The 72089-nt window shown below is 35.0% G+C and overlaps 2 protein-coding genes across 2 annotated transcripts; both read left to right on the top strand.

Annotated features, from left to right (window-relative positions):
* The first annotated feature begins 28388 nt into the window (after positions 1-28388).
* On the top strand, positions 28389-30859 carry LOC132707485 (uncharacterized). Its single transcript, XM_060679360.1, has 2 exons — positions 28389-28512; positions 28888-30859. Exon 2 carries the CDS (start codon positions 29357-29359, stop codon positions 30800-30802), a length of 1446 nt encoding a protein of 481 aa, XP_060535343.1. The 5' UTR covers positions 28389-28512; positions 28888-29356; the 3' UTR covers positions 30803-30859.
* Positions 30860-42249: 11390 nt separating this feature from the next.
* Positions 42250-51066, top strand: LOC132706952 (uncharacterized). The gene is made up of 5 exons (XM_060678550.1): positions 42250-42312; positions 49667-49896; positions 49967-50078; positions 50124-50856; positions 50915-51066. Exons 1-5 carry the CDS (start codon positions 42250-42252, stop codon positions 51064-51066), a joined length of 1290 nt encoding a protein of 429 aa, XP_060534533.1.
* The last annotated feature ends 21023 nt before the right edge of the window (positions 51067-72089 follow it).

Raw genomic sequence — 72089 nt, 5'->3', positions numbered from 1 at the left:
TGAGACAGCATACACTGTGAGACACCAAGTCTGGCGAAGCTTTTTGGTATTCCGGTGAAACCACGTGGAAGTTTTGCGGGAAAACGGAACAAGGAAAAAAAAGGAAAAAGAAAAAGAAGGAACAACAAAAAAAAACTTCGATTCGAGGCTTTTCTGGAAATGTGAAGCAATGGAAATTCTTTTGAAAATCCCTCACTACCGGCTCAAAAAAAAAATCAGTCACACAAAAGAAAACCTGCCACAGCCCCAAGCTTCAAAAGCGAGCGTACAAAATCCCGGACGATTCAGACAACCAGTTTTATTAAAAGGCTAAACGGGCAAAAAAAGAATTAGGGGGAAAACTCTTGCCAACCTAGTCTACGGTACGCCACCAGAAAATCGAGGAAAAACAGGTTAAGAAGGGGACCGAGGATGGCTCGGTTGGTGAAGCGTTAGACCTGCCAACTCGACTTGCCGGAGGTTGTGCGGCCTTCGGTGTATTTGTGTTTGTCCGATAAAAATTGCCTAATTTACTCGTTGATAAATGGAATAACCTGGGCAGCCGTCTAAGTAAAGACCCGAGCTCATTGTATAACAGAAAAAAAAACAGGTTAAGAAATCAAAACAATGTTTGTTAGGCGCCGGCCAACGAATACCGAAACAATAAAAAGCAAATGTGGTCTCCAGTCTCATAGTGTGACGGATGGTAATGGCTACGACTCCCTCTAATGCGCAACTAATACTCTGTTTTTGCATTAGTATTTCTCAGTAAACTTAAGAGAAAACCAAGCGAACAACTGTTGCAGAGTAAAATTTTTATGGTTCGGCAACACAATCGGCCGGGGAGTACAAGTCCGAAATTAAGTAAATCCAGTCTACAAAAGAACAAGAATTTTGAATGTTAAGAAACGCTCGCCAAATAGCAAAAGGTGAAGAAAATGGACAGCACAATTAAGTCTACAAGGTACTTATAAGATTAATATTATGATAAGAAAATTATTACTAGATCTAAACAAAATAAACCCATTACTTCGCAAATGGGCCAGTATTTAACCATTAAAATATGAAACCGTCACACACACTATCTTACTATTAAAGAAAAATACTTATTAATTAATACTAGCATTAAATTTTTGCTTTAGTTCAAAGTAGGGTAAAAGATTGAAACAATATTTTTTACAAAACTTCTGCATTCCTCCTGCGTCGGTTTTTCTTGAGTCGACTTTGCTAACGTTTCGCTAATCATCCCGTTGGTTTGTACTTTTTCAGTCAAGCTCTAGACGTTTCTTTAAAAGGTTGAAATAATTTCACAAAGGACCCAATAGTAATCGATTTACCCCCGGAAAACCTAAGAGAAGTAACAGTATAAAACAATTTGTTAATGCAGTTATCTGTAATTAGTTTCAAAGAAAATAACAGTCATTAGTAATAAATACAATAAAATTACCAAATCGATTATAACTTCATTTCAGCCACGTTGGGTTATCAACGAACAAGCTTAAGCGAAACAAGAGTCCAAAAAACTGTCAGCAGAGGCAAAGTTGCGGTAGGCTCTTGCCAAGTTGCCGATAAGAAATGCTGTTGCTTTACGTCCTTATACTGTTTAAATTATCTTTTGGTGTACAAGTGACAGTTAGCGAGTTATTTTGACACCAGAATTTATTTTGGGTCATATGTTTTGGTAAAAAAATAATCGGTTCTCGAAGGCATTTCGTCTTGAGTTGTATTTTTTAAGAATGCTCTAGCATACTCACTTGTGAGATCACCAAATCGTTACCGACGCGAGTTGCTTTCACCACAGGATATCCGGCCTGTTCGAACCAAGACGAAACTATTGACGCAAAGTCGACGCCATCTGGAATTTTCGATATCGAGTTATCCACATTCTCTTGGAATGTTGTCCACAGTTCACTGTTCGGGGCGAAACGATACGCACTGTAACATTTTCAACTTTTATAGGAGCTTAAAATTTACCCTTATAGAAATATAGCACACAGAGCCACCGTAATACAAAAAACACGGGTTTAGTGCATTTAGTGCATTCTTTTGAATAAAGTTTTAAAAAATCGACTTTCGTGTTGATATTGTGGGATTATTTTTAACAGCTTAGGATAATTGTCGTTATCCAAATTGCTTGCGGTCTGTGCGTTATTGCCGGCTAAATGCGCAATAGGCGTCGCTGTCTACGTTCCAAGGAGCTCGGGAATTAGAGCGTGATTACAGATGCATAGCATAGAAAATGGAAATCCTGCGACGTGGGGGCACGGACTAGGAGGCTAACACCAGACCTTAAACAGTGACACAATAGAGCACACGGCCTCGCGAACGAAGGGGTCAGTTTTTCAAAGTATTGTAATTTAAAATGTTTTTGTTCTATAAAAATAAAATCAATGGACAGTAACGGGGCACTGGTAACAAAGCAACGTAACACTGGGATACCCCTTTTTTTGTCACCAGTGTCCCGTTACTGTCCGTTGATTTTATTTTTATAGAATTTAATATGGGAACGTTTTACACAAATATCAAGTCCAATTTTGGTGTCAACACAGGGAAACAAATGAAGACATTTTCGACTTTAAACAAGAGTCCGGCAGCACAGCGAAACAGGAGGATTTTCCTTTTGGAATGTAAGACACTAAATCTCACACCGAAATTTCTCAACAACAGCTCGAAGAGACTCTGGAACATCTCGCAGAGGATCACTAGAGGGAGTGCATGCATATAGGTTGGACACAATATCACAACAGGTAACTTGCAAGTTGCATAACCTTCTGATTAAAGATTGTAATAGTTATATCACTCGATTGGAAAATAAACTTGCGAACTTGGTGAGACTTTTCGATATTAAATTACCATATAATGTAGTGGATGATTTCTTTTATTTTCAAAAGTTAAGTTATAACACTGTATTCAATAAAATTAAACGCAAAAATATCAGTAAAATCAGACACTTGCATTCGAATAAGAATAACCCCTTCAATTGTCATAATGCAGCGTGGTTCAAGAATGTTTCAGATGTAAATATACTACAACATATTCAGAGTTTCTTAACTTTGGGTCCCAAATTTAGTTTACAAGTTACAAACAAAGACTTTATTATATATAAGTTGCTCCCAGAGGTAGAAAATGTTATACAGGGTGTCAATACGGAACAACAAGACCTATTACGTTCTCGAGCTACTGTTATGATAACAAATTTCATTCACTCTAATATTAATAAGGTTTCACCGTCATTTTACTTACAGAAAAATACAAAAAAAGTTTTTAAAAGAAAACCCAAATATAAGTATTACAAAAGCGCATAAAGGTAACGTCACAGTAACAATGCATAAATTCGACCATATTACCAAATCTTATGATTTATTAAATGAAAATAGTACTTATAAATTAATTAATAAAGACCCCACTCCATCTCTTGAATCTAGCTGCAACAAATTAATTAACAAATTAAAAAATAAAAATTATATCGACGACACAACAGCAAAAAATTTGATAACGTACAATGGGGTTTGTCCCAAATACTATTGTCTCCTCAAAGGTCACAAAGAAGATGTGCCCCTCAGGCCAATAGTTTCTTGTATTAGTGCTTCGACACAACCTTTAGCCAAATATATGTCGAATATCTTAGATACGTCTTTTTCAACATTTAATTTAAGTATAGAATTAAGGAATTAAGGCCAATAATTTTCGGTTGCCTCCAGGCTTCGTCCTGGTTTCTTTTGACGTTGTCTCCTTGTTTACTGACATTCCACTTGAATTGGTTATTTCAATAATGGAACAACATTTTCACTTAATAGAGAGCAATTGTAATTTACCCACTACCGAATTCTTGGATATAATAAAGTACCTGTACAACAGTACCTTTTTCTCTTTCGAAGGAAAAATTTTTCACCAAACCAAGGGACTCCCCATGGGTGGTGCTGTTTCTCCAGTAATAGCAGAGATTATCATGAATAGTTTTCTTGATTAACTAATTGAAACTAATAAAGTTAACTTCACATTTCCTTTCATTTTTCAATACGTAGATGACCTATTGACGACAGTACCGAAAAATCAAATTCAAACGGTACTGGATACCTTTAATTAATTTAATGATAGTTTAACTTCCACGGTGGAGGAAGAGTCCGACTGTGGGGTCCCCTTTCTAGATCCATAGGCGATTGGTACCAAAAAAGGTCTAGTGCAGGGAGGTTTATCCCATTTACGTCATATCATCCGATTAAACAAAAAATCAACGCCGTGTTAACTTTAAAGAATAGAATCTTGAGAATTTGCCATCCCACGTTAAAGGATCTCGAATCAATACCCTAAATCTCTCATCAATAAATGACTTTTTTGTGAAGACGATGATACCACTATACGTAACAATCAACAACTTAACAATAAATCCCAGACACACAACAACAACAAAAATATTTTAAATTACAATACATTGAAAACCTGACTCCTTTGTTGTTTCAATACTAAACTAAAAGATAAAGACACATATAAAAAATTCGAATGTTGTCTATGGCCTACCGTGCCAGTGTGGCCTCATGTATATAGCACAAACGCCCCAAAAACTTTCAAAAAGAGATGCAGGTCACAGAAGTGACTGCAAAAACAAACCCAACTCCACGAGTTTGAGCAAACATGTGAATGAGACGGAACACAAGGTTTCCTACGATGAGGTTTCCGTTCTGAACATAGAGTCGAGTTTGTTCAAGCGTAAATTCCTTGAAATGTGTTATATTTATAACTGTGACAACAGCATTAATTAAAAAAAAAAAGATGTAGAGGGGTTCAGCGTTATTTACACTTATTTTATACAACCAAAGTATAGTGTTATTATTGAATTTTCCAGTCACCTTTTAATACTCGTTATATAATTATAATGTTAAGTCGATATCCATGCGTAGGGAATTTAATTGTTGGTAGTGCGATTGGCAATATTTTATTACTAATTGTCATCCCCTGTTTTTGCTATAGAACGATTACTGTCCCCAACACGAAACACTTCTCCTTAACACTCTGTTTGATCTTCACCAGGTAATTAAACCGCTATTGGAGTTAGTGGGGCGGTGTTTGATTTCAAGCCTGTAAGACTGTGTACCTCGACTGTAGTTCAGAATACTTGTAGTTCGGCATGGAAGTTTTGTCTAAGATGAGATATATTTTTATCAATATGGTTTATTTCTTCTGTTTGCATTTTATTGGGTTACTCGAATCAGTTTTTATTAGAGAATTCCAATAATTTTATAAGTTTATATAGTGATCCATCATTCATCATATCGCATATTAAACCATGCAACTAATTAAAATCTACTAATTGACTGTTTTGAGGTAACCATTTTAATTTATTTGTTACTTTGAAAGAAACGTCACTTAAACCTAATAACTTTTTGTAAAATGTGTTTTTTAGATGAACGGAAATATGCGTGCTCCTCGTTCGTTGGTCAGATTAATACTACAATTATTATTTAACATTCATTGATGGCTTCTAGCAATGTATACAAAGACAGAGGCTACCTATCGAAAATTAATATAACATGCTAGGTAGTAACTAAAAAAAAGAAAATTTTACGGCCATATCTGATTAATGGCTAATTTCACTAATATCATTTCTTGTCCAGTCTCCCCCTTGACACAGGGGTTAATAACTATTTCGGTCACGTGCTCCTACTTCTCTAGGCAAATCTTCGGCATATTTCAAAGTCAGGAATATTTGGTTTTATTGATCGTATCCACATCTACACTGTTGAGTTGAAGAGAACTGCTGTACGGCACGTTATGTATTCCTAAAATTACATTAACATAATTTACATCTATTAACACAGCTGTATAGTGTATCCATTTCTACAGTTTTTAATTATTATAAGTTTTTTACCTTGTCATAATATATTCCTTAGGTATGCTTTAAAGTCCACCTTTGGATTTGATTGTGTAATCCTTAATCCTTATAAATAAATACACCAATGACCTACAATCTACAAAGGGTTTTAAATAATGTTACAAAATGCAACACTGGTTGCACTAATTATGCAAAAGACCTTTTTTTAACTAACTGCAAAATGATAAATCAATTCTACCTTGTTTTATAACACTGTTTGCACGTATAATATACAAAGTTATCCTGGAAAACTGTTTGCTTAGAGGTTCTGTTGTTTATTTTAATTTACCTACCCTTTAACTTACCTTATGAATTTACCATGTAAAGTTTGCGAACTTCTTGTCTAAAAAATAAAATGTTAACTCAATAGATAAAATAGTTAGTAGAAAAATCGCTAAACTTCTTACCTAACACTTATGTTTATTTAATTATCACTATCGCGCGCGCTAGACCGTACCCGATCCCACACGAACTTTTCGACACATCGAACATTCGACGCTATTAAAACGGAAATTTTTGTAATAGCGAGAGTACTCAAATCGACAGAATCCTTTGACTTTTTATCGATATAGCCTATATTTTTAGAACACTTCGAAGGTTTGTTGAGGTTAGTTAGCGTGAAAATTTTAATATGAATGATAGTCGATAGATAATTTAAATAATTAAAAAATATTTTCATCCAAGAAAGATTCATGAGGAGGACGAAGATCAATGTGATAATTTTTAATCTGAGATATATTTAAAAAACTACTGGATTCCTCCTGCGTCGGTTATTGTGGAATCCAACTTGCTGACGTTTCGCCAATCATCCTGTTGACTTGTTCAGGGCTAAACCGAAACTGGCTCGCATTCTACTCTGTACCTGTTTATATGTTGCCTGAGGGAAGGCCAAATAACAATAGTGCCATCACCGTAGCGTTTTCAAAATTTTGGTTTTAGGAAAGTGTCGAGGGCCAAAACCGCCAGCATATTAAATTTTTGTTACAGATTTAGAGATTGCATTTTATGCTTAGATAATTTAATTCTTATAGTAAAAAAACGATTGTGTCAAAAATTATAAATAAATAGTACTATTTCCATCTAGGTTATAAAAAATGACTTGACAAAGCGGATTTATCATTTTTCTGTCCAGGTATGCGTAAATAAATAGCACTTCCCAATATACATAAATATGTAAGTCAAAATATTCATATTTATTGTTTCGTATTTGTATTTACTGATATATTTTTTATTTCATTGAAAATAACACAGGTATGTAAGTATATTTATATAATTATTTTATTTATGCAATATTTGTATGTATTTTAAATTTAAATTGTGATCGAAACTTTGAATAAAATATAAAAAAACAACAAATTTTGATATAATTAAACCACCTCAACCCAGGAAGCCAATTTTTTTGTATAGGGTAGTGAAGTATTTGAAAAAATGGCAATAGTCCACCTTAATATTGAAAATTTTTGCGAGTTGCAGTTAAATACGTATTTAAAACGCATACAAAAAAATCACAGAAATATTGATTGATAACATGTAAATAAAATGTGTATTGGATTTAAATATGCATTAGAAATTACGGATACATTTATCGACAGTCACAAATAATTTTTCAAAGAGCCGCTGGTTGATCCTCGCCTGGTATATGCATTCAGCAAAATGATCAAAGAAGAAAAGTATGCGAAAAATATCTGGCAGCTAGTGGAACTCAGTTTGAGCAGCAGATAATACAATTTTAAAAAAAAAATCCGAAAGCTCGTACCTTAAAAATTATCTAAAAATCTCAAAAAGTACAAATGAAGTTTTTACCCTGTACATATTGGTTCTTGAGGAGAATTATGTGGGTGTATCCCAGAACGAAAAAAGGTAAGCTAAAAACCTACGTTGTGTACTTGCTTCTAATTTTAGTTCCTCACTTCTAGTAACCACAACAAAAAAAAGCTATCGAAATCGGCTGAATCTGCCTCAAATAATTTTCAACAGCAGAATGTGAGTAAATTTGAAAATAATTAACCCTTCTAGCAGTAAGCGTAGGCCTGTGACTTAGTGCTTGACAGAAAAAAAACTAACTGGAAATTCAACATACATTAAATTATGCAAAATTATAATATTCTTTATCATCGTTTTTAAATGTCTTGAAAGGAAAGGTTCAATTTTACCCAGGGAACACAAAAATCGTATTCTTCAACCCCGTTTATAATAATGGATAATGAAGTAACGTATAACATTACATTTTTTGTTGGTGTTATCCGCTGAAAGTGAACAAAAGACTAGGCAGCTTTCTATTAAATAAAAATATCTCCTAGTCGATTTTGTACATGCAACACCTGAGATTCAAAAAGGCCAACATTCTCCAACCTATATTAAAAAGGTTACAGGTGCAGCTTGTTTTCCACATCCACATCCAGCTTGAGAAACAAAGTAAAATAATTACCAAATGTCAGTATATACGTTCTCCGTTTCTTTGTAGACCTGGAGAGACCTGGAGGCCATAGGGCCACAATACCAACTTGTGCATAATGAATACATCTGTAACAATTGGCCAAAGTTGCCTGGTAAGTAGGACCTCAAAATCTTGAATAGTTGAATGATATCGCATGGTTCTAAGAATTTCTTGACTTTTTAGAGCAATAATTTCCTGATAGCTCCCTGATAAATAAATTCTTAATGTTGCTAGTGCCTATCAAATAAATGAAATAACTGAGTGACAATGGAACGAATTTTGATTGAGATACGAAACCGTTCTACAAATTGATCGTCCGAGAGAGCAAAATGATCTTGTTGGGGTAGAACATTTTTCATTGTTTCTGCATACTATTCCTGCAGCATATTCCGTATCTTTATAATAGACAGTTCAATCATGAATTTTATACCTACTTACCTACATACCTTCACCCCCTCCCTCAACGCTAACCCCCTGGTCTCTTCCTCTCCTTCACGCAGGAATCAGGTTAAAACAAACTATTTATTAATACATTAAACATTTTATATTAGCAGTGGAAAAAGATAATAAAAATAGTTGGATGTAATAAGCGAAAGATATTAAAGGGCTTCAGGTCATTTTTATTCTAAATATGCCCAAAATATAATAAGAGATTTCATGTATTCTTAAAATAAAACCTAATAATAATGCCAGACGCCAACTGAGCCCTTAAGTGCACCTCATTCGATTTTTAGGAATCACGAAATTTCAAAGCAAAACCAATAAAACACATTTACAATCAAGCCCATAATTGATCAGTGACCCCACGGCAGCGTTTCTACTAATGACTTTGATATGCGACGTTTATCATCCTAAGGACTTAACCCGATCTTCTTTTGGGATATTGTGTGCAACTCCAGTTTGCTTGCTCTTATTAAATTCTGCGATATGTTTTTTTTTTTCAGAAAAATTTTTCAAACAATCTTCAAAAGTTATCTTAGTTTTGATGACGGATTTTTTAACTCCTTTGATCCTCTTCGTTACACCCGCGTTTTTAAAGTCACGTTCAAATGCTTCGCAATCTGTTTCTGCGGCCATCAATCCTTGTTTTGCGGTCTCTTCTTCTTCGTGTGTTTTGTAGAACTTTGTGGCGTACATCTTAGCTCTAAGTCTAATAAAATGAGACATAATTCGTCCATTATTCTCATCCTCCGTCATACCCAGAACCTTTTAATTCACTCTGGATATATTTTACGAATTAGCCTTTGCATAGTCATAAGTATCAAAATACTTTCTTGAATGTAGTTGTAGTGGAAGTCATAAATTGTTGCTTGGCTATCTTCATAATTGACACTCCAACGTAGATAGACTTGTTAAAATATATTTCAGATTTTTTTAATCCCACAGGAACGAGATTTTTATTATTTATAGTTGTACTTTGAAATTCGGATCGGGCTTCCGCATCGTAGTGACCTTCCAAGTTGGTCATTAGGTTAACGTTGGAAGGGTTCTGTATGTTTTCCATTGTTTTCCCAAACACAGCATTGATCATCAATTTAAACCAGTTATTTTCAAACTCGTTTTTGACAGCCTGTCGTAGTGCAATATTCAGGTCGATATAGGTTTTTAACCATGGCAACTGGCGTACTCCTGAGTATAAGGTGGTCAGTAATTTTTGATTTTCGAATCCTGGAGGACAGCGATGTTCGGGACATGGAGGTAAATCCGCAAATTTGTCGGGCAACTCCTCTGGTATTTCCAAATCGACCTCCAAGATGTAGCCGACTTCCGATTGGTAGGATATATTCAATATGTCAAGATTTTCGATTTGCTGTTCATCCGATCAATTAAAACCTCCATACGGTAGATATTGAGACATTGCCCACCCGTATTGATTATTGACGTCGAAATACATCAGATATTTATCATCTTTGGAGGGATCGTAGGTATGCATATATTTGTTGTTGACTTCCGCATATCGTTTGGAGCATTGACTAAGGCATCCTCGCATAACTTATTCGATAAACAAAATCATGTCGACGTCGGTGAATAGATCGAGATTTTACAACACGCAGCTCCACGCGTATCCCGGCAGTGTATACGCATGTGCAGTATCAAGTCCATAGGTCTTGTATGACGTTCCTCGAAACCTCTCAAAAACGTCTTCATATAAAGTTCCGAATAATCATGCAAATCTCGACATACAAGCTTCTCTCAAACTTCCCGAGCACGTTTGCGTCCAACGGTTGATTCTCCAATATGTTATAGAATGCAGAAATAGGGGGCAAAGTAGTTTCTGCCAATCAATTCCATCCGTTCATAGGGGAAGACACCTTTTCGTTTCCACATATTTGCTTGCTCGAAGATTGCAATGTTCGTGTGCGGGTCCCCAGTATTTCCCAGTCAAGTGACAATGATATCAAAATTTTTTATCAAACGGCTTCTCGCATATGTGGCACAATGAAGACTTGTAAAATTCCAGTTTTTGTTAGTTCAGCTATGAGTCTCGATGTTTTCAGCCCTATGGCCTCCATCTCCTTGCAGAACCATTCCGAACAATCCTCTCCCGTGTACCAACGATAATATGAAAGGGAGTCGTCATACGAACATTTAAAATAATAACCCAGAGAGTACGGAACTTGGCGCCGACATTTCTGGATGTTGGACGTTGATTTATCACACCCGGAAACCAAAAAACATTCCGTGTCAGCATAAACAATAAAGGGAACCTTCTCTTTGTACTTAAAGTCAGGAACCCTGGGAATTCCCAAATTTTTGTTTCTCTTCTCGCAATCCCTGGCGTTCTTGTCTAACTTGTCCACGAAATGAAAATAATGCGAGCAACGCTCACAAAAATATTTTCTACCATCACGTTTAGACATTTGAGATCCAAGAAGCCGTAGTTTTAATCCATACACAATAGTACTTAACGGGCGTAAAATCGATGGGGACCTTTTCGGTAAAATACTGACTTTGTACCTGTAGTAGGTCTATGTGTTTGACCTTTTTATCTTCGGTCAGATAAGCAGAAACAACTTGAAACCTATTTGATGATTTTTTCCGCTGCGTGTAGATATTTACCGAGACATTATTTTGGCCTTCGGATCTGGGAATTTGCCGCAATGTCATTGGAAACTGGATACCTTTAAGATCTAAAACAGACTGGGGGAGGCATAAGATCAAATTAAGCGTCGCCTTTGAATCGCAAATCATGAAATTTAAATTAGAAAATCATTTCGATAGGATTCTATGTGTCCAATTATATTACATAAATTTTAATGGGACCTTTTGACAGCAACTTTTGAATTATTTTGTGTCTCAAGGGTTCTGATAAACAATAAGATCGATTTACATTTTTTACGAATTTGCCATTATCTATAAAATTATTATGTTTCCTTACAGGATGCCGCTATATTTGATTTTAAAGTTTTGTTTTGTCTGTCAAAGCTAAAGTTTGCTACTTTAAACAATTTTGTGCACGCTTCTGTGGGTTGATTTACTTTAAAGAATCCGTTTTTTGCTTCGTGCCACTCAACTCGACAACACAATACCGTTCAGTGCTACGTCTGTTCGAAGTTTACCTTATTAGTAACATAAATCGGAATCTTCAGTTGTCTCTAACTTCTAGAATTACATAGAATTATAAGACGTGCGTGGCAAAGTGAAAAAAAAGTCTTTGGTCAAAGCGCTTATTGGAGCCATTAGAGCTTTGTTGGCTGTTGTACTCTCTGGCCCCAAAGATAATGGTGTCGCTCAGGGTATGAAGGGATGTACCCGAGCGATAAGAAGAATCCAATAGTAAATGCGGTGGGAGAAAAACAACGTCTGATGGCCCAAATAGACCAAGTGACTGCGAGATATCGCGTTGTCTGGGATGACGTTAATTCAACATTTGAATCACGCATCAGGACTGGCGTCATAACTAACCTTCAACACTTTGTTTTCTGCAAGACTGTTTTGTACTATTTCGACGACGTGTCAACAATGCGCTGAAAATGGACCAGGCCGTTAAGATAAACGCTGTCTTTGAGGAAGAATTCCAAATTCAAAAGGCCGATCAAATCCAGACGGAAATTAAATATTTTACAACTTCAAACGCAGCAATGTACAAAGATACTGATTTGCAACAATGGTTTGTTAGAAATTTTGTATTGCCAATTAAAATCCAATTGGAGGAGTTCCAAAAAAAAGATACCGGATGGGCTTTGAAGTTGCCTGAAGTTACCGGAGACGATAACAAGAAAACACGCAGGTATTAATGCGCAAAATTCTGTTGAAAAGTGCTTTGCTTGGGCTGTGGTCTCTGCTCTGTTTCCTACCGGATCAAACTGTGAAAAGATTTCGTCTTATCCCTCTTCCCAGTCTGTTTTAGGTCTTAAAGGTATCCAGTTTCCAATGACATTGCGGCGAATTCCCAGATTCGAAGGTCAAAATAATGTGTCGCCGCGGAAAAAATCATCAAATGGGTTTCAAGTTGTTCCTGCTTATCTGACCAAAGATAAAAAGGTCAAACAAAAGGTTAACCTACTACAGGTACAAAGTCAGTATTTTACCGAAAAGGACCCCATCGATTTTACGCCCGTTACGTACAATTATGTATGGATCAAAAGTATGTCTCGGTTTCTTCGATCTCAAATGTCGAAACCTGTTGGTAGAAAATATTTTTATGAGCGTTGCCTGTATTATTTTCATTCCGAGGACAAGTTAGCGAAGCACGCCAGCGATTGCGAGAAGAGAAATAAAAATTTTGAAATTCCCAGGCTTCCTGAAGAAGGCACGAATTTTGTACAATTGAAGGACTTTAAGTACCAAAAGAAGGTTCTCTTTATTGTTTATGCCGACACGGAATGTTTTTTCGCAATTAGCAATTAGCTGAGAACATTGAGACAGTATTCTTGATTTAAATTTAAATTTAATTACTAATAATATTTTAACAAGCCTATCTACGTTGAGCTGTCAATTATGAAGATAGCCGAGACAACAATTTATGACTTCCACTATAACTCAATTTAAGAGAGATTTTCCAATGTCCGAGTTTTGTACACCGACACCGATTTTCTTGTATACGAGATATTATCCATAGACCCGTGAGAGATTTTAAAAAAGGATTGTTTCCGGTATTTTGATACTTCAGACAATGCGGAGGATAATTCGGACGATATACCCAAAGTCAATAAAAAAATTCAGGGTATGATGAAGGATGAGAATAATGGACGAATTATGTCTCATTTTATCGGACTTAGAGCTAAGATGTAGGCCACTGAGTTCTATAAAATATCCGAGGAAGAAAAGACCGCAAAACAAGAATTGATTTCGTCGATTGTTTACAAAATTTTTCTAAAAAAAACATATGGCAGAATTTAATAAGAGCGAGCAAACTGGAGTTGCACACAGTATCCAAAAAGAAGATCGGGTTAACTCCTTATAAACGTGATAAACATCTTATATCAAAGTCATCAGTAGAAACGTTGCCGTGGCGTCGCTATTCAATTATGGAAGAAGAAACTGTCTCTGCTTGATTGTAAATGTGTTTTATTGGTTTTGCATTGAAATTTCGTTTTTCATAAAAATCGGTGCAATTAAGGCCTTAGTTCACGTCTGGCAGTCTCATTAAGTTTTTATTTTAAAAAGGCATGAAATATTTGGATCTTTTTCATTATATTTTCGGCATATTTAGAATAAAAATGACCGGAAGCCCTTTTTCCACTGTCAATATAGAATGTTTAATGTATTAATAAATTGTTTGTTTTAACCTAATTCCTGTTGATTTTCTTTTTAATTTTTCAACTAACTAATCTGCCACTGTTTACCAGGACTACCTAAAGCCTTGTGTATGTGTCTACCGTTAATACGGAACCTACGGCTCATTCACCGATTTACAAAAAAAAATGGATTTGTTTAAAGATTGAATGTGCTATTTATATTTTATTATATATTTTCAACCTTATCTCGAACTAATTTACAATGTTAATGCCTCGCAACCGCAGATAAGAGACTACGGTGCGGCGGATTTGATTTTAAGACGGAAGATATATTTGGGTGTGCGATCAATAATTTTGTTGCGTGTTAATTTTTTTTGCCTAATCATGTCATGTGTTTTTATGAAATTCGGTATATCTGCGAAATCTGTTTTTACTATTTTTTGACTTTGCGTTCCCCAAGTGCGGATTCGCACCCTCCACTAATGTTATTTATTTATGTGTCTAACACAGCATAACCCATTTCTTTTAATAATTTTATTTTTACTTATAATTAATAATTAATTTCACCGTTAAAGTCGGTGAGACGAATCCCGGGTTCCATACTCGATAGAAAAAATGAGTCAGCATTCTCCATATCTAACACAAATTTTCTTATGGGGATTTACATTTAGAAACGAGAAAAATTATACTTGAACTGTCATTCCTATTCTATTTTTTTAAATATTATGATTCAGGATTACATTACTAAGTTATTCTGCATCCATATTTTATTTTAATCCCAATTATATAAAACCAACAAAATAACAAGCCCCCATTGCTTGGAGGGTGTGTTCCGCCCCCGGCAAAGTCATATTGGGGACCCCGTGCTTTTTCTGGGATATATCGCACAACGTATTAAATAAAAAAATATATTTTCACTTCACCAAAATAGTCTTCAAAAACATCCGAATTCATTTCCTCGACCATATGTCACGATTGAAAAATTAGGAAAATTTTTTTAAGAATCTCTTTACACTTCAAATTTTATACGATTATTAGTTTCTTCCATTTTCCTAAACGAACACAAATATCCGTTAACAAATCTTCCATGAAAGCTTGCTGCCAATATTTTTGTCTTACCGCTCTTCTGTACTAGACCTATGGCCTTTATTAATCTTAATTAACTCTCATCAGTATAAAAGAGTTTTTTTTTCGCTCTCTTCGGTATTGCTTTATACTTCTCACGTAGTTTAGTCACCTTTCAACCAATTTCGTCGCTTTCCAGTAAAATTGCTAAACGGTTATGCTTTTCCCAGACAAAATCTGCTGGAGGACTTTTATTGGTCTGCCTGGACTTTTCTTGGGGCTTCCACTTATCCTACTGTCTTTCTCTTCCGCAACAATGCAGTTTCGTGTACAATCAAATTTGGGTAATTATATTTTATAAAATTTGAAATACAGTAAAATGCTCAATAGCCCTTAGGGAATCAAATATTAGTAGTTTAGGAGTCGTGGTCGCTTAAAAGGAAAAGACGCGAATTAGAGCAGTATTTATTTATTCATAATTTTAGTTACAATTTAATGTACATAATATTAAGTAAATACCAAATACGAACTTTATATGTACGTAATATACTTGCCGGAGATCGTAAAAAATAAACAATAATAAAATAAAAACCCGGTGGGAAGGGTTCTCATGGCGACCGAGGCGACATATTAAAGAATCCAAAAAAAAGTGCTTAAAACATATGAATAATCTAATCACTTAACTGATCACGAAATGGAATCCAACGATCCGCGACCCGCTAGGTCAACTTCAAAATAGCCAATTGAAAAAAATCAGTTATTCTATTAAGTCTTCATAGGTTCGCGTTCCGGTCACTTCGGAAAAATACCAAGGTGGGTCCACAAAATTACGAATGAGAAAATCATTACTTTAGGCTAAACCGATAAATAATGCTAGTCAAAAATAAACATTCCAAACGCCCAAAATGAACTCTGACAGAGTATCGACCACTTAAAACTATTTTTGAATTTTATTACGGGTAGCTTGTCGATGTTTTTGCCTATGATAAGCGGTTTTTTCTTTTCACCTTCCATATTTAGAAAAAACAAAATTCTATTTCGGAGCACCTCTCATTTTCAAATACTATGTTTTTGTTGGCTAAGCACGATAGTAGAATACGTATTATAGGGACGTATTCTTTAAAAATTGTCAACAACTTTTTTTCCAAGTATCTCCAAAATCTCAACCGATTAGCGTTTTGTCGTGTTCTTGTAAATCGACGAAATAAAAAAATGCCAAAACGCAAAATAACCAATAGTGAGAAAAAGTGGGAGTTGAAATGACATCAGAAAATTTAGAGTAAACCGCAATGCTTGGAATCCAGCGATTCGAGAGTGTGCCCTCATCTAGTGAGACATCAGGTAACTTAACTAATACAGAGCAGCACTTACCTTTTAGGAATCCGCAAATTATTAGTTATTGCCAGCCATATGTTTATACAGAAGGGTGAAATCATTTTTTATATCGTTGTTATCAAGGAAGGAGTGTGAAATCACTCGATTTTGACAATGCTCATCGGGATCATGTGATCCACGTCGTACAGTAACACTCGTTACCTTTTTATATCGTTGTTATCAACGAAGGAGAGTGAAATCACTTGATTTCAAGAATGCTCTCCTGGATCATGCGATCCACGGCATACGGTAACACTCGTTACCTTTTTATATCGTTATCAACGAAGGAGAGTGAAATTACTCGATTTCAACAATGCTCTCCGGGATCATGCGATTCACGCCATACGGTAACACTCGTTAACTTTTTATATCGTTGTTATCAACGAAGGAGAGTGAAATCACTCGATTTCAACAATTCTCTCCTGGATCATGAGATCCACGGCATACGGTAACATTCGTTACCTTTCAGTATCGTTGCTATCGAAGGAGAGTGAAATCACTCGATTTCAACAATGCTCTCCGGGATCATGCGATCCACGCCATACGGTAACACTCGTTACCTTTTTATATCGTTGTTACCAACGAAGGAGAGTGAAATTACTCGATTTCAACAATGCTCTCGGGGATCATGCGATCCACCTCATACGATGACACTCGTTACCTTTACATACTGACGATATCAACAAAGAAGCGTGAAATAAGTCAATTTAAACAATACTCTTCGGGATCATGCTAACCATGCATGCGATAACACTCGTTACCTCTTTACATTGATGATATCGACAAAGGAGAGTAAAATCATTCGATTTCAATATTCCTCGGGATCATGTGATCCAGGCAAACGGTAACACGCGTTACTCTTTTATATCGACGATATCGACAAAGCAAGGTCACGTAGTCCGTTCAAGTGCGATTGGCGATTGGCGCAAGTGAACCCTACCTGGTTCACTCGCAACACTAAACAGCGCCGTGGAAAATCCCCGGACCCCGAGTAGAGAGTACCACCGGATCTTTCCGGTTAGCATCGTTCCGCGCCCAATCACGTCAGGGCTATGGTGTCGGGTAGGTTCGGTGTGTTCGTCATAGCAAAGTCATGTCGCTGAGCACCCGCGTCAAAAATGGGGGGTAACAAAACGGGGCCCACTCTGGGAGGATCACTTTAAAAAAGGAGGGAGGAGAGAACACCAATCAGAAGAGGGAAGCAGCCAGATTACAAGATACACTGTTACCACCGGGAAATATGTTGCTTGAACAAGGTAAAGTTTTAGATGCGTAAGGAGCGATAACCAGTTACCTAATTGTTCTGAACTGGGTCAAAGGGGTACATCCACCCTTTCATAGAAAGTCAAAAAAATTGTGTACACCTAAGTCAGTATCTGCTCTTCTTAGAAAAATAAGTATTCTCTTCGTTGATTACCTAGGGATATTCTGATTATGGACTTAAACAAATCTCAATGACAAAAAAAAAGGTTTAAAGTTCACAACGGATCCACAAAATATTACCATATCTACACAAATTAGCCAAGACAGTAAAAAAGGACGAACGGAACGGAACGGAAAAGACTTGCATAACTTTTTCAAAAATAACAAAGCACTAAAGAAGTCAAGTATAGACCGAAAAAAAAAACTTTCGTTAAACCGGTGGTAGGGTAGGCAGCAAGTCTCTAATCTATAAGCGATTTTTTGTCAAACAAAATAAATTGTAGGTTCGCCGAAAAAAAAACTGTGTAATTATGCAAGAGAGCAAATCGGGCGATTTCCATAGCATTTTCGGGGAACATTCGTACCCATTCAAACAGGTAGCACGCGTTACTGTTTGGACGCCTGCGCTAGAATTTTTTACTTTTTGAAATATTTTCATATCCATTCACTTATTTCAATATTATTTTACTATCAAAGTCCTTTTCTTCGGAAATGGAAGTACTCACTGCTAATGAGGACTATAGGCAACAAGCAGTTTAGGCCGATAGTTTTGCGTTGAAATGCAATCTTTAAAAATGGCTTGACAAGTACCCAAAAAATGAAATAACAAGAAAATTCAAAATTCCCATTCATTCATTCAAAATCAAACAAACAAACATACACACAGTTAGTCCGCGGTCTATCGGGGCAGTATTTGGTCAAAAATTACAAGTGACAGAATAAGCAACTAATACCAACATATTGGGGACATTTACAAATATTTACAATTCCTTCTCTCAACACAAAACCAAAGTGTTTCAGAGCAACAACAATGTATAACCTTCCTGAGCTTCTCACTAAACACCTCAAATATGAAAATTACAAATAATTTCAAAATTATAATCTCAGAATGAAGATCCCCAATAAACTAACGTCCTCTCTTGGTGGGAAAATAATATTTGAAAAGGTCAGAACATAAAGCTGTAAAAATTTGTTCCAGAAATTTTCTCAAACGCGTCTCCGTCTGGTGTTGGTGCCTATTGTGGGGGCAGAACTTTTCATGGTTTCTAGGATCGAAGACAAACGCTAAATCACACCAACTTTTTGGAAATAAAAGTGTAGACGCCCTATGCAATTTCTTGGCGACGCGGCGAACACAGTATGTAATCAGCCACATTACCTATGTTACAGAATGTTTCGTAAGAAACTATAGATGAGCGAGTTATATATCTATTTATGATGACCCATATAATAATAAGAACGCATTTGATAAGGATAAGCTTATTCAGCTTTCATATACTATAAATATAAGTATTGTTTCATGTGCTTCTTCAGTCTCTTAAGTCGCTTATTGTCGTAACGCTGCCTGTAAACGCTCGTATTGAATAAAAATCGTTTTTAAAAATACAAGTTTAACGGACAGAAATAAAATTGGCGCGTCGGTAGGATCCTTTTCGGTGTGTTTTCGAAAATTTACAGAATTTTGTATTATTTTCGGTTTTTAGAATTTTTACTTTCGCAAAGTTGAAAGAATGCTTGGTTTCCGCGCAATGACTCTTCAGGGCAGTCGTATTTTTTTTGTCGTATTTGTGACCATTAATTCTGTTTTTAAGATACTGGCTTGTTTGACCGATATATATATATATATATATATATATATATATATATATATATATATATATATATATATATATATATATAATCATTCGAAAAAATCAATAGCCCTCGAAGGTAATATTAATACTAACTTACCCTTAAAACCCTTTGAACTTAATAATTTTGAAACAACGGCCTTTAATAACCCGACAATAAGAAAAGAAATCACTGGAAAAATCGATATAGTTATCAATACCCGTATATCCATAAACAAGAAGTGAATAGACAGATAGAAGAAATGCTACAAGGAGGAATAATTCGACCATCAAGTTCTCCCTGGAGCTCACCAGTCTGGATAGTACCTAAAAAGGCAGACGCATCCGGATGTAAGAAATGGAGACTCGTGATAGACTACAGAAAATTGAACGAAAAAACAATAGAAGACAAATATCCAATACCAAATATCGCCGATAGACTTCAAATATTATTAAGGAAGTTAAAGGTGATTTATTTGAACAAAATAACTACTCGCTAGCACATTGTGTTGCAGCTGACCTTAGAATGGAACAAGGCATCGCCGTAGACTTTAAAAATAAATTTAAAAATGTAAAACATCTTCTAGACCAAAATCCAAAACCAGGAGGAATAGCTACGCTATTTGATGACAAAAAGAATAGAAAAGTCCAATAAAAAACCTACTTATTTCACATTATGGAAAGCCCTAAATAAAATGAAAACTCATGCTAAAGAAAACTATATAGTAAAAATTACAATCCCTAAAATAGGTTGCGGATTAGACCAACTAGATTGGCAAAAAGTAAAAGCAATGATCGACTATATATTTAAGAATGAAAATATAGAAATTCTTGTGTGCCACTTACCAAATCAAAGCGACATCGTAAAGAATCCCAAAATTAACATAATCTCAGATATCTAAATAAGACCTCCGAATGAAATAAACTATCAGATATCACAACCGTACGAAGAAAACAACCCTCAACCATCAATAAGTGAACAAGTAACCCAAAACGAAAAAAGCAACTCTGATACGAAAACTATACATTCATCTATGGAAAATCCAATCATAGGAGCACCATACGTTAACAAAGCAATAAATTCGTTTAAAAATCAAATTATATTGAAATGGACTGACAAAGAACAACCCCACGTTCGAATAGAAAAACTATTTGAAACTAAGAAGAAAACCCAATAATGGAAAGAATTCAAATGTTATTACGAGACAACTTACCACCAGATACTTACTGCTTATACTTTTGGAATAAAGAATTAGAACCAGTAATTATAAGAACCTTCTAGGAAACATTTAAAAATAATGCATTTAAATTAGTTATCTCTAACACCTTGCTTGAAGACGTAACCGACCAGGACGAACAAAAAGAAATAGTAAACAGATATCATACTACGAGGAATGACGGAAAATATTAAAAATATTAAACAAAAGTATTATTGGCCAAGTCTTGAAAGAGACGTAATTAACTTTGTCAATTTATGCGAAGTATGTCAGAAAACCAAATATGATAGACATCCTTACAAGGTCATTTATAAACCGTCACCAATTGGATCTAAACCTTTAGAACACATATATATCGATATATATTCAATTTCAGCACAAAAATATCTTACAATATTAGACAACTTTTCTAAATTTGCAGCCGCATACCCTATCAATATGCCAATGCCTAACTAAATTCTTTTCACAGCACGGTACGCCAAGTAAAATCACAACTGATAACGCGCAGACATTTAAAAGTAAATTACTAGAGGATTTGTGTAAAACACATAAAATAGAATTACACTTTACTACACCATATAACCCAAACACGAATTCCCTTTGATAATATTATTAAATATTATGAGGTGATACATACAGACGTCATAATTAAGAATGAACTTATTATATTCTATATGGCAGTACCTTTAATATTAAATAAACCATTTGCTCTCTGTCGTATGTACCCGATACCTGTACATGATTTACCTGTTATAAATAACCCATATCTATTAAAATCCATGGATGATTTCTTCAACCTGTTATAAAATTGAAGAGATGTCGTTATGGCCACGAAACTTACTTAATAAAAATGAATCCTGCGTTCCACAAACAATTAATTTAACTAATCATTGCCCAATGATACAGGTAAAATACTTAGAAACCTCCGTTACTCAATTAAAAGACAATTCAATTTTAGTAATCCCCTCTTCACAGGAAAAAGCATATTTCCAATGCCCAAATCAACAAAGCATTGAAATAATAAAGAAAGTTTCTTTAATTCTCCCTTTCAACACTAATGTTAAAATTCGGGATAATAATTATGATTCTCAAAAAATAGATATAATTAATTTAAGACTAAAACTTTCATCAATTACTATTGATGAGAAATTGGTTCAAAATGTCGAACTTTTGCAACTAAGAGAAATTGATGTCGAAAATATAAAGGAAGATATAGTAAATGCCCAAAATCTAGTAACCCACCCACTAAAACATTTAGACTTTGTAAAATCAGGTGTTTCAATTACTTTAATATTAATAATGGTTATTATAATTATAGGTATAATAATTTGGGTGTATTTTTATTATAAGAAAAGACAACAACATGTAAAAGTAGATATAGAATTGAAAACCCTCAAAAATCAACCCCGATTTTCTCAGACTTGAGGAGGGAGGAGTTATATATCTATTTATGATGACCCATATAATAATAAGAACGCATTTGATAAGGATAAGCTTATTCAGCTTTCATATACTATAAATATAAGTATTGTTTCATGTGCTTCGTCAGTCTCTTAAGTCTCTTATTGTCGTAACGCTGCCTGTAAACGCTTGTATTGAATAAAAATCGTTTTTAAAAACACAAGTTTTACGGACAGAAATAAAATTAGCGCATCAAGGGCGCGGCTGTTACGTTGGTTATGCGATTGTTTTGCGATCAATATACATTGTGTGAGCGTTAGTTTCAATTCTTGCTTTCCATTTTTAAAATGGTCTACAAAAGCAGTTTATTATGCGTTAAATTTATTGACGAAAAATGAAAATAATATTCGCATTCTGCTCAGAACCGATAATCGCACTGCAAAATCTTGTATCAATCGAGGAGGCAACTACTTAAACGATGTAATAAAACAACTTTGGGAATGGTGCAAACACAGAAACTTAACGGTGTTTGCAAGCTACATTGCGTCAACAGAAAAATTAGAGCGGACAAGGACAGTAGATCAGTGGTCGCCAACCTCTTCAATTTGTTGAGCTACTCTGTTAATTTTCGAATATGCAGTGAGCTACCCCTATGACCTGCCTATGACAATTAGATTTTTTTTTGTGGAATTCTGAAGCTTCTCAGAGTTTTGAGAGTTGAGAGTTTTGAGAGTTGTCAGAGCTACCAGAATTGCCTCCGCGAGATACCGGTCTGGTCCCGATCATTATCACTCGATACCGAATACGAACCGAAATACAGAATACTAGAAAATTCGGGATTCCTAAAGTAGATCTATTCGCTTCACGAATAATCAATAAGTGCAAAAGGTATATTTTCTGCCTTCCCGGTCCAAATTATTTGGCAATAGACCGTATCACTATTCAGTGGAACAAATATTACTTTTACGCCTTCCTACCTTTTTCCTTGCGCTACTCAAGGGTTTGATAAATCTTTTCAAGACAAAACGCTTGGTATTGTAGTTGTACCGAATTGCCTTTCTCAACCATGGTACCCTATTTTAAAAAACTGTTGCCAGAAAATCTCATCTTTTTTGAACCTAATTTCAATCTAATACTATCACTCCAATAAAGAAACGTACCCTGGAGACGGCAATATCAACCATGGTCAAGTCCCTAGAAAAAGTCACTCTCAATCAGTACTCAAGTTGTTTCAAAAAATATGGGACCCCTGTCATCAAAAACACAACACAGACCCGCTCTCATATAACATAGGTAACTGTCTAGAGTTTTTGAAATGTGTATTGAATAGGGGGGCATCTTCTGTTATCAACTTCTACAGATCGGCTCTGAACTTAACCTTTTCCCCCAAAGAGGTTGATACAAAAATCATTAACAGATTTTTAAAAGATGTTGCTAACACAAGACCTCCAGAGCCTAAATATAAAAAAATAAAACCAACCCGCTTCTGAAATTCCCTTACCTTCACAAAATGGTAGAACTATGCGTAGCTCACAACATATACATCTACTTAGAGAAAACTTCGAGCTATCGCAAAGATTATGAGCATCTTACTACTAACGCATAGAAAACCATTTGACGCCGCATCATCGCAGAGCATAAGTTGCGGACTAAAACGTGTCCTAAAGTTAGGTGGAATTGACACCAAAATCTTTTCCGGTCAAAGCAGCCGTTATGCAGCAACTTCGGCTGCTTCAAGACGAGTTTCAATATTGACTCAATACACCCTACAGCCGGTTGGATACCATCCTTTAATACATTTTTTAGATTTTACGATGGACCTTTAATCGAGCCCTGTTATTGTATATATTATTGTGTAGATATCTACACCGTTGTGGGTAGTTTAATTATTTATTACTACGGTTCATATTGTTACAAATTATGGAAATACACCTCCACCTCCAGCGGCAGCAAAATCGCCTTTCACTCTGAACATCTACAGTGTGTAATTGTATCAAGGACAAGTGAAGGAAAATTAAAAGATTAATCGACTTACCTGGAAGATTGATATTAATTTTCCGAGCTTGTCCGTAGATACAATTACAAACCCACCCTTTACCCAGTGATACCCCATAGGCGATTTTGATTCAAAACGGAATGATTCACAAGCCCGGCCGGCAGGCCGGCGTTCGGCGGAGACAAAAAAAGCAGGTATTTTGCTTTAAACGTCGTGATCGAGAACATGATGAACGGATACTACAGTGTGTAATTGTATCTACGGACAAGCTCGGAAAATTAATATTAATCTTCCAGATAAGTCGATTAATCTTTTAATTTTACTGTAATATCTTTTTCACTGACTGATGGTAGACAATTATTGAAATTTGTTTTTATTCGTTCATATTATTACTAATGTTATAATACTGTCAATATCATGGCGGAACATCATTGAACTAAATAAAAATAATTATAATAGCGCTACTGTAACTAGGTTACGATTAATCTAATGTCATAACGGAATAACGAGGGGCAATATATCAAGGAGGGGATGGTGTTATGACAATGCGAAGAGCTGTGTAAAATATTTTTTAATTATATTTTCGAAACGGAACCACGAGGTAAACCAAATGACTGTAGATAAATTACCATGACTCACTCAATTTAAATCTACTTACAATTTCATCACGTATTGCTGGATAGCTTTAAAAAAATTGTCATTTCCCATTACGTGCTGTATCATGCGAAATAGGCCAGCACCTATTCAATAAAATCTCGTTAAAATATCGGAAGTAGCTCATAACATCCTTTTCTGTATATCAACTTTTTGTGTGTAGGTTCCATTAAAGATTTGGTGTTTTTGTCCGCGTCTATGTTTAGGGCCTCATGTATGTCCGGGATCATATAATTGATGTACTTCCAATCAGACAGGTCCTGTAGTAGATACATTTTGTGAACACAATTGACAACGCACAATCGCGAAGCAGGTGTTTAAGAAATGAATAAGTGTAGAAGTTAAGCAACGTGATGTGTACCATACTTTTTCTAAGACTATTGCTTTTTCGGTACATTCTGGCCAAACGAATGTTTTTGTCACTGGGTGACACGTGAGCGTCAGAACTGATAAAAGTCAAAATATCATCTCGTCGTAAATGGTACGGAACCGTGGTTAACGAAGGCGACGTCTTTTAGTGATACTTTCCGCACCGTTGATCCATAACTGCATGCATAATTGGGTATTTTGGGGAAGGGAGTAGAATTTTTTTTCTGATCTCTGATTTATGAAACACTCTCTCCGCTAGTATTGTAGAATTTCAGAAATTTCTAACAAAATAATCCTAATTGGACCCAGAAGAAACAAAAGGAATACAAGCACCATCAAATTAGATAGAGAATGCTACATAATTTTAACCGTAGAGTATATTATAATTATGGTAGTTTTAACCCAACAAGCGAAGTCCAATTCTTTCTTTAAAGAAAGAAAAATAACCTCATTTTTTTATACACGTGCATATTAAAACTTTACACCATACACCAAAACGCCTGCATAAATAGCGATGTTGTCTGCTAAGGAATATTCAACAAATCGTTGACACATGCGTGTGATTATGTCATGAAAAACACGAGTGATTTAACATGATCGTAGATTGTAGACCTGTTATAAAAAAGGCTCGGCTGCTCTCCGCTGGTGCCAAATAAAGTCGTGAATTAAAAAGTTTACCAAACGACTTAAATGTTCCAAATTCGGGAGAGCGTTTTTATAAACATTTATTTAGACGGAAAGCAAAATAAAGTTTTCTTCGGACTAGCCGATACAAAGGCTGGAATAATTAAGAGCAATTTTACAATGTGACAATCGAATAAGAGCTTTCGATGCGGTGTCAGCGAGGCGTTATCTTCTCTTAGCTTTGAGCTTCGTCTGCAATTTGGGGCATATAACTAACGTGTTGCATACTATACTTTTTCTACGACCTTCACGAAAAAATCATAATTTAACGAATTAAAAATAATAACAGATTATCCGATTTCGTACCATTCATCGTTCCTATTGGTTCTGCGATTGTTGTCTCTTTTTAATTGTGTACGTTTGACAGAGAGAGATGTATTATTGATATGTCATATAAACAACGGAATAAACACAATTTTAAAACATTATGTTCTTTATTTAACTTTTACAATTTACCACTAATTAGTTTATTTAAAGAAAAAGACTGCAAATGTGGAAGAAAAATCATCCAAGAGGATTAAGTTTTTAAGATCGTATAAGCAAAAAAATAGCAACCTTAAATTTTGTTTCGTTTGCACTGATGAGAGATGGATATTCAAAAATGCTACAATTGATCTTAGCAATATATTAATACAAAAACTGAAAAACCATTAAAGTTCATGCGAACTGTATTTCAAATTTCTGTGGGAAACTTAAATTATAAATTTAACTTTACTAGTTATTATTTATTAGTTGTTTGGTACATTATTCCAAAACAAAACAACAGAATTGACAAACGTTAAAATTCAAACGGTGCGGTGAAATCTGCGAAAACATGCGATTGCGCCCAAACCCGTGCGGTAAAATCTCTGAAATGTGTGGCTCGGATCCGTGAGAAACGAAACTGACGTGGTAAAGTGATTCCTCCGCACGCTAAATCGGTGTGTAATTAGGTATTTTACAGACGAGAACGGAAAAACGAATTTAATAAATGAGGGCCTATAAAAGCGAATACACTAGTGTAATGCGCAATATAACACACTCTTTATGTCTTAATAATAACGGCTATTGATATTTGCACTTACCTTTAGCTGTGAAGGAATAAAGAACTGCATGAAAGCGCAAAGGCCTTCGAAGATTTGAGGAGTGGCGGTTACCAGTTCTCCGATCCATTGGTGACACATTTCATGAGCAAACACGCCGGTACCGTATTGTCTCTTTGTTTCATATTTTAAATCGTGCAGCAACACCTCCTCGCTGTAACATTAAATTGATTTAAAAACTATCCCTGTTTTACTAAATTTTTAAACACGTAGAAGAAATTCGATAATTCTAAATCGAATCCTGCAGACGTTTCGCCAAAATCTCACTTGGCATCTTCAATGCTCGCGCTCCGAAAACACTTCGAACACTGTATATATATATATATATATATATATATATATATATATATATATATATATATATATATATATATATATATATATATATATATATATATATATATATATATATATATATATATATATATATATATATATATATATATATATATATATATATATATATATATATATATATATATATATATATATATATATATATATATATATATATATATATATATATATATATATATATATATATATATATATTTTTTTTTTTTTTTTTTTTTTTTTTTTTTTTTTTTTCGGAAATCATACATTCCTGAACCTTCGATAGTAAAACTTATTAACAAACCTGAACCACGTTGACAATCCTGAACCTGTATATTGGATCAGGATTGTTTTCTTGTCATATTTCACGTAAACTTTGATATTTTTAGATATAATACAAACTAGAATTAGAGGCGCCATCGGGTCGCAAAAGTGGCTAACTTTTGTTTCAGTGGCTCAATTGGAACCTTAAAGAAATCTGTTTTTATGGTGGTTCAGGATCGTATGGTATATCTAGTATTTTAGTTCAACTATTTGGCCGTTTTTGGCGCTGCAGACAATTTCAAAATTATACACGTTTCTCTGTGTATATCTTACCATTAGTCCAATCCTGATCCACACTACATGGCAACACTGTTAGTTATTTTTTTGAGGCAGTGAGATGGCAAACTAAGTTTTATAGAGTTGGAATTTTGTATACCGTGGTTCAGGTTTGTCATCGTTCTTACGTCGGCCTCGCGTCGGTCGTCGGTTTGAAAATGAATAATAGCGGCCGTTGCAAATTAATAGTTGATTTGTGTTTAGCGAAAGGTAAGTTATTGTCTCTTTCTCCTTTTTCTCTTTCTACACAAAAAGTATTTTTTCGAAGATCCACGTTAAAACAATAAAATTTTTAGAAAAGAAAACGACAGAAGTTAGTGATAATTGTTCGAATATTTCCGAAAATTATTTGTCACCACCTCCATCAGAAATAAATAAATTAAATAAAGATTCGCCTTTAAATGTGAAATCTCATTCTTCAAATTCAAATATTTGTTTTCAAAATGATGAAAATGCAAAAGAAGAGGATGGAAGGTCTGTAATTGATCAAGTTGTGGCTGATGTGTATTTAATGAATAGGAATAGTAAGTACTTATTCAAATCTTTCATATTATCGATTTATTCATGGAATAAGTTTGTTTATTTTTCCCATCCTACTAGAAAAAAAGTTGCAAAAAAAAAGCTACCAAAAAACCTCTTAGCCACTGATTGTCAACCACGGATACTTGGAGAATTGCAAGATGAAAGCAGAAGCGATAATGTAGCTCAACAAATTTCAGATCTTGCTCTAGAAAATGAGGTAACCTACTATTTTTACGTAATGTAGGTAAAAAATAATTTCGCTACTAAAATGTTTGTTAATTAAACAATTTCGTCGGAAAAGAAAAAATTTCAGTTACAACTCTCCTATAATACAAAAAGGAATAAATATTGCTTCATCCCTTATTTAGGAATACAAGTTAAAGAAAGCAGATAGTTTAACTATGTTATTGTCATAGTTCTATTGAAAGGTTGCAGTTTAATTGAAAATCATTTTGTTGACGATGTTTTGTCTGCATTTAAGATTAAGATTATACTTAAATTTTATTTAAAATTTGAAACAAACATTTTTCGATCTATACAACTCTAGTAATTAAATTTGTGACTATTTCTAAGTTTTCACCATTTCTTTCAGCCAATGGTGGAAAAAGCATTAAGAAAGAACTACAAAGATCGGAGAGATTTTTGCCTCTATTGCGAAAAAGATGTATCGCATTTTGCTAGACATGTTTCTAAATGGCACTCCGAGGAGATTGATGTAGTCAGACTACTTTGTCATCATGTTAATTCAAAGGAGAGGCGACTGGCTTTATCAAACTTAAAAAAAAAGGAAATTTTATCAAAAATAGGGCAGATACTGTAGTAAGACCTGTCAAGAGATTAAAAATTACTGAAAAATTTTCAACCTCAGACGAGTATCTTCCCTGCAAATATTGTTTAGGTTACTATAAAAAAAAAATTTATACAGGCACACCAAAATATGTCCATCTAATTATGATAAAGAAAACAAAAGAAGACAAACTTCCCAAAGCGATGGACAAACTGCTTTACTTTTACAAGATTTTAAACAAGACGATTTATTGAAAACTAAAATTTTCTGTAGAATGCGCGCAGACGACATAAGCCTTATAGCTAAAAAAGATACTTTAATTTGTCAATATGCATTTTCCTATATAAAGGGCCGCCAAAGTAAAGGTAATATTGACTTGGTAAGACAAAATATGCGAAGACTTGCAAAACTTTTGCGGTGTGCTAGAAAAGAGAATTCCGACGTTCAGAATCTTATAGATATTCTCCGACCAAAGCACTTTAAACTAATAATATCTGGAGTTAATAAAATTGCAAAATATAATACGCAAACAGAAAATTATGAATCTCCAACTTTGGCTATTAATTTTGGAACACTTATAAAAAAATGTTGTGACCTCGCATATATTAATCTCGTTCAAATGGAAAACACAAGCGATCAACGAAAAGATCTTAAAATATTAAAGAACCTAATAGAATCTCAATGGTGTAATGAAGTTTCCGCGCAAGCATGTACTAATTTAAATGAAAGTAAATGGAACAAAGAAGAATTATTGCCTCTTACTAGCGACCTAAAGAGGTTTAATATTTTTTTGCACAATGCTGCAGAGCAATCATTTAACAGTTTGAAATCAAATGAACACGATTTCAAAGCCTATAATTCATTAAAAGAAATATTGTATACCCAAGTTATTCTTCTTAACAGAAGGCGACCAGCTGAGGTAGCTCAGCTAAAAGTCCAAACTTTTAAATCAATTAATTTAGAAAGTGATTCCAATAACGAATTTGAAAAATGTTTAACAGAATCCGAAAAGATTTTATTAAAAACCTACAGTCGTTTAGTTATAAGAGGAAAGCGTGGAAGAGGGGTACCCATATTATTATCACCAATAATGAAAACGCATTTTGAATGTATTTTGCAAACTAGAGATAACTTTGCAATTCAAAGTGATTTTGTGTTTCACACAACTGGTCGAGGGTTTGTTGATGGAACTAAAATTATTCACAAATATGCCAAGAAATGCCAACTGGAGAAAGCTGCCAATATAACAGCAACAAAACTTCGAAAGCATTTAGCTACCATCACTCAACTTCTTCAGTTTTCAAATAACGATATGGAGCAATTAAGCAAATTCATGGGTCACACATTACAAACTCATTCAAACTTTTACCGTATGTCCGATAAAGTGTATCAAACAGCTAAAATTTCAAAACTTTTACTTTTAATGATGGAAGGCGGAGCCGACAAATACAAATCTAAAACACTAGATGAAATTGATATTGATTTATCCCCTGTTTTTGATAATGAAGAAATGGAAACAATCTATGCAAGTAACAATAATCTGAACATTGACTGCGAGATGCCATCCACTTCAAATAATTCTGAAATACCAACAAAAGCGATAAAACCAAAAAAGCCAATCCCCATTAACGAACGACAATCATGGACAAACTTACAAAAAATAAAAATTTCGGAATATTTTTCTGATCATAATAAAAAAAGAAAAGCTCCGAATCGGTAGGAAGTTAATGAATTCTCTAATCAATATCCTGAATTATTTAAAGACAGAAAATGGACAAGCATAAAAGCTGTAGTTTATAATATGTACAGTGGAAAACTTAAATATTAAGACGTTGAGATGTTAAATTTTATTTTTTACGCTAGAATCTTTTATATATTTGATTCATTACTTTGTATTCTTGAGCTGATTTTGTTTTTAGTTTAGTATTAAGCCAACTTAGTTTTTAAAATACATATTTTTTGCTTATATTTTATTTTAACTTCACAATAAAAGTGTATCGTGTAACTTCTAAATTATGTTTCACAACTAGGCTGTTATTTTGTCTTTCTCAAGAGTTACGCTTTATTATTACTTGATTTGTATGAATAACTTTACGTCAGTTTTGTTTTTAACAATAAATTAATAACGGTACCCTGGCAGTGCATTTTTTGAAAATTTAACCACGGAACAATAACATGAACTTGACCGGTTCTATAGGATTTAAGCAAAGAATTCTCTAAAATACTCACTTATTCACCGCTATAAACGCCACTTTTGCTATCTACAGCTGCAGGCCAATTCCGACATTTTAGTTATATTGGTCCCGGGTTTGATGATTTCGGAGATAATAGGATTGGTTAGTCTTTTGTCGGTGGTCAGTTTTGACTAAGTAAATGTATTCGTATTGTATGCAACAATTTCCATAAATTTCTTTATTCAGTCGATCATTGAACTTGTTGCAAAATATATATATATATATATATATATATATATATATATATATATATATATATATATATATATATATATATATATAGTGAGGCGCATCTTTAATTCTATTTTGTCCTTAAAAATAATTGTTTCGTGGAAGTCAATTTGCGATAGTTACATAAAAAGTTGAGGAAATTAAAAAGGAGACTGTACACATAACCAAAAACATTTTACCTTCTGACAAAATTTCTGTAATTTTGATATGTAATTAGTTAAAACTGAAAAGTATTTTTGGTGACTTTCATACTCAATTTATTTTATGTAATGGCAGGTTTGTTACAAGAAGGGCTAAGTAAACAAAGATTTTCTTAGCATTTTCCTATTCACCTTAAAATTGGCAACCCTGCGCAGGTTCAGCTTTGCCGCATATATGTGTATTTTGGCTCAGGATTGTGTGAAATAACAAAGGGTTCAGGATGACATCAATAATATTAAAAATCCTTAAATATACAACTCTGAATTTGTTGAATAAATCTCATGTATATACACATTTTTGGAACGCCCCCCTCAAAAAAGGCTTAAAAACACCACGTAGGCAACTGTAACTACTCTAGAAATGGGAGGTTCAGGATTGTACGATATGTCTAATGGTTCAGCTTTGTTAGAAGGATGTAAATATATATATATATATATATATATATATATATATATATATATATATATATATATATATATATATATATATATATATATATATATATATATATATATATATATATATATATATATATATATACTACTTTATGAAAGCTGTTTCGACAATACCGTGCCTTTATCAATTTTTCGACATCTATATGTACAAGTGAGGTGGTAGTGGATTCTTAATTACCTTTGTAGAGATATAAATTTAAATTTAGGCATGGCTAGAATTCGCACTTTTATTTTTATACGCTTTTTTATGTTCATTAATGCGTTTCTTAAATGTTCTACTTGTTACCATGAATCACATTTCAACTTCTAGACTCCGGACTTTTGAGTTAATTATGATTAAGTTTTCTTGTGTTTTTACAAATTTTCGAATAATGATTTCCGTTTTAAAAGCAATCTTAAGACCAAATTTAGACAGATGTTTCGAAACTTCCTTACTAGATTCTCCTATGTATATTATTTGTTTTTTAATTTTGGGTTCTGTATTTAATATGGGACAGATAATCTTCCGATTTGTTTGAAACTGTTTTTTATTTATAACCTTATCAATAAATGAGGGTTCGTTAAATTTTATTTGTTTTATAATATTTTATTCTTTTGCAAAATTTTCTGTGATGAAATCTTTTTGTATTATTTTGGTATTTTCAATTACTAATTACTACTACTACCCGATTGTATATTTAGATGTCGGAATTTTGTCATATTATGTATTTGATAAAGGCATGGTGTTGTCGAAAAAGCTCTCATAAAGTAATAAGTAACTGTGAAAATCTGAACAGCTTTTGTTCTTATAATGGGTGTTTTTTTTCGATGTATAGAACTTTAAGTTGGCATTACTGTTCAAGATGGCGACCGATTTAACAGCTGTCAAATGATTCTCAGTTTGGTTTGGCAATTCATCATGGATAGACTCACGCCTGAACAACGCACACTACGTCCATTTTATCGTCGACAAAATCGTCCATCAGAGCAGTTAATTCGATTAACTATAGAACGTTTTCGCACGACATTTACTCTTATTGATAACTCGCATCCCCAGAGACGCCGTACGGTGTGTACAGAAGAAGCTATTGCTGCTGTAGAGCGTAGCATTGAGGAAGACCCGAAGGAGTCCATCCGCCATCGAGCACAGAAATTGGATCTGTGTCTATCCATTTTATGGAAGATTTTGCGGAAGGATCTTGGTGTACGTGCTTACAAAATCCAACTAGTGCAAGAATTGAAGCCAAACGATCATCAAGTAAGGCGCAGTTTCGTCGCATCCAAAACGAGATTGCCGTTGTTCCCGATTTTCATAAGCGAATTTTGTTTAGCGATGAAGCGCACTTCTGGTTGAATGGCTACGTCAACAAACAAAACTGCTGCATTTGTAGCGAAGCTAATCCTCAAGTGTGTGTCGAAACACCGTTACATCTAGAAAAACTGACTGTTTGGTGCGCTTCATGGGCTGGTGGAATCATTGGTCTTCTTCAAAAACGATGATGGCCAGAATGTTACAGTCAATCGTGATCGATATAGAGCTATGATAACTAACTCTTTCATTCCTGAATTGAATAACCATGATGTCCAGGAGATGTGGTTTCAACAAGACGGCGCAACATGTCCCACAGCTCATGCCACAATCGATTTATTGAAAGACACGTTGAACGCCTAATTTCACGTTTTGGACTTGTCAATTGGCCTCCAAGATCTTGTGATTTAACATCGATAGACTACTTTCTATAGGGCTATGTTAAGTCATTGGTCTATGCGGATAAGCCACAAACGCTTGACCATTTGGAAGACAACATTCGCCGTATTATTGCCGGTATACGGCCACAAATGTTTGAAAAAGTCATCGAAAATTGGACGTCCAGATTGGGTTACATCCGCGCCAGCCGTGGCTGTCTTGCCAGAAATCATATTTATAATTTATTGCCACAAGATTATCTTTCGGATAAATAAAATTCATGTCAATCGAATAATCCATTGTTGTTTTATTGCAACTTAAAGTTCTATATATCGCGTGTTAAATGGATTTTCATAAAGTAAAGGTTACTTAGTCCAACAATTAAGAATAACTGAACTAGCGCCCATTTAAATTATTATTTCTAAAGGAGACGGATTTAGTGCAGCCCTCCCTCACAATCATTAGTTATCATATATCATTTGTCACTATATTTTGAAACACATTTAAAAGAAATACATTTCAAAAGGATAAGCAATTACGCGATTGTTAACCCGCAGAGGTAAGTGTACACTGCTGTTCCTTTAATACTCATTATTCTCCGGACTTACCCTAACTTCAGATACCTCCGTCGTGTATCAGCAAAAAATATGTCTATAATGCAATTGGTCATTGATTCAATTCTGACTTTAGTGGCAGTTTTAAAAAAAAGTTTAGTTCCCTATATTAATCAATCCTTGGAAAATTTAATTTATTTTGATCTTCAGGATCGTAGCAATTTGTGTATCATTAAAATAAGAAATGAAGATTATGCTGTTAGCCTTTAATCTTAAAATGCTTAGTAGTTCCTGTTTTGATTGTTTCTTTTATTATTTTCATGTGATTTGGTCAGGGGCCTGCTTAGTTAATACGACTAGATATGTTTTAGTATTTGGACATGCCCCAACATTTTTTGAAATTGGAAACAGTGAATGAACGCTAAGCATTTTACGCTTTTTGCAGCCGTACATTAAAAATCAGTTACACCTGTTGGCCAAATATTTTTAATTGTGAATTTGAAAATTATTTTAATTTTTTAACAAGCGTTTTTTTGCTTCAAAAAATATTCGCATACAAAAAATGTCTTTTGATGCTTGAAATAACTGAAATTCAACTGGAATTCCTCGGAATTCCTTGAAACCTCTCAATTTATTCAGTCATAATTTTTCTACGCTGTATTTCTCAAAGTTGTTTAATTAGAAATTGATATTAAACTGAACGGTTTCAATCAACCCAAAAAGAAAAAAACTCTATTACCCGAACGTTACCAGTCCCCAATAGCTTAGGGCATGCTCTCCTAGACCGGGTATAGCCATTAGGTCTAATTTATTGAGGTTGGTATGCATTGCAAGACTGTAGTTCATGAATCGGTCAAGTAATGAAATAATGGGCGGTATGTACTTCAGCGCCCATGGTCGACGATCTGCATATTTCTCGCGCGAACACACTCTGATACCGATTCCGTTTACAGGCTGCGCGGCTTCACAATGAAATATGTTGGAAACTATGAACGTTATCGACGGAAATTCCGAGGGAGGCAATGGCGAAAATTTGCTCTCGACCATGTCGCTACAAGCAAAGTGATTTTGAATAAACTTTATATAAAGTAGAGACCAGACGCAGCGCAAAATGATTAGAATTAATTTTTGTAGCATTATAAATGATCTGAATTATTGCAACCATATGTCTTTATCGAAAACAACGAAACGGTAATTGCAAATACTTGCATAATTTTCTTGGTATGCGGCTTACCATGAAAGTTCTATAACTTTGCGCAAAATGCGGCATACATAAATATATATGCATATATTCATAATACATAAATATACAGGGTGTCCCATAAGTATTGCTACATGGCAAAATAGAGATTCTTTAAGTTAACTATTTAACGAAACCTAACTTAGACCAAAAGTTGATATTAACCGAGATACAGAGTGTCAAAGTTGCAATTTCATTTTTGATTTTTTTAAATAATTCCTGAAATAACCCATAATTTTGAAAAAAAATTGGCCAATTGTGTATGGTGCTATTCGTGGAATTGATACTTCCCATATTTTTTGCGCGTTAGTGTATGCAGATTTTTCGTCATTTTCGAGAAATTCAGGTTTAAAATTTTCGTTGCACCCAATTGAACAGTTTCATCTGCAAAAAGTCGATTTTGACTAAAATAGTGACAATAAAAGTCAGTAAAATAACGTGAAGTTAGCTCTGACGAAAACAAAGACAACAAAATCCCTTCTTTGACTAAAACAAATGCGATAAAGGCACTTAGGTTCTGGTGAATTTTTTTGCTGTCTGCCAGCATCCTGGGTATTTTTAAATAGTTTTCGTTAGTTTTTCGATAATACCAGACATGACTTGGTTTACAAAATGAGAATATTTTTAACAGATTCTGTGATACGACCAAAAATAATTACACCGGAGCTGGAAGAGAAAATTTTAGGTCAAGAAGTAGAATTATCACGAAACTAGGAATTATTATTTCAAATTAGGCAGTCTATCAATAAATTATTTTGAACATTTATTGCTGAATAGAATTTTTTTCTATGAATGGTTTTTACTTTAGTTTAAAATTAAATTTGTTTTTCCGTAAATACCATTGAAAACGTTGGTTATGTGTGTACTATCATATTAGATCATTTATATTCATGACCTAGGTTATTTTAATATTCATAGAATAAAAAAAATAAATTTGAAATATTACGTAATGACGAAATTTAAAATTGTTGTGGAAAAGCAGTTAAAGCAGTGATATATTTATTAAAAATTTACATACACTAAGGTGCAAAAAAGTTAGGAAGTACAATTTGGCACAACATTATTTATGCCAAATTTTATGCAAGAAGTTCGATTATTTCAAAAATTATTTTAAAAAGTCAAACTAAAATTGCAACTTTCACTCCATGAATCTCGGTTATTATCAGCAAAAATCCCCTATTCTGCCACCTACCAATACTCATGTGACATCCTGTTTAGAAGCCCTGCCTATGCTCATAATATAGCAACTTTTAAAATGACGATGAAAGAAATATCGAGGCAGCCATCAAAACACGAACTGCTTTTCAACCACAGTAAAATTTAATACACTAAAATCCTGTCTGAACAGTCAGGATATCCAAATCGTGGGTCAAATTGATTTATCTTGTTTATTATTTGTTTTAAAGTAAAATGTTATATACAAAAGTAATAGACGAGACTAAAACAAAAAAATTAAAATTATTTTTAAATATACAGGGTGATTCTTAAATATGTGCAAAAACACTCATATTTTTAAATGGAAAGGTGTTATAGTGTATATAGTGTATATTATACTGAGAATATTTTTGACACTTGTATTAATATTCTTTCACCTTACGAAAATTTTACAGAAGGTTAAGAACGAAATAAATATTACCTAAACGTAAAAAGTCTACGAATTACTGAAATAATAGCATTCGCGACATACAAATATAATTGTGGATTAAACGACTTACCTGTAAGGATGTTCAATCCAAATTATACCAAATTGGCTACATCCGAATATATCACTCTGTAGTTGTACTTTATTACATCATCTCACGCACGTTCAAAAGCAACCCAACGTTGCCTCCCCGCACCCCGGATACTCTATCATCATTATACTTTGCTACCTATAGAGATCGCCTGGGCTGGGATATTGAGAGACTTCTATCATGTAAAATGAAAGGTGGGAGTATATTCGGATGTGACCAATCTCGTATAATTTGGACTGAACTTTCGTACAGGTAAGTCGTTTAATCCTAAATTAGACTTCGATTGGTCACATCCCACTATATCACTTCGTAGATGTTTAAAGTCTATGGGCGATCTGTGGTATGAGGCTTGTAAATGAATCGATGTCAGATCAGTTTTATTTATTTTTACACAAGTGTATAATAACAAATCCAAATAATTCTAATTATTAAATATAATGATATACGGGTTTAATATATCGAAAAAAATGATACAACACTGAATGAATACCACCATATCACAAAACGGTATTCTCTAAGATTCACATTTAAGGATATTTTCTAGATAAGTATCGAAAGTTCCAGGGCAAGGATGCCTATTATAAATTTTTTGAAATGTGTTTGCAGGCGATGCTGCATGTCTTGTGCTATGACTTTAATATTTGTTGATGTCGACACCTGTCCAGCTAAATCCTTTTTTAATCCAGCGGCTAATTGTTCGAAATGTAGCTCTTTGATGAGGTTTTCTAATAGTAAGTAATAAACTGTCTTTATAATTTAGTATCGCTGAAGTGTTTTGAATAAATCGAATTAACGCAGAAGTCGTTCAATTTTCGAGTTGGTAAAAACTCTAAATCTAAAACAAGCATGAGGTTTATTTGGCATCGACGTTTATAAATCGGTAGTAAAAATTATTTTAAATCATTCTGAATATACGTAAGTGTTACTAATTTTAATTTCGGCTCTTTGTGCAGATGATAACGCAATTAATAAGTGCGCAACTTAAAAATTATGGGCGTTATTTGTAAAAAATCCACTACCCTGTTTATAACTGGGTGGAAAATTTTGGAAACCACGGTCATGATTTCCAAAAAGAAAATAAAACTATCCACTTTGTCCTATCGGTTTGAATTTTATTTAATATCTTCGATAAGACTGCAACGGGAAATATATGCGTTAAGCCTGTTCCTGTTTAAAGTAAATGCGTGAACCGCAAAACTTTCTGTATTCGGAAACCAGGATGGGTTGGAAAAAGATCTACCTCCGGCTGTCCAAATTTTCCTTACAATTTTCTCCTTAAAAGAGTATTCTGTTTCGATGTTTCTATTTCTAGAGTTTTTGTATGCGTTGGTCGCACCATTGCAAGATTTTTCGTGCATAGTAAGATGGGGGCTTTTGACCCCTCCTATTTTATTAATGTAATATATGGCGGTTTTCTTATCTACTTTTAGTAAAATATTGCAATGCGAAAAGGATTTGGCGAATGATTGTAACCCAAAATATAATATATAATATAATTCTAGAATATTAATATGTTTACATTTTTAATATCCTGTTCCGCCTTATCGATGTCCAGAAGTCTCCAAATAGAGTCTTTTTCGAGGTTCATTATCGATGAGAAACTTAACTTATATTTTATTGCTGGACATACTGAAATTAAAGCCCATTTAAATTGTGAAAACTCCCTTATTTTTATTCTTTGTTTTTCGTAAAACTTAGTTACTGTAGGGCGTATGTTCATAATTACAGTGTTTAAAACAAATTCTAAGAAAATAGTTTTTTCTATTGGCTTAGGAACACTTTTTTCTCACTTGATAAGCAACCCGAGGGTTGTTAGAGTCTTGTAGGTGTCTGATGTTATTCTCGCAATCGGCTTTATTTTTACCTATTAGTAAAAAATCATCTAAAGTAAAAAATCATCTAAATAATTTACGGAGAAGAAATGCCTTTCTCTTAGATGGTTAAGGACTGTTCTCAAAAGTTTTGACAAACCATACGCAGCAGTACAAAATCCAAAAGGAAGAGTATGGAATTGTTAAAATATTCTGATAAACTTAATCTTAAATATTTCCTGTATTGACCATTTACTACTGAAATTTATTTAGTAGTTTTAGATTTAGTATCAACCTGGATTCCCCATTTTGTTTCGGTTTACAAATAAATGGTATTTTATAGTTACTAACCCAGTTCAGGATAAATTTGTTCGCTGCTATATTTAACCACTGGACAAAAAATATTTTTATCCTGCCGGTATTCGTATCTATATTGCAAACATGGATAATTGTCTTTTTCAGTTCGTTCACCCTCTCTTATTGCTCCCCTTGTCGTATTTCTTGAAGTTGTTATATTCGGTGCCCTCTGATTTCCGGTCTGGTTTCTTGAGTGGTCCGCGCTTTGTTGTTTTCGAGACATTCACCGCATTTTTGCCGCATTTTCTAGATTCTTGGCATCTTTACATTTTTCGCCAAAATGTTCCCCAAACAGCATATTGTCAGCTGTCTGACTCAACACCTTTTTTTGGATTTTTGTGTTAAAATGTGAGATTAATAATAATTTTCGATGATTTCATATCGCATAGCGAATTTGACAAAATAACTTTCCTGATTCAACTAATCTCTTGAAGCATGAATTTTGTTCACTTTCTTATGTTTTCCCAATTAATTTGTTAATATTCTCGCCTAATGTTGAGATAGCCTTTCCAAGTGATATTTGCAGCCGAAAAACGCATTACCCTTCCGGGCTGAATTTCGGACTTTGCAAAAGCCTGCAATTGCCTGAGATTTGACAATTTTCCAAAAGGTTATTCTTGGTATCCTTGTCTATATCATGAAATATATACGCAATCCACTTCACCGCGAGGTCTTCGCATAAATCTAGGCCTAAGGATTTTTCCTCTGCTCCGAAAACCTCTTTTGCATCCCCTCCAGACGATACTGTTGTTGCGATTCACCACCATTATTGGTGCTTGATGACTGTCTTAGTATCTGTAGTAGATATTGATTCAGAATCTGAATCCATGCCTGAAATTGTATGAGCACTATAGCATACAGATACCCACAACGGTAAACAAACGTGAATCATATTACAGCATCGTATTAATTTTTTTGTTACACCACAGATTGTGTGTTATGTGACTAACGTACACGTATATAATACGGAATAATATGCGTAATAATTTTTATGAGACCCTCCGGTGAGCACAAGTCTGTAACTGTGCTGGATTAAAATAATTCATGAAGTGAAAACCCAAACCAGAAAATATTATACACTGTAATTTAATAAAAACAAACACTTGCTTAAAGATTACCACACACATGTTTATTGCTTTGACAATTGTTTCGGTACACTGGACCTTCTTCAGAAAGAACCTCTAAACTAACTATCACAGGGTCGATTACAGACTATCCATACAGTAGGTAGAATCTTTATCTAAGGGTTTAAGAGGGGAGAATTATTTAAGTCTGTTTGATTGTTTAGTTGCAAACTTATATATTTCAGTTTATTAATTTCTATTGTTTCTAGTAAGTTAAGTTTTTTGCTTTTGCCTTGACTATGTAATATTTTGACATCGTTATTGAAGGAATGTCCTGTTTCTATTAAACGATTACTATAATTAGAGTCATTTTTAGAATTCGAGAATGAACTTTTGTGTTCTTGAATCCGTTTCTTGAAACTTCTGCCTATCTGACCTATGTATATTTTTGGACAAGATCGACATGTTAATTTGTATACTTATATAACTTATGTATATTCGTTTTATTACATTTAAAAGCAATATTTTTTCTAAATTTTTTAGCTATTATTTCACTTGGTTGTCCAAAATAAGTTAATGTGTTAAAATTTTTGTTTGTTTTATTAGAGTATTGTTTAGGAAAGACTAGATTTATGGCCTTGTTATATAGTTTCTTTTTTAATAGGAAGTCAATTAAATTGCGTTCGTAACCGTTGTTCAATGCAAATTGTTTAATTATATTTAATTCCTTGTCGTAATCTTCTGGTTAGAACTATTGTGAATTACTGTGTCTGTATGTGAGGGTTTATGATAAATTGAGAAATTTATGTTTCACTCTTTTTGTTAGTTTTAAATCAAGGAAGTTAATTGAATTATTATTTTCTAATTCCATGGTAAATTTTATGGAGCTATGTAAGGAATTTATATAATTCAGAAAACTATGTAATTGCCTTTCTGTTCCTACAAAAGAAGCGATAACATCATCGACGTATCTATACCAAAATAAAAACTGTTTGGCAAGAGGGTGTTGATGTATAATTGATTCTAAATGGTCCATAAAAATTTCGGCTGGCATAGGGCTTAGGGGATTTCCCATAATTAGACCTTTTTTTGAACTAAATATTCTGTTATCGAATTCAAAGCAGTTTTGGTCTAGACCTATTGTAAGGGTGTCTAATATTTTTTCTTTTATGGTAGGATTTATTTTATTGCGGGTTAACATTTCTTTTACGAGATATATTGTCTCTATTGGTGGTATACTTGGAAACACATTTTGAACATCAAATGAAAATAATTTCGACTTTTCTGGTAATTCTATGGATTTGATATTCTCTATTAATTGATAAGAATTTTAAGTTTAACTAACGAATAAAATTTTGGAACTGTTGGGTTATAAGTTGACCTTCCAGGAACATATAAGATCAAGGACCAGGTCGGCCTTTGGAGCTCTGTGAGCGTGCCGGAAAGCGGTAGGGGTACTTGGAGCCTTGGGCCGAAGATCATGCAGTGGATCTACGGTACCATGGCGGTGCCTATGCTCACGTATGGGGCAGTGGCATGGTGACCGGGTACCAAAAGAGCGGGAGTAAGGCTAGTTCTTGATAAACTGCAGAGATTGGTCTGCCTTTGCATAACGGGTGCCATGAGAACGGCTCCCACGAGGGCCCTAGAAGCTCTATTGGTGTTGAACTCTCTGGCAGATCGGGTACAGATGGAGGCGGCCAGGACAGCTGTGAGGCTGGCGAGTTGCGGGCTCTGGAGGGAGGAAACCTTAAATCGAGGTCCGTACGATATTTTAGAGGGCTGGCGCGGGGATCGCGGGGTCATGAGCATCCCGAGTGACGTCATGATCCCCGAGACGACCTTGTTTTGACAAATTGACCTTTCTCTTCCCATCAAGGGAAGAGTGGAGAGAGGGCAGAGTCGGCTCCTGGGATGGACTTGTCTGGTACACTTACGGGTCCAGAATGGGAGATCTGGCCGGAGCTGGAGCGTACTGCGAGACAACGGGATCGAGCTTGTCGGTCCCTCTGGGTCAGTACTGCACTGTGTTTCAAAAATTTTCGCTTTATTGATGGCGGCCAGAGAGGTGCTTCGGCTCAACCACTGAAGCAGGAGGGTCTTCTTCTGCTCGAACAGCAGGAGTGCAAAGGGGTACTGAGCAGAGTGGCTGAGGAGAGGAAGGTCACGTTGGTCTGGGTCCCGGGTCACACCGGTGTCCGGCGCAATGAGGCAGCGTACGCCTTAGCCAGAGAGGGCTCCTCGCATAGGCATATAGGGCCAGAGCCCCGCTTGGGGATCGCCCCGTGTGTGAGGCGGGGAGCTCTCGAAGCCTGGGCGAGAGACCGGGCCGCGGTGGCTGGAGAGTTGCTCCGGGAATGAGGCAGGCGAGGCTTATGATGGATGGGCCCGCCCTAAACTATTTTTCTTAATACAATCTTTTATTTGTTTCTGATACAGATTTGTTGGGTCCGATGGGAGGATTTTGAACTTATTTGGGTCTAAAAATAGTGTTGTTTTCTCTATATAATTATTCTTACACATAGCCATCACGGTATTGCCCTTATCTGCTCAGGTAAAAACTAAATTATTTTCAGATGATTTGCGTTTAATTTAGGCAATTGTTGTTGTTTCGGTATTTGGAAAATTATTATGTTTAGTTTGTTTTAGATTTTTAACCGTATTTGCAAAACAATGTTTCTGATAGTTAGGATTATACATTGTGATAATATCTGTCTCATGTACTGTAGATGTTTATCTAAAATATAAAATTTCTATTTTGTGATGGGGTACTTACTTGATTAGTATTTTCTGAGGCATTCCTGAATTTTCTTCATTTTCCTTAACTTAACTTAACCTAGACATATCTTTGTCTTTGGCTTCCTTTTTACTCTCTTTCCTTACTATGGTCTTATTTTTCACTATACCGCGAGCAAACTGAGTACCGGAGATGCAGGAACGCAACGTTGCCTTTCTTTTGAACGTACAAGTGATGATGTAACCGAGCACTACTACAGAGTGATATATTCGGATGTGACCAATCGAAGTATCATGAGTTATGTCACGACCCATCCCTACACCCATAGGAAGAGAATGCTCAGCTATATTTTGCCGCGTAAGCTTTAAATCACATAAAACTATTGTTGCGCTTATTTGTTAGTCAGTTGAATACGCTCTTGCGGTAAACTATTAGTTTTGTAGTTTTGAAAAATAAAGTTTTTAAAAAGCGACTTTCGGTTACCTGTTAGAAAAGTGGCGCAGTCAGTAGGATATTCCGAAGTTTGTCGAATCGATCGGTAGACTTTTCGTATCTACGATTTATCGGAATATTGTAACTTAAGAAGATTTATCGAAAACCTGTCGGAGACATTTCATCAGCAGCTCATCGGAAATTGGTTCTCAAATCGTTCCGGTTTCGCAAGGAGGCAGAAATTTGGTAGGATCACATCGCCAACCTGAGAGACTTATAGAAAATGACCAGAGTCGCATTATTTTTTATGTAAGTGCAATTTTTAATGTCTGTAGAAGACTTAGCCGATATTTTATCTGATTTAAAAATCGTTTCAACTAACCCACGTAGTAGTAGTACTCAAAATATTTCTATCGAAAACAGTATAAGAAATAATTGATATACAGATATGGCTAATAATTTTAAACCAGAATACTTAAACTGTATACCTACTTTTGATGGGAATGCAAATGATTTAAATAGATATCTTGCTACTTGTGATAGCCTTATAACGGCTTTTTACGATCAAACTAATCCAAATATATTTGAAAATATTTACTTAATTAATTGCTTTATTGGAAAATTAGTTGGCACAGCCAAAGTAGTAGTAAATATACAGAATGTATCGACTTGGCAAGATCTAAAAGTCGCTCTAGTAAGAAATTTCGCGGATCAACGTGATGAGGCCTGCCTCAACCGTGATTTAGTTATGCTACGCTAGCAACCTAACGAATTACCCAACCAATTTTATGATAAAGTAGTATATATTCTAAATCTTCTTTATTCGTACGTTGATAACCATGAACAGACGAACGCTGCGAAAGTTCTTAAAAGAAATTTATATACAGACCTTGCCTTAAAAATATTTTTATCAGGGCTTAAAGAGCCTCTAGGTACGAACATACGTTGTATGAGTACATCAAGTCTTGCTGAAGCTTTGCAGTTCGTCAATGATGAATACAACAATCAATACTTCCAAAATTACTTTAAAGCACCTAAACCGCCGATGCAAAATGTAAGACATTCAAACCAAATATTACAAGACTCTTCTGTAAGACCAAATTTTAGGCCAAACGCTCTTTATAATTTTAATAGTCAAACGCCAAATAATCTCTTTAGAAGCCAACCCGCAACAGCTGAAGTAATTTACAAACTCACCAGTTCTCGGGAAACCCCAAAATTAAAATGTTTTCCGCCCTAATCAAAACAAACCGTTGCCAAAACCTGCTCCAATGAGTATCACCACAAAAAATACCAGCAATAATTTTAGAAACCTATCAAATAAATTTTACCAACCCTCTGATTCAAGAACAGACTATTTTAAATTTTTTCCACAACAACCTAGGAAGTTCACTTTTGAAGAATTGCATAACATGGCGAAAACCCTGAAGAATTTTGCGAATATCTAGAACAGGAAACCGAACACAATGACCCACCTTACACATTTGTTCAAGACCACAATTTTCAAATTGAACAAGATACCGCCTCTACAAGACGACAATCCATAGACGATCGTGTATTTGGCTTAATAATATAAACATTAGTAAATTACCTTATATCGTACTACCCGAACATAACCTTAAGTTTTCATTGACTGCGCCACTTTTCTAACAGGAAACCGAATGTCGCTTTTTCAAAACTACAAAATTAATAGTTTACCGCAAGAGCGTATTCAACTGACTAATTAACAAATAAAGGCAACAACAGTTTTATGTGATTAAAAACTGACGCGGCAAAATCTAGCTGAGCATCTTCTTTCTATGCGTAAGTAAGTAACAATAATATAATAATAAATAATGAAAAATATTGGTCGTTAGCATTTTATGATTAACACTTTGAAAGGCTTTTCTTATCCTCTGTTAAATGTCCTCTTTTGTTTTATAATTTTTTTATTTAAACATTTGTAACTTGATGGGCATGGTGTGAAGCTCCATCATCAAGTAACCTCATTCTCTGCCTCACTACTTTTGGAATAATTCTTAATATATTTTGCAACCTCTGCTCTGAAAAGTCTAAGTAACCTTGCTTATTTACTGCATTTTTAAAAAAAACAACGCTCTACAATCGCCAACTTGCATTTGCCTTTAAGAAAGCCAAATATTTATTTCCTAGTTTGTTGGTTAAAATATGAAAAATATTAAGTTTAGGTATAAGGAATGCTTGATTAGTAAAATTGGAAGAGAATTAATGGGGGCTAATAATGAAAGTATAATATACAGGAAGCTTCATTTGTTTTTTTAAGAAAAATTAACGTTTTGCATTTTTACTCATTATGTTTAAACGATTTAAACTAACTTCATAACAAGTATTGGATAAATAACTGTACAATTTCATAAAATCATTTGCATAACACAATTACAGCTGTCGGAAGTAGCGTCAAAAATATAAAATGTTAAATACCGGGGATTTTTTACGAAAAAATGTTCGTAAATCCGAAAAGTCTCGGTAAAGACCGTAACATTTAGTTTCCCAATCAACATTTTTTTTAAACAAATAATAAATGGGATATATTAATTTGACACACTATTTGGAAACAATAAATTACTTTGAAATATGAGAAACCCGAGCAGAAGAGTTTTTTACCAAAAAATGATATATGTTACATTTTAAGTAAAGATGCTTTTTGGTAGAAAATAATTTTAAATGGAAAGAAAAAAAATGCGCATTCAAAAAAATCCAAATTACCAAAATCAAAGATATTGAAAATAATAGGTGTTTTGACAAAATCGCTAGAATCTCCTAGATTGGTTGCGGTAGTTGTGCTAAAAACGGAAGAGTAAATCTGTCAAAAATTAAACAAAATAAAAAGTGCATTAATAATTTTTCCTTTGGTCGTTTTCTTCCTTAGAAATGTCTGTGACGGTTTGCTTGATATTAGCAATGGTCCCTGATTTTGCTAAACAGGATGGTTCAAAACAAATGCGAAAAGCTTAGGGGGGTTCTATTTTTGAGTGTGTCGTTAGTACAGTGTGGACATACCCTCATAGGTGACACGGCAGAATTGATATTGGGCATTTGATTGATTTTAATCAATTATACAATTAATTGATATTGTATGTAAATAGTGCTGAAACTAAAGTAAGTAAGTAAAATATCCACTTCGCTTGTCCCTTAGTCTAATTACGAGAACAAGACAGTAATGGTTAGTTTGTTACTTTCATATTGGGTCAAAAGTCGACCATTACGGAAATATCGTATTACAAATGTGACGTAGAAATAATGATTTGGCTAGTTTAACGAAAACGAAAATAGAGAGACCAGTATAATATAACATAGGCTCGAGTTATTGAGGCTGTAAGAGTAAGAATTTTACACATTGGCACAATTCGGAATAAAATTTTCAAAATTTCAGAGGCGTTTGAAAAGTAATAAAGCTGAATGCACTGAATTTGCTAAATACATAAAAGAATTAGATAACCATTTTCACTGAACAACTAGAAGAGATTTGTGTTAAATTGCAAAGCAATATGTCAATCAAACTGAAGGAGAACAATGGTATTAAAATTTTATTGGCCAACATCCGAAGTTAAGTCTCTGACAGCCTGTTCAATAGAACCAGGTTGACTTAATTTTTTGAAATTTTGAAGCTGTTAAGGACAGATATAAAATCATTTTGGCTAACGTAGCAGAATAGCTAGAGGCGTTCAACGGCAAAACTGGTCCCCTCAAGGTCATTCATAACCCTCATCTATCACCTGTTCGCTCAACCCCCTTTTACGTCTTAAAATCAAAGGCGATGCATGAACGGTCTAAGGCTTGCACAAATTAATTTGAGATTAGGTTTAATAGAATGTTGTATTAAAAAATTGAATCTATATAACACAATTCACTCTTTAAACAAAGCCTTTTTAGTGCTTTTTACAAAACTTCTGGATTCCTCCTGCGTCGGTTTTTGCTTAGTCGAAATCGCCGACGTTTCGCCAATCATCCTGTTGGCTTCTTCAGAGCTTGACTGAAACTGGCTCGCATCAGTCAAGCTCAGAAGACGCCAACAGGATGATTGGCGAAACGTCAGCAATTTCGGCTAAGCAACAACCGACGCAGGAGGAATCCCGAAGTTTTGTAAAAAGCATTACAGTAGCCTGTGGAAGTTTCTTTAAAAAACATTGATGTTAAGTTTTACTTTATCAAAGAAAAGATCGATGATGGTATTGAAACTGTAACATTAGTTAAGAGTGAAAATCAACTAGCAGATTTATTTACAAAACCATTACCATACGTAAAATTTAAAACCTCACGTTTGGGTTTAGGTTTAGAATAGAAAAGCTAAAATGAGTGTTATTTGTTATGTATAACAACCTTGTAAGGAATAATTTTATTGAGGGGGCATGTTGGACATCGTTAAACAATAAAATATATCCTACATCTATGGTCCAAGGAACGAATGCAGACTAGGGTCTAGTTAAGAAGAAGGTTATGTTAGAATAAGAGATGCGTGGTTACATTTTATTTTTGGTATTCATTTTTTTCGTGTTGCGTTTTGTAGTGTCAATATATTGTTGAGTTTCGGACTTGTTTGAATATCCCGAATTGACCATTTCCTACAACATTCCGGCCATTGTTATTATAAATATGTCCAAAACATATTGAAAAATAAAAAAAAATTATTTATATGTTTCAAACTCTTCTTCCTCGGGTGTTTTATATAACTTTATACCATACTTCTTAGCTCCGATGAAATGAGACAAAATGAGTCCATGATCCTTCATCATATTCAGAACCATTTCATTGACTCTGGGTATATCGTACGGATTATCCGCCGCATAGTCCGAAGTATCAAAATCTATGGCTAATTTCTCGTATACAAAAAAATCCGTGTCGTTGTATAAAACTCGTTAATTGGAAAATCTAACCTAATACGTTAATAACCTAATCTGACCTAAACTAGATTTTTAGTAATTGTGGTATGTTTTCCGTCGTTTTCGAAAACACAATATTAATCATCAATTTAAACAAATTCTTTTTCAACTCGTTTTTGGCGGCCTGGCATAGTGCAACATTTACGTCGATATAGGCATTTAAACATAGCAACAAGTTGTGGTGCCTGTTTCGGATTACGTATAAGGTGCTAGGTAATTTTTGATTTTCGAATTCAGGAGAACAGCGATGTTCGGAATATGGAGGTTCATTCACAAATTTGTCATGCAACATTTCGGGTATTTCCAACTCAACCTCCAAAATGTAGCTGACGTCCGATTTGTTAGATATATTTATAAAGATATATCAAGATTGGAGATGGGAGAAGGATACTTCGAGAACTTCTTTTTAACATTCTTTTTTTCGTAGCTCGCATTTCCTTTTGCATTCTTATTTTCGCTCGGGTACATTCTTTCATACCTATAAGATCAACTTTGGACGGACATAGCACTGAACGTTATTGTGTGGTCCAAGCCTCAGTGTGACAAACACACCAACACCAACATTAAATGACTGACTAACACAAATAGATAACCAAAGGGGGTTCAGACGAACATAACCTCAAAAAACCGTTATGACTCATTTTTTTTCGCTACCACATATCGCCGATGGGTAATTATGTGTTAGATTAATGACTCTCCTTTTTTGTCCTACCAAGGATCAAACCAGGAATTCCTCCGTTGTTGAACGCCCACTTTAACTCCGAGCTAACGGGCTTATTAAGATCAATTTATTATGTGTTCCATATGAAGAATGATATCTCACCTTTTTTTTGGAACTACCGAGGATCGAATCAGGCACCCGTCTGTTATTGAGCGTAGACTTTAAGGCCCATCTAAGGAGCACATCAATTCAAATAGGTTACGACCACCAGTATATCGTCTTTACCATCGGGACGACGCCACGGTCACAGAGACGGACCCAAATTAGACCAATAGGATTGAATGTCCGGAAACTAGACCACGACAAACTGTTGAGACATATAAGAAACGAGCCTGATCCAGCCACGGGTCTTTCCGGGGCCATCGCGGGGTGGAGGGATACGGAGCAGTTGGTTGAAGCAACGACGGGTCTCTTGAGAAGGCTCTGCGACGCTTCCATGCCAAGGAAGCAGACGCCACAGGACAAAGAACCCAAATACTGGTGGACAGACGAAATTGCTCGCCTACGAAGCGAATGTCACTGACTCAGACGAAGGGCACAACGCGCCCAGCGCAGGTCGGAAGGCGTTGGGGCCTTCCGACGAATACAAACAAATGTGCAAAACACTGAGACGGGAAATCAACAGAAGCCAGGACGCATGCTGGACAGACGTGATCGACCAGGTGAACCGGGACCCCTGAGGACTGGGTTATAAGATTGTAACTCAGAAACTGGGTATGAACGAGCCACCTGTTGTCAAAGACGAACAGACCATGGGCAGAATTGTTGACGGACTGTTCCCGACACATCCTGAAGAGGAATGGCCGGAAGACGATGACGAAGACAAAGCGGGGCCAGAGTTCACGGGAGTGGAACTCGGCGAGGCGGTTCCTCGTCTAGCGGCAAAAAAGGCCCCCGGCCCTGATGGCATCCCAGCAGAAGTGCTGCGCGTAGTAGCCTCAGAAAATGCCCAGAGTGGCTTCTCACCCTGTACAATACATGCTTGCGGGTGGACCTGTTTAGCAAAGAATGAAAGAAGGCACGATTGGTCCTCATATAAAAAAAAAGGTTTGGACCCCGATTCACCATCTTCCTATAGACCGCTTTGCCTGTTTAACACGCGGGGCACGCTGTTCGAGCTGCTACTCCGGCCTCGAATCCAAAAGGCAGTACAGGATGCCGGTGGCCTGCACGACAGGCAATACGGCTTCAGGAAGGGCCGATCGACCATAGACGCGATACGGAACGTGGTGGACGCTTTCGACAGAGCGCAGACAAAACCCCACAAAGACAGGCCAATAGTGCTCTTGGCAACACTCGACGTAAGAAACGTCTTCAATTCGGCGAGGTGGAAAGACATCGTGGGGGAGCTAACAACTACCTTCAGGTTGCCTCCATACCTCCGCCGCATTATGAAGGACTACATGCGAGACCGTACACTTACCTACCAAAGGGAGACAGGTACAAGGACGAGACGGCTGGAATTGCGCAGGGTTCGGTCTTGGGCCCGGACTTGTAGAATATGACTACGACGGGATCCTGAGAATCCCGTTGGCACCGGGAGTGCACCTAGTAGCATACGCGGACGATGTGGTCATCGTGATAGTTGCACGGGACGGTCGTCGGGAGCAGCTCCGGCTGAATCGAGCTCTAGGACAGATTACAGACTAGTTACGGGGACCAGGGCTAGACCTAGCCATACAAAAGACCGAACTGACGTACCTGACATGAAAGCACATTGACACGAATGTGCAAATGACAGTAGGCGGGACCCAGATGGCGACCAGAGGCGAGGTCAGGTATCTCGGTGTTTACCTGGATACGATGCTGACGTTCTGGTCGCACATCAGGCGCGTCATAGACAAGGCAGCTTCAAAAACTGCAGCACTCAGTCGCCTTATGGCAAACACGAGAGGACCAAAACAGAAGACGCGACAACTACTGATGACAGTAACCCACTCGATTCTCCTGTACGGAGCCGAGATATGGGGAGGCGCGATGGAAGTAAAGAAATACCGATAGGCCATGCTGTCGTTGCAAAGACGGGGGGCTCTTCGTATCGCGTGCGCGTATCGAACAGTCCCCGAATCGGCGGTGTTAGTTATCGCCGGTGTGATTCCCATAGATCTCTTAGCTCTTGAGTGAAACAGGGTCTACGAGCGTAGTATGGAACTGGGCAGGGCAAGGGCGTCCAAAGAAGCACGCAACGTGACGATGGACGACTGGCAGACTCGATGGACTAACGGCACGGACTCCACTTGGACGAGGAGACGTGCGACTGTGGAAGGAGAGGGACGGGGGTGAGGTGAATTTTTACCTCACTCAGTTCCTCTCCGGACATGGATACTTCCGGCATTACCTCTGCCGCATGGGTAAGGTAACGAGCCCATGCTGTAAGTACTGCGGAGAAACTGACAACGCGGAACATACGTTTTTCGACTGCTCACGATGGACGGTAGAACGTTAACTGGACCGATTACGCTAGACAACGTGATTGACCTGATGACGTCGATAACGGAAAACTGGGACCTTGTTCATAAGGGACATACTATTAAGAAAGAAGGCAGACGGCTGCCTAGAAGACTAACGAGACAACACGTGGACGCGTTGATTGATACTGCACGGAGAAATACAGGAACGACAGATACGAACGCCACGTGACACAGACACGCCCCCTAGCTGGAAGTAATGTGAACAACAGTTCCCAGCTAGGTGGTGAAGACGAAGGGTTTGCTGGGTTTAGCCGGTAAGAATCCGGCACTCCCGACGGGTGCGCATCCCCGTCGGGTCTTCCCATTATGTGGGACAGTCAGCACGCTAGAGCTAGCGTTTGACTGATGTAAGATTCCCAGCGTTATCCCTCGGAAAAAAAAATAATAATAATAACAAATGACTTTATTTGAACAATATATGACGAAGTTATAACAAAGAAATAATTAGCTTACCTGTCCAAGTTTGCCTCAAGTCTAGCTCTTGACTATTCTACTGAACCAAACGAAGATAAAACGAAATTAAACAATACTTTGCTAATCCTATAAAAAACTGATCTATGGAAATTGTTGTAATTATACACTGTGAAAAAAAAATTCAGAAAACACAATTTATATACATTTAAGTATCCAGCATTCAGGTTACAACATTGGAGGAAAATTAATTAATCTAATAACATTTCGTAATGACATATCAAGAAACTGGTTTGAAATTAAGTTGAAATACTTTACGGCATTGTATGAAAATGAGCACTGAAATATTGCAGTGTTATGATGTGGCATCCCTATTTTGGTATTATTTCTAATATTAATATTGTGGACAGTGTTACGAAATATTAAGCGATTTTTTATGGAAACTGATGAATTAGGTTTATTTATTACTTTAAACAAAAATGTTGAGGAATGCAGGATTCTTCGCTCATTCATTTTGAGCCATTTTATATCATTGCATAAGTGTGATACATGATCAAATTTCGTTACACCATTGACAAACCTAATACATGCACCCTGTACTATCTGAACACGTAGACAAAGTCACAATAATTGTAGTTAGAGAGTACCAAGGTTTCACACACACTGTGGGACGCCGGATAGAATGTCTACCTTTTCCGAATATTTATCATTTGAAAGAATTGATTGAAATCTAAAAGTTAAATAACCGTAGTATCGTAGTTTAGCCACCAACAGCCCATGACTAATTGTATCGAATGCCTTCGAAAAGTCTAAAAGCACTAAAACAGAACTCATTTTTTTATCAAAAGCTTGATTAATGTAATCCCCTTCATTAGTCAAAGCTATCGACGGACCAAACCCTATTTATATTTTGTACAAAAATCGTAAAGTAAAGAATTTTTACAAATATCTGCGACAAAACAGGAAGAATACTTGTGATACGAATACATTATAATTTAGGGGATTTGATGTTTTGGTCTTGGACAAAAGCAAAATATCAAAATTTTTGAACGAACATTTAAATGTCCAATTTTAAAGGCCGTATTGTTTAATATAACCATGATAATAATAATACGTGTTTTGTATACAAAGCTAAGCGCTGAAAACAGGTAATATCAAAGTGAAGACTCACGCATAGCACTGTTAAACCACGACAGACGCATTTTAGTTAGATCTTCTTTGATGAATATACCAGATCTACTTAAAGATTTTTTGTTTATCGACACCGACAGTGGCGCCGCGTCCGATGAAAATCTCACAAGGACTGTTTCCGGTTTATCACCTGGGTTTTTATCAGACACCCGATGGCACTTTTTTATATCACCGTCTTGAAGGTTTACCTTTAATTCGCTTCTAAATAAATGTAGAACCTTTGATCGGATATTTTCACCATCTTCAACTTTGACCCCTTGGATGTTGCGCATTGCCTGCTCCTGTGAGTCTAGAGACTTGCGCAGCTCCATGTTTTCCTTTTGGATCTTTTCGGTTATGTCTCTAAAGGCTATAATTTCTTCTTTTTGAGCTTTAAATTGTTCTTCAAATTTCCTCTCAATCCCCGCAGCCACTTTGTCAACAATGAAGGAATTTGTCATTGAACATGCTGATAATCGTTGTCTTAATTTCATTTTAATGACAGACCCATATTGCAAGTGACGACGGAGGAATTGGAGTTAAAAATCAACAACAACAGCAGAACGAACGCACTATTAGACCGAGACAATACGGACCTCGCCCTTATAAAGGATTTAATTATTGAACCTTGCAGGAAAAATGTTGCTGAGCACACAGGCACGACTTATCTATAAAGAAATAATCAGGTACATCAAAATGAAAACACCTCCTCGTCGTCGTCGTCTTTGGGTGTTTGTGGTTAAAGGTATGGATATACTTTGCCATTTTGCGTGATCAGCATAATTGTGATCGGAGAAAACCAGAAGAACTTTATAATTTCGGGAAATCGAACCATTTTGTAATGTCGTCCCAAGCAGGTTCCTATCCTTCGTCGTCAGATCCATTGGCTGTCATGTGTCCGATCACGAATAGGAATAATTACGAATAGTGTTTTTGAAACTCAAACAAAACTGACATTTATTCTGCGGAGGTGCCGGTGAGTCGATATGCGTTCTGCTATTGGGTCTGTTGTAGTAAATAAAACACAGCAAGTCCGTTTGCAATTATCTGCGATGGGTAATTTATGTCATATATTCAAAAAGTCATAAGGCCTTACGTGCTCGAATATTGTACGGGAATTAGAGCGAGTTCGTCGGTGTTCAGATTTCTTAGATCCGCCTATTAATTATCACCAAATTTTGTTAGCAAATTCCTAATCTGCTTAAAAATGCTCTTGGTAGGATTCTTACTGAACTCAAGCCCGTGTCACCGACTTTTGTAGGTTTATTCAGAAATGCACTGTACTCGTAATACGTGTGTCCTTTGAAAAAATACAAATCACCGATGGTAAATCGAAACGCACTATGCGCTATAGTTTTTCCGGTACCCCCGGAAAGAGTTCGGGAATGAAACAGAATTCTGTTGTAATCAAAGAGCACTCATCAAATATATATGTTCGACCGTTATAAGTGTTGAAAATAGCGTTAACTATTTTGCCCGCGGGAATACTTAGTTGCTGGAGGCTTTGTCGACCGCTTTGCATTCCAAATCTTAAAATTATCGCCGATGGCTAAAAATCGTCCCATTAGTCTGGATGTGCGATATAGGGACGAAAGCGGGAACATAATCGGATATCAGTTTTTGCTTCCAATAGATTTTATCGCCTAACCTTATCATCCAAACCCATTTGTCGCGAAACAGATACAAGTGGTGGTTCAACGAGACCAAAAATTTTGTCAGGATCGCTTTTCTTGGTTGTCTTCACAAGTGCATTTGCTATTGTTCTTGTTTTTTTACCGTATATCCTCTGAAGACAAGCAATATCGCAATATCAAGGAAACATAACGGAATTGGGATCGGTGCTATGCCGCCAAGCCAAACTATGACCAACTTCGTGTAATAATACAAGCTTGTCTGTCCCGTGGACGCGGGCACATCCAAGTCGTAGTACCATTTTTCCGAACTATCGAAATGGATTTCCACTCACTTTTTTTGTCGGTTGGGATAAAATGCGTGTCCCAACGCGTTGCCCCTTCTGTCGAAATCAAAAGTGCCGGGTCCGATTCCTCAGCGTCTTGCTCTTTGTTTGTGAATGGTGAATTTATCAGCAAATAAAATCATAACATCTGGATTTAAGTGATAGAAAAAAAATTCTAAATTTGACACATCCCTCCAAACGTTGAAAACTTTAGCGGCCACCGCTCTAGCCTGATAACCGTACGCCACCTGCACTTTGAAACCGTTTTTTTTTCCATCCCGCGACAATGAAGGTATTTTCTATTATTTCGCTTAGGGGTTTATTCAACAGTTCGACGGTCTCTTCATTAAATTTCTGAAAATCCATTAACGCGCCCTTCAAGCGTCGACCTGCCTTAGAGACTCTTGTCGTCGCTTGACAGGAATCCGTATTTTTGAAAATAATCAATTAATCCTTCCTCGGTGAGCTGCGCCGGTGCCATTGGCTACACGTTAAAAGCAAAGTGAGCGTACCAAAGAGAGGGGTAGGCTCCCGCCCCGATCGAGAAAAGTAAAATACTAAAGTCTAGTCTGATGAAATGCGTCTTTTATGAGATATAAAATAGAACACGACAAATGAAAAAAATCTGCTTTATTTAAGGGTATTAGAATATAACCAATTTTATAAATATATCGCATTAGTCTTCCGCTAGTTCGACGAATTTCTCCACGTTAATTACGATCGGGCCAAGTTCGCCCAATCTCGAGACTAAAAAATCCATTTTAGCTTGTCCCCTGACGTATATCATGTCCGTTTCATGGGTCCGTCGCTCAATTATCTCACTAATTTCGGAGTATTGGATAAAACCGGAGCTGTACTCAACTCCGTGATGATAGCGCTTATCTGCCGGAGTCAGCGTAAAAAAATATTGTGGCGGTTTCAACACATTTGACGCATTTGAGTTTCATAGCATATTGCAAATTCTTTGGCGTCGAATCCCCCGGCGTCTTGCAACGAATAGCCTTATATACTCAACTCCACGAACCTCAACGTACCCGTTTAACTGAGCAACTACGAAAGATGCGTTAATTGAACTCCTATTTATTACGACCACGTTATAACAATGTCGCAAAGCAGCAAGTGTTCTACGTTGCAATCGTGAATGATGATGCGTTAAATCTGGTTTTCGCCTCGATATCCAACTTTACGGCGACCATGCTGGATTTCAAATTGTTGTTTCTTCTAATGGGTGATTTTTTTTTTTTCGATGTATAGAACTTTAAGTTAGCATTACTGTTCAAGATAGCGACCGATTTAACAGCTGTCAAGTGATTTATTGCAGTTTGGTTTAGCAATTCATGATAAATACGTCCATTTTATCGTCGACAAAATTGTCCATCAGAGCAGTTAATTCGATTAACCATGGAACGTTTTCGCACGACGTTTACTCTTAGTGATAACTTTCATCCCCAGAGACGCCGTACGGTGCGTATAGAAGAAGCTATTGCTGCTGTAGAGCGTAGCATTGAGGAAGACCTGAATGAGTCCATCTGCCATCGAGCACAGGAATTAAAACTAACCAAAACAAGATTGCCGTTGTTCCCGATTTTCATAAGCGAATTTTGTTTAGCGATGAAGCGCACTTCTGGTTGAATGGCTACGTCAACAAACAAAACTACCGCATTTGGAGCGGAACTAATCATCAAGTGTATGTCGAAACACCGTTACATCCAGAAAAACTCACTGTTTGGTGCGCTTTATTGGCTGCTGGAATCATTGATTCGTACTTCTTCAAAAACGATGATGGCCAGAACGTTACAGTCAATGGTGACCGGTATAGAGCTATGATTACTAACTCTTTCATTCCTGAATTGAATAACCATTATGTCCAGGAGATGTGGTTTCAACAAGACGGCGCAACAATCGATTTATTGAAAAACACGTTGAACGCCTAATTTCACGTTTTGGACTTGTGAATTGGCCTCCAAGATCTTGTGATTTAACACCGATAGACTACTTTCTGTGGGGCTATGTAAAGTCATTGGTCTATGCGGATAAGCCACAAACGCTTGACTATTTGGAAGACAACATTCGCCGTATTATTGCATGTTTGAAAAAGTCATCGAAAATTGGACGTCCAGATTGGGTTACATCCGCGCCAGCCGTGGCGCTCATATGCCAAAAATCGTATTTAAAATGGAATGCCACAAGATTATCTTTCGGACAAATAAAATTCATGTCAATCGAATTTTATTATTATTTTTTATTGCAACTTAAAGTTCTATACATAAAAAAAAAACACCCCTTAGAACAGTCGATGACGAAAGGAGCTCAATTTTTGATTGCCTCGTAAGTTAGCAACTCGCGTCCCTTGGTATTGGGATTGGTATTGTATATCGTCTGTTCCCGTAAAATGTTTTAGCAATCTTTTAACACAAACAGTTGCGTCGTACGTAAGCAATCTGCTTGATTGATCGTAATCTCGAGCGTATCGTTGTTCGGAAAAGATTTCACAATAGGTGCGGCTTTCCGCTCGCTATGGATTCATCAAATGTTGGTTTACTCTGTATGTCGAATATTCGATTGGACAACATCATAGCCAAACTATCGAAAAAATTGCTTGCTGGACAGCGACCTTTACAGGTACCCCTCGGTCTCGTGACCGGCTCTGCCGAGGATTCGGTAGGTCCTCACTTCCGTCACCGTCGACTTTATTAAAAGTTGGAATTTTACTTGTACAAGGTTGGATATATTAGCAGTAGAATTTATAAAAATTTCTAGGTAACTCAAGTGCAAGATATAAGAGAGGAGTTGTTTAAATAAACTATTTTTAAAGAGGGAATAGAATAGAATTGTTTCGGAATTTTTTATTAGTAAAAAAATTAAAAATTACTGTTAAAACTTTATTGTTTAGAAGATAATTGATAAAGGTTTTTATTTTGAATATTTTACTTTTTTAATTTGAAGTAAAGTTTTTGACAAAATTTCAGAATACGACAAAATATCTAATAAACCCGTCTTTCGAAAGTTATTTCTTTGCAAGTCATTGACTAAGGTTTACCGTTAATTGAGTTAGAACAATGATAGTAGTAGCCCAATTCAATCCATTTCACTTATTAAAAAAAAACTTTGAATAACGTGTGTTTTTGTTACAGTAATTTTTCCGTAATGTCTTTTTTTCTTTTTACGATATCTCCGTAATGAATCAACCTCTATATAACAAACTGCTTTTAATTTTAAATAAGGAATCCTCTATTAGGGTATTCGCATTTGTTTTGAAACACACTGTTATATATTAACACAGAAAATCATTCTTATTGTAAGTATGTTTTGTTTTTCTCTGAATTTCCACTTAGTAACTTCAGAACTAGTTTGTCACTTGCATTGTTTGTGATGCTCTTACTATTTCTTTACGTAATTAACCAAGATTTCAAACAAATAGCAATAGTAATCCGTATTTTTTTAATATACATTTCATTTTTTTTGTTGAAATCTTTATTATAGTTTTTCATTTCTTTATTTTAGAACATGATTATAAGTACATATGATCTCTTTTTCAGAGCTCCGAAGGCAAGAAAATCGTTAAAACGTCAACCACGTAAGAAATTGATTTTTTCTCAAACCCAGCCCAATACCAAAGAATTCCTTAACATACTAAAATATATACTCGCCCTTCTAGTGCTGTCTCGGACATCACCGCTGTGTTACTAAAAGGCGTGAGTCCTTGGGGATGAACAAGTGTAATATTAATACTGACCCTGTGTCTTTTCCTTTGAAAAAATGGCATTATGTCTTCCACTCCGACAAAAACAGCCCACACGAAATATGACATGTCATGGGCCTCGCCTTCAATTGCAATTTGTTTGATACCGAATGGGCGATCGCCCTCGTGCTTCTGCACTACACCATTATAAATTATTGAAATTTTGTATTCGGTATTTTCATGGAATTCGTGTCGAACTGTTACACTCTTGTTAGACTCGTTCACAGTGTACTGAGACTCGTCAAGTAATATTCCGTCGATATTGATGGTTTTTATTGTGAGTAGGTTCGCATTTGATTTTAATTCCACCGATTGAGTATCCTCAATAACTGTAAAAATAATGGCGACGCTACCATTGTATGCAGGTTTATTGCCCATCAGCGGTTCGAACGAATCCTTTCCGAGGGCCATGCAAAGATCCAAAATCTGGGTTTTGACGTTGTCATCTGAAAGGGATTTTTTCGAAAGGAGCGCAAAGAAAACAACGTACGCATAAAAGTCCATAATGTCACAATCTGAAACAATGAGCAATATTTCATTTAATTTATTACAAAATTACCGAGAGTTGTCGACTCATTGTCCTTAAACTAAAACAAATAATAAGAACAGTATAGGTTATCATGGCTTTTGAAAAACTGTCCCACACGTAGCAGTTACGAGCTTTAGACCCATTGTTACTGGGTAAATCCCACAGCCAATAATTTATTAATATTTTAGAGAGTCTGGGTCGAGATAGGCTCACTTTTCGGCAAATCGGCCAATATACGCGTAGCAAGAGACGAAAAGCTACTGCGGTTGATGAAAGATTTCTTCGAGTTCCGAGTTTTGCCGGAAGGCCATTTAACATCAGTACAGGCAATAAAGTAAAGAGGTCCGAGGTATAAATGTGAGTATGTGGATAGTTCGTAGAGGCTAAAAGCTTTAATAGTTTAATTAATTTAATTAAGTCATTTTTCTAATGTTATTTGCCCAAATATCAAAAGGGAAAACAATTTGCTACCACTACAATTTATTTTGTCGCTCTTAATTTACTTTAATATCGCGCTACATTTAAAGTCCTAAACACAAATGAAAAGTGCAAGTTGTGGATTAAGTTTTTTGGATTCAAAATGTATCGATCTATCGGTACACGATGCGGCGGAAACAACACGTTTTAATTCGTCATGATTTCTCTTGTTACCCTTTCGGTCGTTTCGATAGACATTTATTTAGTGACTATATAATTAACAATTATCTGTTAGTGACAATTTAAAGTGGTCTACTCTATTCATTCGTCCGGCTTCCTGCATAATCCGAGATTGTCAGCGCGACTAAGGTTATGTAGTCCACTTTTCTCGCCAATCTGCCTCTTGTCTTGGAATTTTTTTAAGATTAACTTTTTACTTCTACTTAATTTTAGGTGTTATCATATATATAATTTTAGTTTTTATTCTAGCTTCTATGTACACTTTAATATGAAGTGTTGCCAATAAAATATATTACAAATAATTACTAATGTCAAATATAATAAAACGGTACCATCCCTATGAAACAAGTAATTAATCAAAAAATTCAACTATGAGGGAAATACGTGCATCACATTAGCTACGAAAGAGGGTCTACAAGCAAAAACGATCCTAAGCGCCCGCCGGAACCGCTTAATCGTTTATTACCTGACAGTCTTCGCAAATCTGACCCTCTCTAGCTGCTTCGCTGGTGGCCTTGATATTGACGACATAGCCTTACATTTTGTTAATTAAAAAAAAACGGTCCATTTGATTGGGGTTTTTCAAAAAGTAACAAATTCCAAATAGTTTTCAAGTTACACCGAGGTAAACCATAAAATAAAAATGAGTTTTCAGGGCAAGCGTTAATTCGTGTGTGTAACTAATACTTCGACCAATAAAAAAGAGTGTTTTAAATATACCGATCCTTTTTTATTTAATTTTAGATAATAAAAATTTAAATAAACCAAAATAATACTCAAAAAATATTAAAATTCATTGCAAACTCAGTCAGATTAGTGTTTTGTGGTATTCTCATAAAAGCTAAGCAAAAGTTGATATCTTTTTAAAAAATATGTAGCTCCTCCAAAACTAAATCCGCGACACCTCACAAAGCGACCGCTAGCAAATTAAATTTAAACGCATGCGGAGCCATTCGTGACGTGCAAACGTGCAACGGATTTAGTTTTGGGTGAACCACGTTTGAAATATCGAGCAAATTCTATATGAATTCTATATACAGCTGAAACTCTTTACTCATTGTGACTTCCTTAATATGCAATCTAACAGTAAAACATACCTTGTCGAGGTAGTAATATGGCAACGTAGCATTTTTTGCGTAGTTCAAGGCCGTTATTTTAGGCGCACAATATACTGAAAAGGATTCATTTCGACCATATTTGCGGCGTATTTGCGGGTAACGAACGAAATTTTGTGACTTCCCTTAAAAATGAATGGAGTACTAAATTAATGCCTTCTCTGGTTTTGGATAAAAACAAGAAAATGTTCAAAAAGATATGATGAAGATATGATAAACACATTTTGAATATTGGCAGTTTAATTATTTTTCTATCTTTAATAACAAAGGACTTTTATTATAGAAAATAAACACACATAATTTTGAAAAATTTTCTTCCGCCTTGACAAGTTTATTTAGACACAAAAGCTGCTCAGGCACATTAACTTCAATAAAATAAATGAATTAAAAGGAAAACATAAAATAAAAAGTAAGAAGCCTGAAATACCGTAGATTTCGCGAGATCAATTAAATAGGTAAATGCTGAGAAAGGTTATTTTCAGACATTGTTTATGTGTATTGGTTCATTTTCAGTTAATAATTTATACTAGAGTTTAAATATATTACTGCTCTTTTTTTTTTAATTAAATAATTTTTTTAAAAATAAATTCATTTTTTGATTGTAGTATTTTAGCCGGAAATTTATGAACTATTTTTGAATAGCTCAAAATAGTGTTATACTATAGCCCGAAAACGACGGTTTGACGTATATACATCTATGCTAAAATGCAGTCTTTGCTGCAAATACTTTGGAATATGGCTTTTTATAATTATGCAAAATAAGGTCGCAGACTGTAAATATCGTGTAAGATGTTGGGATACCTTATCTTAGTCTTAGGCAATAGTTCTGCAATTGCTGAGCTCTGTAAAGGTTAGTTTGATTTAAACACTGCGTCACAGCATTTTACTTGTCAGGACGACTGAAAGCTCACAAGAATTTTTTCTTATATGTGACTGAATTTGTTGCTTTATGAATTTTTTCAGGATTTTGGACAGAGTGGGCAAAATGTTTAGTGGAGTTTTTTAAAAGAGTCTGGTTTGTTTACTTTACTTAATAAACTCTGGAACTTAACATAAAGATAAGATAAGGACAATTTAAAATAATTTAAGTGAAAAACACGAAACCTAAGAACCATTTAATACTTTTATTGGAATTTTATTTATTATTCATAAATTATAGTTATTTTAATAAACAGAAAGCAATAAGTATTCGAATACAAAATATCCTGAATACTTCTTATACGACGAACGTCAGTTTTCTTACTGAATGGCAACTATTCACTAACTCTATAAGATTGATGGGAGTAAACGCTTCGCGAGTGACTTCCTCTAATTGTGATTTGGTTTAGAAAATTCTTTAATATAAGATCTGTAAATATCCCCCATAAAAAAAACTAGAGGAGTTAGCATCACACAATTTCGCAGGCCACTACTTCCAATCCAACACTATCCAAACACTTCATTTAATACTCTTTTCAAGAATTAATGCTTGGATTTTGCAACACTTGTGCAATCATATTCAATTTCCGGATTTTCTCTTCCTCATTTAAGTCGCTTTGATTTTGCCTTGCCTCCTTGTCTGGTTGTTGCTGCCCCGGATATTTATCGAAATAAAGTTCATTAACTGCCTCTGCGTTCAGTTTTTCCATTAAAATTATGTGATACATAATTCAATAAAGCATAAAATTTATGCCCTTAACTGACAGCGACACAATACACTAATACATAATAAGAATGCCCTATATCTCAGGAATATGATTGCCATATAAAATAAGGAAGTTGAATTCATTAATGAGAAAACGAAGAACTGTAAAAAAAATCTGAGTACGCTAGTGCATTTGCCTTAAAATGCCATAATAATGTTTTTATCTGGATCCAAAATTTTCATAAATAAAAATGTTATGGGCAATTTTCTAAGGGCCGAAAATTTAAAAACGCTCTATATCTCGGTAGTGAAGATGTCGCCTTGCGGATTTAACAATTAAATGTTTCTTAAGAATGGAACCCTTGACATGCAAGTTGGGTTGTGAAAATTCAAGATGTAAAAATGTCCCGACTTCGTTTATATTTTTGTAGTAGTAGAAATGCCTTTTTCCTTAGTAGATTTAATAAGTTCGCAAAATTCTATTAAACTGGATTTTCGTTTGCACTTTCTTGCTAAAACGTAATAATCACTTTTTATCATTTCTTGTACACTAACAATGCATCATCAATTGGTCGTATAAAAATCGTGCGGTGCAGGGGGTGGTGGGGGTGAATTTTCTAAAAATTGTTAAGAAATTATTATTATTTTGTTGTATACACCATATTGCTCTTAAATTGACAAAACCGCTTTTCAATATTTTTATTAGAAATACTTTATTTTTTCATTTTAAATACACCGCATAATGCATTTATATGGGAGTCTCTACTGAATAAAAGCTTGCTCTGAAAACTGATTTTTATGTTGTCGTTTACCTCGCTGTAACTTGAAAACTATTTGGCTTATCAAAAAAGTGTTTCCTCTAATAGATATGCATTGAAGGTCAACGAATCCGTTATTTTTTTGAAAACCCCAATCTGATGGACAGTTTTTTTTTCATTAGCAAAATGTGAAACCATGTCGTGAATATCACGGCCGCCAGCGAAGCAGCGAGGAAGGGTCAGATTTGCGAGGACGGTCAGGCAATAAACGACTTTGCGGTTCCGACGTGCGCTTGTACACCCGCTTTCGCAGCGAGGATGATTTTATTTATTTTTTATGTCTGAGTTTTAAGTGTCAAAATAGTTTCCTTTGAGGGAGTGAAGTAGTGTATAATATGACTAAAATATATTTATTTTTGTGTGAGAATGATAAATAATAACGCATTAGTTATAATTTTCATCCAAATGGATATTAAAATCAGTACAAGTTCTAATTGCGAACTTGATTCTACAATGAAATTAAAGCATTTAACGAAAAAAGCTGCTAACACTAAAGGAAAAGTTTTTAACTTCCAATTATGTGTAACTTGTCAATAAGGCGGAAAGCTCGTAACGTCAAAACAAATATCTAAACAAAAATTAATTGAATGTGCAAAAATCCGCATCCGCATTCTGTTAACGCAAGGATCCTAATGCTCTACATATTATTTTCAATTTTAATGACATAAGGAAACAAGTTTACAATGACATAAAAACTGTTACAAAACCTATACGAGTTTTTGCGTATTTTGCCAGAAACGTTTAAAAAATCAAAAGCTCTGACAAGTCATGACTAATATGGAAAAACAAAATTAAAACTCGAAGAAATACGAAATTAAATGCTTCATGCTATTTGACAGAATCACGTAAAACAATAAATAAACTCGCACATTGGGATTTTTGTTTAAAACAGTTAAAGGCAAGTTTGTGGATTGAATTAGTGAATTCTCCAAGAAGAAATTTATACCTAGAAGAACTTAGAAATTTTTTGAAACGGTTTTCTAAGGAGCAAGTTATTGAAGCAGTAGTGCATCACACTAAGACGGAAACGTCCAACTATTTATCCTTTGCTTCGTCAGCAATGACGAAGATTTGCCAAAATATTAAAACGGAAATAAATGGCATAATTTAAATTTAAAAATTTGAAAATTAAGGATTACAAAACGCACGGTCAGACAATAATCGACTTAGCGGTTCCGGCGGGCGCTTAGGATCGTTTTTGTTTTGTTTTTCACTTTCGTAGGGAATATGATACACGTATTTCTCTCATAGTTGAATTTTTTGATTAATTACTTGTTACATAGGAATGGTGCCGTTTTATTATATTTGACATTAGTAATTATTTGTATTATATTTTATTGGCAACACTTCATATTAAACTAATAATACATAAGTGTACATAGAAGCTAGAATAAAAACTAAAATTATATCTATAATAACACCTGAAATTATGTAGAAATAAAAAGTTAATCTTAAAAAAATTACATTTTTTTTGAAAGAGGCATAAACTTCTATAAATTGATGTCAAGATAAAAATTTTACAAATTTTAGAATCTTAATTCAAACTTTCTTTTAAATAATGCGATCAAAAATATTAATATTCATTTAATTGCGTCAACGTAAATAAAACGCAAACAAACATTTCAAACTGAAATTGTTATATATATATATATATATATATATATATATATATATATATATATATATATATATATATATATATATATATATATATATATATATATATATATATATATATATATATTTTTGCCTCTTATAATGAATTCATAGGCTAAGGGGTATTTGCTGTTTAAGAAATTTTAAAGGCCTAACAATCCAGACACATTTTTAAAAAATTATTTTATAATAGTTCCACTCCTCAAAAATTCATTTGAACCCTCTGTATATTATTAAATACCTTAGAAAAATTACAAGAACTACAAAAACTTCATTAAAATGGCTTGATTACATTTGTGTTTTGATGTAACTTTAATCAAAAACTCTGGAGTTCTACAGGCTCGTCTGAGTGATTATTTTCCTATTTTAAAAACATAAATGTGTAGCAATTTTACACTGTCCCTAAGAATACAAAACCAAATGTCGTACAAAAATCGTATGGTGCAGGGGGTGGTGGGAGTGAATTTTATAATAAAAATGACAAAAAAATATTATTATGTTGTTGTTATCTACAACATACAGCCATTAAACTGACAAAACCGCTTTTCAATATTTTTATTAGAAATCTTTTTTTTTTTCATTTTAAAAACACACCGCATAATGCTTTTACATCTTTAACGAATACACGCTTGTCCTGAAAACTCATTTTTATGTTATCGTTTACCTCGCTGTAACTTGAAAATTATTTGGTTTATCAAAAAAATGCTTTTTATAAATCATATGCATTGAAGATCAACGAATCAGCTACTTTTTCAAAAACTATAATCGGATGGATCGTTTATTTTTAATTAGTAAAATAATGAAGCCCTGTCGTGAACATCACGCCGCCAGCGAAGCAGAGAGAAAGGGTCAAATTTGCAAAAACGGTCAGGTAATAAAAGACTTGCGGTTGCGGCGGCCGCTTAATATCGTTTTTGTTTGTATACCATCTTTCGTAGCGAATGTGATACGTATTTGCCCTCATAGTCGAATTTTTTGAGAGGGATGATACTCTTTTGTTATTTTTGACATTGCAACATTGCATATTAAACCAATAGTACATAAGTGTACATAGAAGCTAGAATAAAAATTAAAATTATATCCATAATAACAACTAAAATTAAGTAGAAGTAAAAAGCTAATCTAAAAAAAAACCATTCGTGTTGGTCGGGGATCATTTTTGTCTTGCTTATCTAAAGTCACAGAAAATTGAATGTCTGCATACCATTTTTTATATTGACAGGTGTTTAGAACTGATGTATGCTCTTGTAATATTGCTTCTTTTATCAATACATGTGAAATTTTTCATTGAATTTTACATTATATGGCAAAAGTTTAAAGTTTCGAGGTATAGTTTCATTTATTGAAATTTGTGTGTATGATACTGTGTGACAACAAGCGTGGCTGGTTTCAACCAGTTTTTTTGACTTGGTCTCCTAATAGGTTAAGAGTCCCAAACCAATAAGTTTAGGGGTATATTCTTTTTTCATTTAAACTCATCATCTTGACATTTCATGTTTCGCTGGAGCCAAGAAGACTTGTTAAAAAATATAAATTATTTGGAATATGCGTTTTGTAATCCTTAATTTTCAAATTTTTAAATTTAAATTATGCCATTTATTTCCGTTTTAATATTTTGGCAAATCTTCGTCAGCAATGATGAAAATTTGCCAAAATATTAAAACGGGGTTTTTGAAAAAGTAACAGATTCCAAATAGTTACACCAAGGTAAACGATAAAATAAAAATGAGCTTTCAAGGCAAGCGTTTATTCGTGTGCGTAACTAATACCTCGACCAATAAAAAAAGTGTTTTAAATATACTGATCCTTTTTATTTAGTTTTAGATAATATAAATTTAAATAAACCAAAAAAATACTCAAAAAATATTAAAAAAGGTTTGTGCAAAATCAGTCAGAATTATTAAGGTTTTGTCGTATTCCCATAAAATGTTAGCAAAAGTTGACACCTTTTTAAAAAATATGTAGCTCCTCCAAAACTAAATCCGCAGCACGTCACAAAGCGACCGCCAGCAAATTAAATTTAAACGCATCCGGAGCCATTTGTGACGTGCAAACGTGCAACGGATTTCGTTTTGGGTGAACCACGTTTGCAGTATCGAGCGAATTCTATATACAGCTGAATCTCTTTACTCATTGTGACTTCCTTAATATACAATCTAACAGTAAAACATATCTTGTCACTTCTTGTATATATGAGAAACTTGGCATCATCGCGGAGTCGTATATGGCAGAAGTCAGAATGAGTGTCTGATGTGCAATAATTTTGAAAAGAAAAATATTTACCCCTCTTATGCGAAACGATATATTTAAGCCCCCCTCATCATATATACATCGAAAGTTTTATAATATACGTCCCGTAAATAGTGGATGTCAGGCCGCCCGCTTCACGTAGCGGAAGTCCCAACTTAACAAGTATCAATATATATATATATATATATATATATATATATATATATATATATATATATATATATATATATATATATATATATATATATATATATATATATATATATATATATATATATATATATATATATATATATATATATATATATATATATATATATATATATATATATATATATATATATATATATATATATATATATATATATATATATATATATATATATATATATATAATATATTCTCACGTATTGATTCACGGATGGAAAAATGTGATGACACTATATTCCGGGATATCATCCGTTCGCTCGTTGAACTCCGACTGGAATCCTGCATCCGACTGGAATCCTGCAAATCCTGCATCGTTGAACTCCAGGCGGAGTTCAACGAGCGAACGGATGATATCCCGGAATATAGTGTCATCACATTTTTGCATCCGTGAATCAATACGTGAGAATATATATATATATATATATATATATATATATATATATATATATATATATATATATATATATATATATATATATATATATATATATATATATATATATATATATATATATATATATATATATATATATATATATATATATATATGTATATATATATATATATATATATATATATATATATATATATATATATATATATATATATATATATATATATATATATGTATATATATATGTATATATATATATATATATATATATATATATATATATATATATATATATATATATATATATATATATATATATATATATATGTATATATATATATATATATATATATATATATATATATATATATATATATATATATATATATATATATATATATATATAAATTCCGATTTTCTAATTTAAATTTTCAAGAAAAAAACATGGCATCCCCTCCTTATGCAGTTCGTCTGACATTTGTTTAATCCGAATCTCATTCTCACATCGTTAAAGAAATTCTCGATGCACTTGATCTGCTTTTTAAGGCCTTTTTCTATTGTTGAAACCAGTTTAATGACATCCATGTATATTATATGATTTAGCGTAACGTTGTTTCCTAAATCGTACCCGTTTCCTAGGTTCCTCGGAGCAGTCGAGAGTGAGTTAAGGGCGATACAGGACCAGAGAGCGCTCAAGGCATCCCCCTGGAGAATTTCTCTTTGGATATTAATGTTTATTTTTTCGTTCTCCAGCATTCCATAGTTGACAGCGAGTTGTGTTTGGCATCTGCTCATCATCACTCCGAGAAAATCAGTTATAGTCGGGTCAATTTTGTATGTAGATAGGCATTGCAACAGCGAGGACTGGGGCACACTATCGACGGCCTTTTGATAGTCAATGTAGGCGGTGTAGAGGTCTTTTCTGTTTTTTACGGCATCTCGAGTAACCACCTAGTCATGAATGCATGAATCCGGGTCGAACACAGAACACAAAATTAGGCAGTTCATTCTCAGCTGTGATGCTGCGGTGTCGGTTGTATGCGATGTTGCCGAAACGTGCGATTTGTCCCTAACAATATGATTAGGAATGTACTTACATTAGCAAGTGCTGATTCATTGAGTTGACCGCGACTAGACATTGGTTAGCGTTTGTGATACCAGGGGTTCCACCAAGTGCTCCTAATCCGCATTTTGCTTGTTCCGTACGTTGTAGTGGTTGAGTTCTCAGTTTTCTTCTCTCAAAAGTCAGTCCGCTTTTTTGATACCAGGGGTTCCACCAAGTGCTCCTGATCCGTACCTGCCTTCTGTTTTTTGCGATGATTTTTTTTTCTTTTTCCTCACTCTATTTTTTAAAACTTTCACACCAACAAAAATAATTTTACTCCACTATAATTATTTTAAATATAGATCAATGTTTCCTAATAGTGATGGAAAGTCTATAGTTTTTAAAGTATTGCGGAGCAAAACAACAAAAAGTTAAGTTAGACCTCTGAATAAGAGTGCAAGCAATCCAGTAAAAAAATAGTGTGTTTTTGATTCAAAGAAACAAGTTTCTCGTCGTCATCGTCGTCGTTACTGCCACGTAGAACACGTGGAGCCAGTACAGATTGTCCCAGCAGAAGACCGGTTAGCCTACGATGCTACGAAAATATTCAGAGATATTCTGGTATGGACCCACTGTCAAGACCGTCGATCCGAAGGCTAAGGACGAACAAGGATACAAAGAAAATTCTTGACTCCATTAACGGTTTACTCAAAGGTGAGGCTGATTAGCGCGAGGACATCATGCAGCTGCATGACCTAGTCTATTCGGCTGCAATAGCGACTCTCCAGCTGCACAACTGGAGACTGAAGCCTGCAAAATCGTCTGAGACAGGAGATTGTAACCCTATAACCCGAGGTATAAAGGCCGCAGCACAGTGACAAGATGAGAGAAAAGTGCCGAAATCTTAAAAAAACACCAAAACAAAGAGAACAACACGGTACCCGAGGTTCTTGACCGCCTTAAATAGAGACTGAGGGTGAAAGCGAGTAGACTTGCGAGATATAGAGAGACACGTCAGAGAAGAACCGACAACAACCTCTTTAACACAAATCAAACGATGTTTTATCGGAAACTAACATCCAACGAGACAGGTGATCGGAGAGGCAAGTACCCGCAGCCGCAAAGAGTTAGAAAATTTTGGAGTAGCATTTGGGAGAAAACAATGCTACATAAAGCGAGCGTGGATTGGATTAGATTCGAAAGAAAGATCAAAGAGAAGACCCCGCACATGAAACCCCAAAATATTACCGTTATTAAAGCTCAGGCTCAGCCACCTCCTTATATGAACACCTTATCGAGTACGATCTCCTGGCTGAAGAACAAAAATGCTGAAGAAAGCTCTATCAAGGCTGCAGGGAGCAACTTGTGATCGACTAGGTCAGGGGTGGCCAACTTGATTGGATCCAATATCTCTAGATCACTAACGAGACCCTGTGCGATCTACCAATTACATACCTACTTCTAGAAATGTTAAATGAAACAGCATAGTTCAGTACACAATCATGTAGCATTTTTTTATTTTATTAAGAGAAAAAACATAAATGTGACAATTATACATACTAACTACTTATTTACATGTTATATTAGTGTGAGCATTGCGTCTGAATATCTTCCACTAGTTTAGCATAATCAGGTTTGTAGTTGGAGATTGCCAACCTTAAAGAATCCAATCTATGAGCGTCTGTCAAGCGAGAACGGTGTTTACTTTTTGTTTGCTTTAAGTAGGAAAATGTTGAACCAAAACACGAATGAAGTTGTTCAACACATTTCTTCAAATTTGGATACTTTTCGTTAGAAACCAATGCCCAGAAATCTTGACCGGAGGATGACCTTGCTTTAAGAAATATGTCGCAGCGCAGAGTAATAATTTCGTTTTGTAACATCAGGTGCTCCATTTGAAATGTCACTTTGGTCAATGGAATCATTGAACGGATAACTGATGAATTGAACCAAGTTCTCAATTTCACCAAAGCGAATTTCGAAGTCTGCTACCACTGCCCTAATTTCTGTCGTATATTTCTTAGAAATGAAATTGTAGGTAAAATGTTTTTCCATATGATTCTTGATGTCAACAAATTGTTCAAATTTTTTCTTCTCTATTTCAACTATCATAGACGCTGTTTGACATTGAAACGCTGCAATAGAACTCATCATTTCTGTTAATGTTTTATTCTTGCCTTGTAGACTCAGATTTAATGTACTCAGTTTTCCAGTAAAATCTGCTAAAAAAGCTAAATCACATTACCAGTCTAAATCACACAATTGCTGATAATTATCACCCCTTTCATCAAGAAATTTTATTATTTTGTCCAATAGATCTCGAAATCTTTGCAAAAACTTGCCTCGACTCAACCACTCACGTCATTGTGCATTACCAATTCTGGTTCCTTCTCATCTAATTGCTGTTTAAAGAGCCGCTTTGGAGGGATTTCCCCTTTATGGAATTTACAATCTTAAAAGAAATATCCATCACATGTTTCGTGTTTAATCTCTTACTAGCCAGTACTTGTTGATGAATTATGCAGTGGTAGCTAATGAAGTCTGCAAAATCTTCGTCTTTGTGACAATGAGCAATAAAACCATTATGAATACCTGTCATTGCAGGAGCTCCATCAGTTGTCATT

The sequence above is a fragment of the Cylas formicarius genome, unplaced genomic scaffold, assembly GCF_029955315.1.
Source record: "Cylas formicarius isolate icCylForm1 unplaced genomic scaffold, icCylForm1.1 PGA_scaffold_9__14_contigs__length_23061073, whole genome shotgun sequence".
In the NCBI taxonomy this organism is placed as follows: Eukaryota; Metazoa; Arthropoda; class Insecta; order Coleoptera; family Brentidae; genus Cylas; species Cylas formicarius.
The sequence above is the reverse complement of the archived record's forward strand: the minus strand, read 5'-3'. Positions and strand labels throughout refer to the sequence as shown.

What these genes read in the sequence shown, in the direction of transcription:
- LOC132707485 (XM_060679360.1), top strand. Translation starts at nt 29,357, where the DNA reads ATGCGCGCAGACGACATAAGCCTTATAGCTAAAAAAGATACTTTAATT.
- LOC132706952 (XM_060678550.1), top strand. Translation starts at nt 42,250, where the DNA reads ATGAGAACGGCTCCCACGAGGGCCCTAGAAGCTCTATTGGTGTTGAAC. An exon ending in TGAACTCTCTGGCAGATCGG is followed by an intron (nt 42,313 to 49,666) that starts GTACAGATGGAG and finishes CCACGGTCACAG; the next exon opens with AGACGGACCCAAATTAGACC. An exon ending in GACAAAGAACCCAAATACTG is followed by an intron (nt 49,897 to 49,966) that starts GTGGACAGACGA and finishes CAACGCGCCCAG; the next exon opens with CGCAGGTCGGAAGGCGTTGG.